This window comes from Netta rufina (assembly GCF_964035555.1).
Source record: "Netta rufina genome assembly, chromosome: 3".
In the NCBI taxonomy this organism is placed as follows: Eukaryota; Metazoa; Chordata; class Aves; order Anseriformes; family Anatidae; genus Netta; species Netta rufina.
The window spans coordinates 111,822,473-111,887,372 of NC_140125.1; the positions used below are offsets into that span (position 1 = coordinate 111,822,473).

The following is a 64,900-nucleotide window of genomic DNA, read 5'->3' on the forward strand; positions in this document are numbered from 1 at the left end:
ACCTTTGCTGTGAGGTGAGCACACAGCAGATTGGGACAGGCCTTTGCTTACCCACAGGAGATGACAATCCACACCTAGGACTTAGTATGGCCACTCTGTTTTCCCTACGTTTGCTGCCATGAGCCTCCTTGCTTACCCACTGACAGTACATTTTCTGTCTGTCTCATCTGCTAACAAATGACCCAAAGCACATGTGCAGGACGAGGCCCAAAATAATGCCCGTGGCACAGCTCCAGCCCATGGGTCCTGGCCTGGAATAGCCTCCTGTCAGCTGGCAGGTGGCAGCCTGCTCCGCTGATGGGAGACCCAGCACGACTTTTGGGGAGAAGGTCTGCTCGGGCAGGATCCATTTCACCCAAGTTTAGATGCCCACAGTCTGCAGCTGAACTAGTTGGCCAGGGTCCCTTCTAGAAGCAAAAAGGCACTTCCAGAGGGGTATTTTGTCTCACCCCAGGTTAGCTGAAGGTCAGACGAAGCAGCCTAGAAGCACCAGTTGTTTCCACTGACTAAAAAGGGTTCTCAGCTGCTAGCTCCGTGATAGACAACCCCACCTTTGTGGTTCGGTGCCTTTGCCTAAATACGGACATCTAACATCTGCCCGGCCTGCAGCTGGCCTCAAAAGCCTTTCTCATACATCATGTGTCATATACCGCTCCAGACTGATCCCTGCTGGGTGCCAAGGCCCCTCGGGAGCTGGGCTTCAGCAGCTCCCAGGGAGAGTCGGGCCTAAGGAAGAGAGCTGGGGTGGGCACGGGCTGGCTGCAGGCTGGCCCTGTCACTGGCAGTCATGTTCATAGGAAAATTCACAGAATTGCCCACAAGGTTTCAGTTCTGGCAGCATGTACTCTACTTTGTGACACCTTTTGTCATACAGATAAATTTGGGAAGGTTTGGGCTTCCCTTGTCTACTCCTAATTGCAAAGGCACAAGGTGCTTCCCTAAAACCCCAGTGATTTCTACACTGGTTTCCAAACACTTTATTCAAGACGCTTTATTATAAGGCCTTCTCTTCTACCCAGTTATAAGAAAAAAATCATGTTAAAAGGAGAATTTTCCACAGCTTCATTATGTGAAGGCTGCTGAACTGTTTGAGCCGAAACTTTCTTAATATTTCAACTGGAGCCAAATAACCTGGCAAGTGAAATGTTATCCTGAACAATTAAAATCTGGCAGCATTTAAGGAACTAAAACAAGTGTCCTATAAAGGAAATGGCTAGACATATTTATCTGCAGCAGGAATAACTTGTCACTTCATACTAATAACGGTCCTGTTCCTATCGGTTTAACCAGGTGCAAAATGGGACAACTGTCTCACCCATGACGTGTAATCGATAAGGAGAGGGTAGCTGGTATCCAGTGACTAGAAACAGCTCAGATTCCAGCAAACTGTTTTTTATTCATGCTCTGAAACCTCATTTCTCACCCTCCCCACGAGTCCCTGCCCTAGCACACTGGTGACACAGTGCAACGGTGCCAGGCAGCCCCACGGCCTTTACCCCGCCGTGCCTTCGTGGTGACCCGAAAGCTTCTGCCTTAAATCACCGATGTTGCTTTCTCTTGCTGGGAAGTGCACATAATTGCTCGTTAGTCAGCATTTCATTAATCTAACTACTTTCATAACTGTGCCTCTAAGAATTGGGACTGCTGTCAGGACATTGTTTTCTGGCTGCAACTGAATATTCAGAATATTCAACGCTGTGCCTGCTGCGGCTGATACCGTTTCCATTTTAGGCCTGGCTACACCCACGCCCATGCTGAAGGGGTAGCAATGTTTCTCTGTTAAGATGACAGCCCTGCTTCTGGGAAGCTATGCAAAACCTCCAAAAATATGTTTATACCTTTCAAAGACATGTTTATATCTACTAGTGGGTTTTTTTTTTTTGTTTGTTTGTTTGTTTGTTTTGTTGTTGTTGTTGTTTTTTAGGAAATTACAGTAGCTACAGTCTCAGTGACTAATCAAGGTGAAAACCAGGAAAACAAATTTCTAACTTTTGTGCCTTTGGAGGCACCTCTTTTTTATTATTATTTTTTTTTTTATTTTTCTGGGAAAATTGATCACGATTTTGAAAAAGAGTTTCTTTTTAAAAACTTCCCTCTTGCAGCATTCTGATCCAAATCCAGCCAAAGCTTTATTCATACTGGTATATTCACGCCTTCACTGACTGAACGGTGACTATTTCAGGAGTTGGAGACTGAATATGAAAGAGAAAGGTGACTTTTAAAGTAATTTAGAGTTTGACCCTATTTTGCTGACATAATAAAGAAAACAGTTAAGCTTTTCCACATTTATATATAACAGTCATTCATTTCCTTCTTATATTTTATTCAAAAAAATAGGAGGAAACTCAGATTCTCACACCCTTAGTATTGGGAAAAGTCATTAGCGGTCCCAGCAAACATTGTTTTTTCTCACGAACATTGCTAGACATTTTTAAATGAAACAGGAATTCAGCCGGGAAAGAAATTCAGAATTGTAAGACTAAAATATCCTGCCCTTGTGCTCATTTTCTGTCCTTTTCATCTGTTACAATGTCACCAGGTCACGGGCTATCCTGCAGTCAAAGCATCTTCCTAAATTTCTAACAAAACACAGGAAAGGCAGGCAAAAAATTTTTGGAAATGTAATATTTCAGGTCATCCATATGCATATCGCAAAAAAAAGCAAAAACAAATCCAAAAATCCCTTAACCCACAAGATTGTTTTGCTCGTATTCTTAGTTTAGCCTTGAGGTTTATGGCCAAGATAGGAAACCAGACAAATTTTTGGCTGGCTCTGCTGCAGAGTCCCCGGTTAACTGTGGGAAGACTAATAAGCCTCTCTGTTTTTTCCATGTTGTCATACGTACTATATACATATATATTATCAGACAGAGAGAAACACACAGCTTATAAATGTCCCCAAAGTCTTGAATCCCAATCCCTGCTGAAGCATCTAAAACAAATGACTATTGTTTTAGTGAAATGGCTCTTATTAAAATAGCTATGGAAAAGGCCAGGGAGGCAGCAGATCTCTGACACATGTAGAACACCCCAGCCTGTGGGCTGGGTGGCGCAGTGCTGTGCTCGCTTTGTCGCTCTTGTCCAGCACATTTCCAAGTGTCCCTGCCCAACAGAGCCCAGCCCTTCACAGCCCAGCACGAGCTACCTGCTATCCTGGGATGTCATCCTGCTCTCTAGTGATTCTCTGTGCAGCTCCCAAGGGGGATCTCAGAAATGGGATGTTATTCAAACATGGGTCTATGGAAATGGTTCTACATTTTTTTTTTTCACTAAACCTAGAATTTTTGTCTTTCTCTTATCATCATAGGGCTGAGCCAAAAACTCTCTATCATTTTCTTTCACAGAGCTGGTAAATATACAGGTATTTGCAGGTCAGGTGTGATGAAGAATGGAAAAAGTTGAAAACAACAGAAATGTATTAAAAAAAAAAAAACAAAAAAAAAACAACAACAACACAAAACAAAACAAAACACTAAATGCAAACATTGCAGATTTCATCTGCAGTAATTACTGCCTTGAAGGTGAAGGCAGTCAATCTGCTAATAATTGCATTGAAAGGAAATGGGACAGCTCATGGCTGCTCTGCAAACCCGAGTGTGCTGCACAGACTTGCAAATGTGAGAAAACTGGAGCTGGTGAATCTAGTGAGTGCAACACATTTCAGAATAGCCTTGTTTCTCATTGTCCTCAGCCAAAAATTCTGCTCTGGACACAGCCATGCAAACACCCTGCTAACTGATCTAGCCTGGTCTTTGTGTTGCCAGCTTGGAAATGGGAGGCAGCAGCAGTGGGCCAGTCTCCTGTCACACCACTTAAGGAAATTTTTATTTTGTAGGATGTTCAACATCAATACTGCAGCAAGGTTGCACAGTGTGTAACCAACTATCCCCTGGGAGTCTGCTCAGTCCAGTGCTAAAAAATCAGACACAAAAGCTTCAGCCAGTTTCTTAACTCCACAGGCAAATAAAGAGCCACTGGATTCTAGCTGTTTGCTGCTACATCGCCCAAAGTACTCACCCAGGAGGGGAGAAATGAGGGGCTTTTGCCTTTCTCAGCCTCAGGGACTTTTGAACCCCTGTCTCCCATTTCTCCAGCAAACAGAAGGCAAGGCAGTGCTGGAAACATATTTTATCTTCCCTGCTGAAACTGGAAAGGAACAGGACTCTTGGGAGAAGCAGATTTTATAACTCCACTAATAAGGACATCTCCTTGGGAGCAGGCGATGTGGGACCTTGTTCTTTCCCCCTTCCCCTCCCACACAGTGTGACTCTGTTCCTTCAGTTCAGCCAATGTTTGCTTAATGCAAAACTCATTTACAGCCTGGAGAGCAGGGACAGCACTGCTAAGCTGTCACATTAGGGGTACCTGAATGGGTATTGTGAGATCCACTCCAGCATATGCATCCCGTGGCACACCTGAACCTTCCTGGGATTTTGCCCCTTCCTCTCTTTGCTCTATCAGTCCCATCTCTTCCTGCAAAGGTGGAAGGTAGCAGGGTGTTGTCAGCTGGATTTGGGGCTCAGTTTACCACCAAATGTACACTGACGGCATCAGCATGTGTGGCAGCACAACAGGAGAGGTTTGCAAAGTGAAACAGCTGGTGGTGAGCACCCACTGCCATCATCTACACATCTGAGGGAAGTTATTTCCACTTCTGGTTGGGTCCTCTGGCCCCAAGTGTCCAGCTGGCTCCATGGCAGCTCTGTGATGGGAACCAACACCCTGGAAATGGAGATCAGGAGACCAGCAATGAAAGTACTCCCCTGAGCTACAATGAGCCACTGATGAGGACGGCTTCAGATTTCTTTTTCATTATTCATGAAAAATATGAATTTTCTACATCATCCCATGTAGAATTACTTTTTTTTTTTTTTTTTCTAGGTAAGGCATTACAACTATAATTAGCCAGCAGTCCTGGACACAAGAAATTCCTCCAAGGGACTGCACACAAGATTAAATATGCAAGCTATTAAAGGTCAAGACACAGGAAGACATAAGCAGGAAAATAAATCATAGTAGCCTGCAGATTTGATTGCATAAGGGTGGAAAGCACTGGGTACTTATGATTCTCAACATTCAAGGTAAATAAATGATAATTTTTGTTCACGAGAAAAGCTTGTTAACATACCCAGACGTTATTAAGCTGAACCACTTCTATAAGCTCCTCTGAGGTGAAATCAGTGGCCTTAAACTATTATTACAAACAAAATAGTCTGAGAAGTTTGTGATCATTAGCACAAATCCCTTGGATAAACTTAAAAAGCACAGAGAAACTAGCGGAGAAATAAGGAAAGGTTTCAGTAAATACCCCAGGAATTTAGTAATTTTATTTTGTTTGCTTTTATGTTCATTTGAAAAACCACGGGGCTCGTCTCACCAAAGGACTATAAAACAAATTGTTCATTTCAACTTTACAGCCCTGGTCCTTCAAGGGAAGTGAAAGCTCTGCAGCAGTGTGTGTAAATCAAGCAGATGCCTTCTTCCATCCTGTTCCTATTTCTCCCATTCTCAGTGGTGCTCTGCAAACCCATTGGGCTTGAACAGTGGTGTCACGTCCTATCCCTCTAGGTCTTCTCCAGAGCATCAGCATCACCAGCTTTCTAACGATCTGCGTGGGATCCTGACAGTCAGGATTGACTGTGTCTGACTCTGCCAGCAGACACAGGAAGCAACCCTTTGGTGACATAAACGGCATGGAACCATTGCCCTCGGCAGAGAACGGCTGAATCGTGTTAGAGGACTAATGAGTTTAAGAAGAAACTGACATATATATATATATTTTATATATATATATATATGTATGTATATTTTACAAAAAAAAAAAAAAAGATGTTTTTTATAAATCATCCTGATCTGCCTGGGTGAGTGATACATGAAGATGGCACAATGACCTCAATGTTTCCCCATGGATTTCACAGTTTTAAACCTCTGTATTTAATAGCATGATTCCTAGGAACTGGAAAAACAATACACTGGAGGGTAACAAACCATGGTGGCTTTTTAATGCAGCCGGGGTCAGTGGGTTATGTTTGTGTTTTGTGGTTGGTCAAACACTGAGGCTCCTAAGCAGCTCACTGAAAAAGGGCATAACATAACATTGATGGGCTATTTAGGGGTTATTCCACTGAACTTTGCTGGGGTTTTAGTGATGTTTTTTGTTGCTTAGTCACCCTTGAGAAATCTTTTACTTTTGACTTCCAAGGCAAATTATGATATCTACTAAGATTGCCTATAAAGCTGGGACCTGGAGGAGCATTCAGGGATGTTTGAAATCTTCCTCTGATACCAATGAGACTTCAACTGCTCACCACCGATACTACATGCACATATTGAACGTGGCTTTCAAAAAAGTCACCCCAAAACTTCCACTGGCTTCAGGGATTCCCATGCACCAGTACAGGCTGGGGGCTGACCTGCTGGAGAGCAGCTCTGTGGAGAAGGACCTGGGAGTCTTGGTGGACCATGAGCCAGCAGTGTGCCCTGGTGGCCAAGAAGGCCAATGGGATCCTAGGGGACATTAGGAAGAGCACTGCCAGCAGGTCAAGGGAGGTAATCTTCCCTCTTTAGGAGGCTTCACCTGCAGTGCTGTGTCCAGTTTTGGGCTCCCCCGTACAAGAGTGACATGGACATACTGGAGAGAGTCCAGCAGAGGTCTACAAAGATGATTAGGGGACCAGAGCCTCTCTTATGAGGAAAGGCTGAGACAGACTCACTCTGCATGAATTTTGGATTAGCCCAGTATGGTATTCTTCACAACAGCAAAAGCAGATGACTATTTATGAAAATATTTGTTTGTTCAATATTCTCCTTGCTTCCAGAAACTTGTAGCTCAACGTCTTCCCAAGCTCTGAGAGGCATCTTTAATAACCCTTGATAGATTCCTCTTCCATGAGCCTAGCCAGTATCTCCCTGACCCCGTATAAATTTTTAGCATCCCTAATACCCTGGTATGAATAACGCTTAGTTCCTAAGTATCTATGACTAATCAATCCTTTAAGCAGCTTCATTGACTTCTGAACTCCCACAGCAGTACTTAATTTGACTATTAATTTAATTTACCATCACCACCTTTCACTGCTGGTATTTTTACTCAAAGCAGCGTACCCTACAGATGGTTTTCGAGAAATACAAGGCACTTGATTTCCCTTCATCTGAATTCCTCATGAGGTTCAATTTGTTTCACAGGAGTAGTACGCAGAAGGGTAAAAAGGAAGATTAGAAATATGGCGAGGGCTAAACAACTGGATCTGAGGGGATTAAAGATGAACCAAGGAACCAGTACAATACAGAAAGCAACTGACTGACTACATTGAGTCCAGTTTTTAAAGTTACGATGTAAAGTGAGATTACAGATAACACCTCACAGTAAAAACCATCCCTCTTCATGACTTAAGGGTTTAAAAGGTCACAAATAAGATAAGAAATGTGGTTGATGACCATGCACACACACGCACACATCCACAAAGATTCTAGAATCCTTGGTCAGATTAGTGACAGTCACACATTTACATGAAGTATCAGTGCTCTTTTGTACTCTATATTAAATCTAATGACCACAGGGACCGGTCATTTAGAGTCTCTTTTCATTAGCTGTGGCCTAAGTGTCCCATGAGCATGCGGGGTTTTCAGGACCTTAAATCACGCGCTGACTTGCATATTTCACTGTAGCAAGCTCAGCAAAGATGCAGAAGTATCAGTTTCAATTAATACATTTTTTTTAGACCCAGCCCAAATTGCCCCTGACTAAACTAGACCTTAAGTGCTATGTGCAAATTAGCTTTCCTAAAAATTTAGCACAGAACTGATCTAAACAGATGATCCACAGTTCGTCTGTGAAATACCCAAATTGGCGAAATCAGCATTTTAACTGTGACCTAAATAATGAAGTACATGGTGTTATATGTTAATTAGTGCTGTACCACACAGGCAGAAGAAGGTTATGCAAAACAAGAAGCAGCTTCTAAAGCAGTAGAGATACCTATTACACGTTCTAATCACTAAAGAAAACATCTTTTGTAAGGGTTTAATTTTAACTCTACTGCTTTTCAAATCTTCTGATGAGCTAGCTATTATTAATGTCGAAAGGTGATGCCTGTCAGCCAAGAACTACATTAGAGTCCATAATTGAATTTCAAGAGTTGTCAAGAGGAGGCTAATAAAATAGCTGCTACTAGGAGTGATGTATGCGGAAAAAAAAAAAAAAAAAAAGCTCTGGTCTGGCAGGATGCAAAGTATGTTGTGTGGTTTCCTGATGTCATTTCAAATAATATGTTCAATATTTCTGGGCTGCATTTGCCTGACATTCTTCTCTTGTACAATAATGATTCATTATATATAATTTATTCAAGGACTGTAACTCACCTCTAAGTGCCTATAAATATTACTGGAGCTAGACATTTGCATTGTAAAACAAATGTGTAACAGTGGGATTTATGAAGGATCCTTTTACGTTAGTGCCTTGACAGAAAAGATAGATTTTTCTGAAATAAAACAGACCTTTAAATAATCTTAAAAATCTACCACAGGAAACAATTAAGAGCTCTTCCTTCCCCATATTGTCTAGGTATTTTGAAAATTTTGGGGGAAGGCTGAGGGCAAAGTATTCCTTGGCTGTTTTAAAGGGATTGAGCTACAGTGCTGTTACATCAGTATTACTGGGAATGTTCCCATGGTTTAATGGTAACATATAACATCCACTCTCCCACTGCCTGAGCAGTTTCTGAGCAGAGCTCTTAGAGGTGGTGGAAGGCAGACAGATGCCATTGCTGTGAGGAAAGGTTAAGGGGAAACATAGTCCCAGCTGGAACAAAGGCTACACGTTGTTGCCACACCAAGTGGTGTTAATAAAAGGTTGTGGGACGCTGACATTCTTTATTCCTTCTGGTAAATTGGTATGTGAATATGTAGCAGTTCTAAAAAGGGGAGAAATCCAATGTGAGATGACAGCATTCAGCTGGGACACACCAAGTCGTGAGAAGCTGGTGTCGTAGTGATGTCCTGACCTGTCTTGCTGCCTCCCTCAGAGGGCAGAGTTCAGTCTAGAAATGAGGCTGAAAAGCGTATATTTTGTTCTCTTTCTGTGCTGAAGAGAGTTAGAAGTTACGAGATTAAGTAGCAGTTAGGAACAGTTGTCAGACAGTAAGAAAACCTTTCACTCCCATGGTGTGACATCTCTAGCACTGCTGTCCAGACAAACTCTTAAAGGCAGGTTAGAAAAATGCCTATGAGAGATAACATCCGAGCATAATTACTGCCACCAAGAGAATAATATGGTGCCCAATAATATGGTATCTCTCCATCCTGTGTTCAGCCACCACATCCTGCTCTGGCATCTGCCAGCTCTTGCACCAAGAACACCTTGTCTTGGACAGCAAGAAAAGCCAGCAGCAGGACACAGGCCAGATGCTCCTGCTTAGGGCAAGGAGGTGGACAAACTTGTCTTCACAGCCCCTGCCAGCTCTGTGCCTCTATTGTTTTGCTAATTTACTTCAAGAAATCTTAAGAGTTTTCCAGTGTTGTGTGCTAAGGGTAAAGATCTTCACTCAGTCTGCTGGTCGTTAAATCCATGACCCTTAATGTGGTAGTTTTAGTGGTGTCCAGGCCATGTGCCAGGCTGTAAGCCAAAACCACAGACATACAAGCAGCTGTCTGAGCAGTGCTGCATGCAGTAGATATCAGCATTCCACAGCCCTCAGTTAAATATACAACATATAGTTCATGAATGTAAGTTCATGACATCAGGTAGTGCAGCAGGAAGGCTCAACAGTTCAGCTCTCATCTGCTGTTCTCTGCAAGGCCTCTGGGAAGTCATTTATTTTTTCCTCAGTGCCTTCTGCAGGATGGGATAAACAAGCTTCCTAATTGCGCCAGGACACTGTGAGAACAGACAGAATCAGGTACTTCCTTTGCCCATATATAGTTTTACCTTTAGCTGCTCTCAAAGGAAATCTCTCAAAGGAGCAGCTAGCATTCATGGTTTCTTACTCATTAACGTGGGGCTTTAGCTGAGCTTGCACTTTAACAACATGGACTCCATCCTTTAACTCCCATCTGCTGCTATTGTACAACCTAGAGAACAATAATAACAACAACACCTGCAGGTTAGCAAACATTTTTATTGTCCTGAAACATATTTTACATAGAGTGCCAATGATTTTATTTTACTCGTCCCACCAAACCAAAATACCATTATCATATTTTCCATTGGCTTAAAAAGAAATACTAATAGAGATAATTTCATTAATAAAATATATACATATAAGGCTTTCTATTCATATTGTTCTATATTAGAAAGGCAAATTTGAGGGTAGCGATATGGCTTAAATATATTAATATTTTCCCTCTAGGGAGCTTGTCTTCACATTTGGATATAACACACACGTATATATATGAGCAGATGAATCTCTTTCCACATGACAGCAGATATCAACCTGCATTAGATGTAAATTCAGCGTCTTTAACCACAGTGTCTGAGTCGGGAAGAAGGGAAGGTAGTCTGGGATTCCTGTTCATTGTTCTTATTTTTCTGCATATTACATTTTCTCTAGTAAATTTTCTTCCTATGTTTTTCCTTTGGATAATCCCAAATTTGTCCTCCCTTGTTATATGGCTTACTATAGACCATTGTTTATGTAAAAGCTCATTTTAATGTAGTGGGATTAATCGCCATGGATCCTTCTTTAATTTATGGAAGAAGGGAAGGAAATGAGAGAGACTGACTCCAGAGAGCGATTAAGAGTTCATCCATTAGGACACCTGCACTGACTCAATTTCTGCAGAAATCTTTTTCTCTCCACTAACTGCAGCAGAAGTCTAGGAAGACTTGCCTGGAAAAAAATAGCCCTTTTGTATCTTGTGTATGTTCACAAGAGTCCTACAGCATCCAAACCTCCTACACACTGAAACTTCTGTGTATGTCTGGAGCTGTGTATCCTGAGCCATCTTCAGTCATTTGCTATCTCCCCCAGGGGCCAGAGACACACAGCGTCTAGTGTTTGCAGGCCTACAAGTTCTCCTACAAGTCAGCATTTGTGCAACAAGGCCAGCAAAACAGTGAGGCTTAGCTGTGATTTCAGTATTTCTCTGAACTACAGAAGAACTGTTACCTATACTTAACAGTCACTGTTTATAAATTACTGCAATAACAGACAGGGAGGAAAAAGCTGCTATAAAAGTTCACAGAACAAAATGAAAATCACCCTTCCAGTAAGCTGAAATGCATTGTTTAAAATGACAGGAAAAGCATCTTGTCCTGCTTCAGACCATTTGTTGGACGCTATTCATACCTGCCATGTGTGCAACACGCTTGTCATTTACAGTCAGGTCAAAACTGGCCAAAACTTTACTATTCTGATACTAAAATAGTAGTAGACATAATCTGTAGTGCTATGTCTTTGTCCATATTCCTGTAAGGCCCTGAAAAGATAAGGCAACTATATACCATAACTACACTGTTTTAAAAACATCATATTGCGCCTGCGCTAGTCAAACATGCTGCCCTCCGTATCATGGCATACAAACGAGCACCATGACAGTAAAGAGATCTGGCCAATTCTTGCTATCGTCACTTGAGCTCAGAGGGAGTTTGGGCCAAGAAGGCGTGATCGCATTTTAAAAATGCCTATGTTCAGAAAAGACTTGTATCTTGGTTGCTGAGAGATTCATTTTCCTGGATATACTGGAGAATGTCCACTTCATTCATTGTTTGAATTCTGTCTTCCTTTGGCTTTGCCAGCGGAGATGTGTTAGTGTTAGTGTTCCTGGGGAGAACTGCTGGTTTCTTAGGCAACGGTGGTTTTGATGGCACCTTAGGTTTCGGTTTGGAGGTTACTTTCAAGAGTTTTTCTAAATCATCTTCAACCCTGGAATGAAAAGAAAATATCATAAACTCCTCAGTGATACAGCTTGGGAATTTCTGAACTGCTTTTTGTTTTCTAAGAAAATGCAGTTTTGCAAAATAAAACTTTCTGGAAGGAAATTCTCTTTTAGGAAGAGTTTTTCAAAAAATTTAAGTGTTACCAAAAAACAAACTGTCTCTTTATGATTTTTCAATTCACCACATAAGCTATTTCATTTTACAGCTTTCAACTGCCTAAATTAAAAACAATTTTCAGTTTTGAAAAAAAAAATCGTGATTTTAGTTTAGGGAAAAAAAAATTGCTTTTAATTTGCAACTGGATGGTTTCCTTCTCCAACAGCTCAGACATTTTCACGGGATGGTAAATCTTTTCTCATTCAGCTCTGTTTCTCCCTTAACTTCATTCCCCAAGGCAGACATGCTCTGTCATGACAAACTGGAAAATCTAATGACTTTAAAAACATTATATTCACATTTGCTTCCAAGAAACCGAGAGAGTTTTGCAATCTATGAATCTATAAAACAATTTTTTTTTGGTGACCATTTTTCACAATTTCCTAGTGAAATAAGCAAAATGGTTGGAACAGTTAAGAATGTTTTCCACCTGGACTGTTTGACCTTACCAAAAGACACAACGTGCTGTGCATGCCCAGTTCTGCTCCTGTTGGAGCTAGAAAGATTTTGAGAGAACCTTTGTAACAGATAGTCTTATGACTCCAAGAGGTCGCTGCCTTTGGAAAGTGGATATGTAAAGGAAAAAGAAAGTTGTGACCTATCACATTGCTAAAAGACATAGTAGAAATGGCAGAGTAAAAATTAATGTAGCTGGAGAAGTCTTTATAGGCCACAGTATTTTTTCCTTTGAATTAAAACAGCTTCTTGTCTTCATTCTCTGAGCACGGTGGTCAAAAAATACCATAAGGAATAAACACAGTTGTTAATTTCCCAAGGCTTCATTGATCAACCATCATTAAGTATTCGAAACCCAATCAGCAATACATGCAGCTCATCAGCTCTGTAATGACCAGCTACAAAATGCTAACTTCACATAAAATGCTAACTTCACATAAAATGCTAACTTAACATAAAATGCTAACTTCACATACGCTTACAAAATATAAGACTTGCAAAAGGCTCCACCCTTAATTGCAGCACACAAAAAATCATGGAAGGTTGATCGCAAGACGTGCAAGCAAAAGCTTTTACATGGAGGACCAGGAGCCAAAGATCAAGGTTCATGATTTGTGACTATCTCCTTGCCAGACCCCAGCTCTAGTGGGATACGCTTGCTCTGTGACCATGGTGTCTGAAGCAGTGAACAGATTTTACTGTTTAACTGGTTACAAGCTCTGATATAAGAACTGTTTTTAACAAACTTCAGTATCACAGAATCAGCCCATTAAAATGCTGTAACACTGCCAGCAGTAAAACTCCCTCTGCCTCAGCTGAAGGGTAGCCTGCCAGGGAAGCTACACATGAACTATGAGATAAAATTAAGGTGCAGGAGTTATTGCACAGGGACTGGAATTTTCTTCCGTGCTCAAGTCCCCTTCAAGCAGTTTTACTTAGAGGACTTGTGAGGATGAGAAAGTTTGGTCAAGCAAATCTGAAACAAGAAGGGAGATGGCTGCACATGTGCAGCAGGAATGGCCTCAGGTTGCTTCAGAGAAGGTTTAAGTAGGAAATGAGGAGACATTTCTTCTCAGAAAGAGCAATCAGGCATTGGAACGGGTTGCCCAGGGAGGTGGTGGAGTCACTGTCCCTAGGGGTGTTCAAGGAAAGGCTGGGCATGGTGCTTGGGGACATGGTTTAGTGGGTGACATTGGTGGTAGGGGGATGGTTGGACCAGATGATCTTAGAGGTCTTTTCCAACCTTAAGGATTCCATGATTCTATGATTCTCCTCTCCCTGTGTCTCTGCTAGAGCACTGCCTCAGGAGGTGGCACAGCCCTTCCAGCTAGGCGAATGGGTTGGATGTTCGCGTTTAGTCACAGCACCCATAACCACCTGGTGGCAAACGGCAAGCAGTAAATGGAGAAGTGACCTTGCAATGGAGAACGGCTCTTTGTCTCTGGGAGGATTCTCTGAAGGCCCTCTCATCTGAGACCCTGGTGACTGGAAGGGATTTGTTGGAGCAGTTCTCCTGCAGGTCCACTCACTGGAACAGGATGCCATGCAGGGAGTATAAGGAAGGTGCCTTTAGAGTCTGTTTCTGGAGCATGAAGGAGCCTCATCTCATTTCAAGTCAGGCATTTTTTGGTCCTTCTACTCATTTATCTTTCGTAATTCACATCTTCCTCACTGTCAGAAAGTAAGGATGTCTTGGAGCCAGGACCATGGGGGACATGATCAAGTGCAGAAGAATAAATATATCCAATCCACTTTATTACTCCAGCCCTAGAAAATACTATTTGAATGCTAAAAGCACAGATACTTAAAGAGCTCCAGAATTCTCAGCAAAAGGTTCTGCTGTTATTAAGAAAAACTGCAAGACCTCAAAGGTTTATTTTTTTATGTTTGACCTTATTAAAAGCCGTGAAGAACTTAATGACTGCCTGGGCTGAGACGCACTGCACTCACTGCGAATTGGCCATAATGTGAACACGGAGAAGCCTGAATTTCTTGTCATATGGTCAGAATCCTTTAAGGCAATGCCAGCCAGATCTTCTTGTAACTCTCAGAGGAAACCAAAAGAGGGTCAGTTTAAATCAAGGCCAATCTTGTAAGATTAGCTGCTTGAACACTAATGAGTCCATCTATGATGGACAGAGCAGGTACACTGTCTCAAAGCTCTGCACCTTGAGCTCTACATGATGGACTCTGTATATTCCAGCACACAGCTCCTGCTGTTATCTCAAATTTCATCCCCCGGGTAATTCTGGAGATTATATTCTCTTTTAATTTGATAATAAGATTTATGATGTCTCTTGGTTTCCGTGATTCCCTGTGGGTGTCATATCCCACCTAACTTACAAAACACCTTGTCAGCGTATTGATTCCTTCTGAATTCCTCATCTACAGAGAAGAAATTAATTTCATTTAAGCCCAGGCATTTCTGTTTGCTGCAAACTGTGATATCCAAGAGATATCACACCTGTGATTACATTGCCAAGACATGTTCATGTTCTCTTTGCTGTGTAATAAACAAAGCATGTTAGGGCTGGTATTTCTGAAGCTGATCTGATGCCTTCCTACTTGGCATAAACAAACACTGAATGAATCAGTGTCCATGTCATAAAGATTTGGTCATAAATAACAGAAACCGTAATATCTAGACGAACAATGCGTATGTATACATACAGATCATACGGAGCGAGCATGATTTTGAACTAGGTGCAGGGCTTGAGAAGGGTCGCTGATCTGCCAAGCAGAGCCAGAAGTAAACACAGCTCATTAACCTCATCAGACGCCACAGCTTCCTGAATTATCTACTCCTTTGTGGCTCTACATTCATTTCTCTGCTAACCACAGCAACAAAACCACAGTCGTAAAATAACTCCAAAAGATGCAGCGCAGTAGTTGTTTTTATGTTGTTTTTGATGTTGTTGTTGGCAATGTGCTTTTAGACCAACAGTTCTGACCAGTAAAGCTCCCTTTTTGTCCTGGATTTTTCAAAGACCTTGGTCAGAGAGAAGTCTTTTACAGAAGACACAGCAGATAATGTGGTCTTTGTCTCAAAACCTGCTTTTCGTGCTGCAGTGTTTGATCCACTGCTGTTTGATCATGTGAGACACAATTGGCTTTGGAAAACTAAAGAGGTAAAATGCACAATGCCTCAGGCCGAGCTAGGAACAAGGACTTCTATTTCTTGAGAAGCAAATGAATTGTTACAGTGCGTAACTAGCAACCATATTTAACTCCAGGAGAGGAGGTGGAAGAAGAAAAAAAAATCAAGTAACTATTCTGTTGTTCCTAACAAGGAGATTAAAGGAAGAACCTTCCCACCCCCATCGCCCTTCTTGTTAAAGACAATCAGGCACAGAATCTGTGTAATTAATCTTTCTCTAATTATTCTTTTTTTTTTTTTTAATGGAAAAGCAGCACCACATTGTTTAAAATTCCTGCCATACTGTTGTGCTGATTCACAAACATTCAGTATCGGTGGAAAATCGCCTTGTTTTCAGAGAGAATGCAATCAAAGCCCTTATTACAGAAAGGCTGTCACAAAGCCCTGTGATATGACAGCTAACATGTAGACTTCCAAAGGGTGAAAGATTTCTGACAGAGGCAAAGACATGTCTGCCATCAGAACATCAGCATTTTAGATGTCACTTCTCTGACTTTCATCCCATCTATCTGGACAGAACTGGGGGGATGAGAATGAGAATGTGTATGTATAGCACCTAGCATGATGGGAACAGTGACCTCCTCTGCCTGGGAATGCTCTAATGAGGAGAATCAGTAACGAAAGCAAGAGACAAAGGTTGCCCTAATTTGCTAAGTATCCAAAAGTATCATACTTGAAGCCAGGTTATGCAAGACACAGCAGTTCTTGCAGAACAGACTTTTGTCTTTCTGTACCTTGTTATCATTCTTTATTTTGGCTGGTGTTAATTCGAAGTACAACAGATATCTCAGCGAAGTGTTGGGTAGAGGTGTAATACCACATTTGTGACTTGGGAAAAGCCTTTGCTTCCCAGCACTTGTGGTATGGTCAATAGAGAGAGTGTGATGTCTAACGGAGCTGATGGAAGTTACAGAGATGGTGTAGGAGGTATCTCCCCGTCTGCTCCTGCTTTTCCCCTGCAGTCCACTCCAGGTAAGTTCATGCTGGTTTAAACAGTGCCAGGAAACATGTCAAGACACTGGAACGTGAGATTCTGCACAGTTTCGGTCTGTGTTTGTGTTAGATTACCCCTCATTCAAAAAGCTCTGAGGCACAACTCAGGAGCTGGCATAGGACAGGGACCATTCCCAGCAGCAGCCGCACACAGTTCCAGAGCCAGTGAGCCTAATAACATGATGTAGCCTGATGGTGCTGCTTGGCCTAAGGCCAGAAAATGGGCTCATTAGTCCTTGTAAATCCTACACCTGTACGCCCACAAGAAGCCCTCTGAGGTAACAGCCTACTGGTTTGGTCACTCACCCAGGAAAGGAGACAAATCAGTTTTCACAATTTGAACCAGAGAGCTGGTTCCATTTTTTCCCATCCTAAAGAAGTTCGAACTTCTCTGTTGCTTCTCTAGAAAGTTCCCTTATCAATGGGAATTATGGCAATGACATAATTTAGGCAGGGGAGAACAGACAGTTTTTGTCCCCCTGGCTGAAGATGGCTGTCGAAAAAACAAGTGCCCTGGGGCAAGATGTTTGAAATCTGGTGATTCTCAAGGCTAGCAAAAGGATTTAGAATAAGAGAGACTACAAAACTAGGTCATCCTTTATTCCATACAACCCATGCATGTAACCAAGAGTGGAGCAAGAATTAATGTTTCCCACCTGGTAAAAACTTTTTTGTTGTGTTGGCCACATTTATTTTGTAGCTCTTCCACTATTTGTAAGTAGCATCACAGGAAAAATGAAATAAACAGAATAAATGTTTGAAAACCATCGTGGAAAATGTTCTTGGGCAGCAAAGAAAACCCATCAAAAATTAAAAAAGAAAAAAAAAAGTTATTTATTTGTTTACTGAAAGCTACTGCAGCCATATCATGTTTCTTTCCCCACCGTCAGGTCACAACAAGCCATGGAAACTGCCCTGGAGTGGTCAGAAATTTCTGACTCACTTGTTGCAAAATCCTCTACCACCTGTCCACCACCTAAACAACCCTCTGTCCAAAAGATCTAGATGTAAACCCTCTAGAGCCTCTCAAAGCTCTTCTCATACCCTGCTCTCATATCCTTTGGACAGGGAAAAAGTATTTCTCATCATACGGTGCTGGAGGTGGTGTCCCATCTGACTTCTGGCTAGCCTTAAGGTCTAAGTGTTGCTCTTTGAATTCAGCTGCCACCAGTGGCCTGCTGAATGAAGAGCACACACACTTTTTCCACTTCAAGGTTGGCAGCAGTTTCTTGGTAAACCTGAAGCTGAAAAACCTGCTCAGGAAGCTATGCAGACTGAGTGGTGGTTAGAAATGGCCATTGTTAGGATGCGGTTTCATAAACAGCTTCATCCTCTAACAACGTCGTGCTCCTGTAAGGGTCATCACTTGTATCCCTGACGGCACAGCTCGTAGCTGTAAATACAGAACAGCCTGTAAATACAGACAAAAATCATCTTTAATGGGCAAGGAAAGGATGAGGATGCTGTAGCACAAAAGTAAGAGCTGGACTGCTCCTTTCAACACCTGCAGCACAGGTCAGTGTAATCCTAAGTAAGAAAATGCCAGGTCTACCACCACACTGCAGCAGAACTGGGATCCCACTGCTGACACGCTTCTCAGCACTGGAAAAAAAGACAAATCTTATGCTGACAGCTGCTTCCTTCTATCTTGACTCCCTATTCATTATCAAAGGTGAGGCTAATTAAATCTGTCCTAAAAGGCTGCTCAGACAACTGTGATAATTATTTCAGGCTGGGATGTGTGGTAATTTATGTAATTCTGGCCACAGAGCTGCTGCAACATTCACAGGATCAATTCTAGCATTGGTTTTCCACAAAAACCTGCCTGATCCATCACACCAGGCAGGCGTGATTTAGATTAATGAGGCAGAAGAGGTTGACTGCAGTGCTGCTGCATGAAAACTTAATTTGCACATCTGTGGCCACTGGGTAGACAGAGATGGGAAAATAAGATGGCATGAGAATCCATGATGTGAGAGTTTGCAGGATACTGATTTTGGCAGCAGTTGACTTCTATCACTAGATTAAATGGAAATCAGACCTGAGGAAGAGCTTTGAGAATGTTGGTAAAAGGCTGAATGCATCCAGAAGGAATCATTATGGTGTGACACGGCCAAGGAAATTGAGAAGAGAAAACAGAAGCCTTGTCCTAAATCTTTTTCCAAGGGCAATCTAAGAAAGGGTTGGTAAGTTATTGTTGGACTTCACTGCTGTGGGCCACCTTGTGGAAGAGCTGAAAGCAATCAGACCTGACTTCTTGGAGGTGCCTGGGTTTCTTTGTATCCCTGTATGGAAGAGATGAGCCAAAAAGACTTGGTTACCTCTTGTCTCTTTCACAAAGCACATTTTTTGAAGGAGGAGTGTGACATGCTCTTTTTTTTTTTTCTGAAGGCAATACACTGAGACTTGACCTTGCTGTTCTCTACCATAGAAATTTATCTTTTTTCCACACGTTCTGGAGGGACATGTAAGTGCATGTACCTCACTAAAGTAGTATGGCAGACCCAGGGGTAGGAAAGAGAGACTGCTTCTACAGTGAGTGAGGTAGCTCACCTAATTTCTCTATCACCATCACTTGATATTTGTCGGTAGGTCAAGAAGGAACTGCTAGAGGCTGGTCAATGGACAGGAAGAGGGAAGATATTTGAATGGAAGTGGGCATTTTTGCCATAAAAAGAAACCTTTCATTACATGTATGATGCATTTGGTCTTTCTTAAGGTTCAACACTTGTTAAAATGCGTGTTTCTACTTAAAATACTAATTCCCATTTTATTTGAGCAGGTATCCAGAGAGACCATAGTCTTCCATTTGCAATGAGCACATTTGTCATACTTTTTTCTTCCTTATGTTATGACACGCAGAACCCACGCACATTTTGCAGACTCATTTTGTCTCCTCGGGAGTTACAAGTCACTGCTGGGATTCACTGCTGGGCTGACAGTCCTACCACACAGGTCACAAAGGACGTGATTGCTCCTGTGTTCTGATTAAAAAGGACTAGTTTGCTCCCATGTTCTGCTCTGAACATCATCGTTTTCTCATCTCTGCTTTGCAAGGAGAAGGTTCTGCCCTTTTCTGCTTCATGCAGTGCTCTCCTATCTCTACCTGTGGTTCACTGGAAAGTGCATTTTCCAGTATCATAGAATCCTTAAGGTTGGAAAACACCTCCAAGACCATTTGGTCTAACCATCCCCCTACCACCAATGTCACCCACTAAACCATGTCCCTAAGCACCACGTCCAACCTTTCCTTGAACACCCCCAGGGACGGTGGCTCCACCACCTCCCTGGGCAACCCGTTCCAGTGCCTGACTGCTCTTTCTGAGCAGAAATGTCTCCTCATTTCCAATCTGAACCTCCCCTGGTGCAATTTGAGGCCATTCCCTCTAGTCTTATCACTAGTTACCAGTGAGAAGAAGCCAACCCCCAGCTCCCCACACCTTCCTTTCAGGTAGCTGCAGAGAGCAATAAGGTCTCCCTTGAGCCTCCTCTTCCCCAGACTAAACAATCCCAGTTCCTTCAGCCGCTCCTCACAGTACTTGTGTTCCAGACCCCTCACCAGCTTTGTAGACCTTCTCTGGACACATTCCAGGGCCTCGATGTCCTTCTTGTACTGAGGGGCCCAAAACTGAACACAGTACTCGAGGTGCAGCCTCACCAGAGCAGAGTACAGGGGGACAATCACCTCTCTGGTCCTGCTGGCTACACTATTCCTGTTACAAACCAGGATGGTGTTGGCCTTCTTGGCCACCTGGGCACACTGCCGGCTTGTGTTCAGCTGAGCGTTGACCAGTAAGGCAAACACTTCTCAGATCTACCACATCCATATGATTAGACCATGTGTTACATACAGATGTACTCTACATAAGTCAAGAGCTACCATATTTGCATTATTCAGCTAATTCATCTTTTCACAGTGAACATGTTTAATGTTTCTTGACCTACCACAGACTTGCCAGTGCATAATAGCTCAGGTTGGTCTTAAGTCTGGACAAAATGTCTCCAGACAAATTTGCTGTGTGGTATATATAACTGATTATGTTCAGGAAACCAAGACCTTTGCTAATTTTCCCTGAACAGCTTACCTGGCTGTAGCCCACTAAAGGAGTGGGTTGTCACAGCTCCCACTTTGATGTGAGAGTTGGGGAGATTTCTTTAGTCCCCTTTAAGATAGGAGAGGGATTGTGACATCTGTAGGGAACAGGCAAAATTTACTCTTAGGCCTAAAGATCTGCTGAAGCATCCATAGCAGTGAGAGCGCAGGGTTCTGCTCACTTTGAGCATATCATCTCACCACAGAGGGTCACTGCCTGCAAAAGACTGTGGCACTGCCCTGCGGGAACATTTAACACCAGTGTGGAGGGAAGGTAGTAGATGATTCAAATATTGCCTTTACATTTATGAGACCTGATAGTTCTGCTAAGGCTATCAGCTGAACAGAAGACAAACTGCATTGTGTATAACTACTTGGGAAAGTTCAGCTGCAGTTACTTGAGGTGATTGTCACGAATACAGGTAACGTGAAGTGTTCTACTAGGTTAAAACATCACTCTCTCTCCTGTTCCTCCCCTTCAGCCTTTCCTTTACATCCAATCGTGTTGCTATTCAGTCCACCAGCTCTCTATGATGTGCAGATAACTCTGTGAGCTAGGCTTATCAGAGGGATTTCAGAGGGCGTTAGGCACCTAAAGAGACCAACAGATCCTGACCTATTTGACTGTGCCTCTGGCACAGCCAGGATTTGCCTCTGGATTTCTGTAGTAACTTTCCCATGAGATCGCTGGCACAATTTTCTGCTTCGGTACGTGCATTCATTTCCAACTGGATCTTGACTTGCCAACTACTGAAAGCATTGGGACAATTCAAGAATAAATTAAAACTAGTTGAATTTAAAAGAAATGGAATCTTTTCCCACTATGTCCATTATCATCTGGGTGTGCTGCTAACGATGATGACTCCAAACTGATCTAAAACTATAGTCTATTGGTCTCAGAGCAGACTTCAGAGACCTTTCTCCACCACAGACAAAGAGAAAACGTGTAATTCAAAGGACATTAACAAGACAGTTGGAGAAACACTCTCCACTAGTGAATAATAATACAAGGACTGCATTAAAACAGGCACTTCCAGCCATATGAATGATCTGAATCAAACAGTGCATTCTGAGATGGCTAGCAAAGGAGAAAGCAAACATGAAAATACTGCAAGCACATACATGTTTGCTCCCAGTGTACTGCAGCACTAAATCAGGTCATGTTCTGCCCCATCAGCTTTTATAAACATCAGGTGGGCTGTCAGGATGTAATGTGAGATGGCACCAGCCCAATTTAACCTCTGCTTAAATTAAGTCAGTTATTACTGCTGAGATAGGTAGCACTTTTACATGGGGAAAAAGTAATAGCTGCAAAACTATCTGCTTCAGGAGAGGATGCCACCCTCTGATTCTCTCCCTTGGGTTTAGTACCTGCTGTTGAAATCATACATTCTAACAGGAGTTAGCTGGCAAGCACTGGTGCTTGAAATAGGTTGCCTTTGTCATTCAGATGCCAGTATGAGATCCAGAAGGTGTAAATTTGACTCTTTATTGTAGTAAAGATTCCCTGGTGATGCTGGTCTTCCTGAGCATTAGTGCCCTGCTTGATGTCTTGAGGGTTTGCCTACACTAATGTGCAGGCAAACTAGCTTTGTGAGAGTAATGTCAGGAATAAAACATGACATAATATGTTTCACCACTACACTAACAAGGGGTGTAAGAGCAAGTACATTATTCCTTCCTGTAACTATGAGCTACAGCCCCCTGGTCCACTAGATTAAAAATTAAATACTGTGTGACAGAGATTTTAAGAGTCCTTTGCAGCTGTTGTGTTGTGCACAGGATTCCTCCTAGAAGTGGGCATGGAGGTCTGTAAGCCACCAGCAGAAAATCATTCCTCTTGGGGCAAGAGAGGAGTCACTGATTTCAGATCACTAAAGCTGAGTTCCTCCTTGTTTCTGGGTGTCCCTGCCTTGGTTTCTAATTTTTCATACTGGAGGTCAGTTTTTACCCTCTATGAAAAGCAGAAATGTCATGTTAGAGAATGGAAACTAGATGGCATGCCTTGGGCCTTCAAGACCCTTCCTTTGGAGTCACATAATAATATCTTGCACCCTACTTTTTTAAAAGAGTCTTCCTGATTTCCTTTATAATGTCTTCAGTTTCCAAGATTTGACTTCTTCTGAGGTCTAATTAACTCCCCCCTCAGGTGGCTTTCATGTTGCAGGACAGATTTGAGATGAGTACCTCAGCAGTTCCTCGGTGTCCTCCTCAGGACTTATGTTCAGAGCATGTTCCTTATTCTCACAGGCAGCTGGCAGCAGTAGTGAGTCGCCCAATCTTACCACTCCACCAAGGTCTGGATCTTCAAATAATTTCAGATCTAGAAAGGGAAAACAGTAAAAGCTGTAGTTAAATCGTACGACACAAAACAATACCTAGGGAATCTGTATTATGAGGCTGAAAAAAAGATCAGGTAGACAATTCCTTTTATACAAGGATTTCCAATTCACCAAGTACCAGGAAACACATCAGTAATATGCTGTGCTCTCAGGACTTGGAATATCTGCTTTTCTTCTTGCAACCCCAAAACAGGTCACATTACTTTTGCCAGTGCCATGAGTGTGTGTGGGATAGTCTGCTCCCAATGACCCACATACCCAAACCCAAAATGTCAATAGTCAACAGCTAGGGCAACTACAGGTCATATTTATTGTCTAAATGATTCTGCCGCAGCTGAAGATGTGCCTTAACATTCCCATCTAACCTGTACACTCCATATCACTATATTTTAAAAGCTCAATGTTTACATATGCTTTAGATAAAACAAACTGTGTATATACAAATATAGATAATTACTCTCTTTCATCTTCTTCCTGGGACCAATTGATGAGAAATCTTTTTCTGGTCCAAACAGTCCTTCATCTGGATCTATTTCTTCTTCAAAAATGGTTAATTTGTGCTTCTCTTCCTTGGCTGGAGAAGCAGATGCCTTCTTTGTTTTTTTAGTTCTAAAAACATAAGAGACAAGAAAATCAGCTGCAATTCTTCATTTAACAAGAAAGATTTATGTCTAAGAAAGTTCCATATGCTGAAAATAGATGGAGGCTGGGAAAGTATTAGAGAAAGGTACATACTCATCTGTTAGTCACTGGCAGAAACGGGATATTGAGCTGGATGGATTACTGGCCTGACATACTCTAACTGAGTTCGTAAGTTCGTAAGTACTATCAAGAAAAACAACTGAAACACGAAGATCAGGGCTAACAATGATATACTGTGAAAACTGCCACCCAATCACATTTGTCTGAAGCAATTTTACCACACAAAAAGCATAAAACAAGCAAGACCAGCAGCTCCAGCAATGCTGTTAAAGTCAGACAGAATGGGGAGGGCTTGAGAAACAAAGTGCAGGTTGGACACTGCACTGATCCCTTTGGACAGGTTTTTAAAAGTCACTTTGGCTCCATTACTTAGCCAGTGATCACTGCTGTTTTTGATTGCTGCATGCTCCTTTCATAGCAGTGTTAGTTACTTTATCAGAACACCCTCATCCTCCTCAGAGAAGAGATGACAGAGAGTGCACCTTACCTTTAAGCTGAAGCAAGCAGGGTTTGGAGGACACTTTTTTTGGACAGACTGCTATTTGCAGAATTTACAAACATCACTATCTTCTCAAAGCAAGGGTAGCATTAACTTCCTCTAAATTTAGTCTTCTGTAAGTTTGTCAGTGAGACAAAGTTAACTTTTAATCTTCTTCTCTACTCAATGGGAAGAGACATCTCCATAGGACAAGAGTGAAAAGCATGTGTCTTACGCTCTTATCAAGGAGTTATATTCCACTAGCTGAAGCTACAAGGCAGCTTTCACAGTAGGGCAGCATGAATTATAAGGCAACAAGACTACATAAAAAAGAAAATTTTGAGAATAGGACAAAGCCTTAGGACAGCATGAATTCCCAAGAATTTGCCATATTTCAGGGATCTTTACTCCTAGCAGACATGGCCCTAACATTTCTAAGGTATCCCCTTTGAGTGCCTCTTACAATAAAAGATCCGATCTTCTCCTTTGCTGAGAACAGGTCAGGTTTCAGCCTAGAGCAAACCCAATTATCAGCACTTAACATGCCATAGTCATCAAACTACGAACTAGGGTCAAAAGATTACATGTACATTCCAGCTCCGTTAAAGAACCTTGCAAAATCCTCTTCTGAATACAGTTGCATGCAAAGAGTGGAGTCCAGTTACTTCCACAAGCTTATTATCAAGAAAAGAGAACCTACAGATGACATTTATTACCTTGCTACCACCACTTCGTCTCTTGGCAACGGGGAAGGCCGCACTTCAGAGGCCTAGGAGTGAGCCTCACGTAGAACTTAGGTACAGCCTTAACACAGCCTATTCAATATGCTAAAGATATCTGTAGTTGTCAGTGACAGCTTGCTGACTTATTTACAACACAAAAAGCATTTTTTTTTGCGTTTATATTCATTATGGATATGCCTTGAGTGACTTCGGAGCCTGAGCTACTTTTGAAAGGTTGGCTCCAAGGCCCCGTTTCCAACGAAAGCAGTTGTAAAAGAGCTTTCTTCCAAAAAACTTACAAAATCTATAGTAATAACACCTACAAGCCAGATAGCTTTCACTGGGGATTTCTACACAAACTTAAAATTATTGCTTTATTAACTGTGGTAAGAAATCTATCACTCAAATGAGCCTTGGCATCAAAAGAAAAGGTAAAAAATGAGAGTGATTTTATAGAACAATAGAAGCAGAAGAACAGTGAGACCGAGTTGTATAGAGTTGGCAAATTGATCAAAAATAGAATTAGTAGATTAAAAGAATCCAATCTACTAGGGGAGGAAGAACCTTTATTTGCAGAATCCATGCCTTGTAATGTAGTCTTTGAAATCAATGACAATATCGATAAGGATTTGCAGAGTGCCAAAATGATGATTTGCTAACCTGCAAAGTGCCAAAAAGTCTTTGATAAGGTCCCTTGTCCATACAGAGAGCTACAACAGCTCTCCTGATGCATGACAGCCTCTTATGCCACAGGTACTTACTTACACATGAGCCAGTGCATTTCCAAACAGTTCTCTATCCCAGTGAAGTTACCAAGAAGTTTACTAATCGTGAGCTCAACTATTTGCAGGAAAGAGTATCAGAATGGTGGGAAACATCATGGGAAGGGTAGAGAACCATAAAACAGCATCATAAAGAATAACACATGACCCAAAATGCAGTGAACTGCAAGGCCTTAGTAACAGCCCTCTGTTTAGTCTAGCCATCAAACCAGCCCATTTACACTGTCTTGCTTTCTGTTTTGCCAGGGGACTCCATTGGCACTTACAGGGCGCAGGGCCAAACCCACAGGGCTCTACTACCAGTAGGAACATGAAGAAGTTGTTTTTCTGCCTTCAAGTCACTTCCCCTCAGTGCCCTTCTAAGGAAGCTAGGGCTGGAGAGCCAAGCCATTCCGTACATATCCGTGCTGGGACTCTGCTGAGGTCAGTCTCCAGCCGGGGAACAGGATTCCCACGGTTCTGTATTTAGCTGTGCCAGCCCAGGCTGTGCGCTGCCGAGCAGAGGTTAACAGATGAGGAAGGGTGTGTGAGAAGTTTCGGTGTCTGTCTGAGGTTCTGGTTTCACAATCAGCTTCAGCTGGCCAGACCGTGTGTTGACAGAGGTAGCTCTGCCTGCCCGCTCAACCCCAATCTTTCTATTCCTGCCACATCCCCACAAGCAGGGGACCAGGGACCTGAGCAGACAGTGAAACTACCTGCTGGTAGGCATGCAAGGATAGTTAATTCGATGATCATGATGTGCTAGGGTGCAGGAGAGCAGTGCAGAGATGCAGAGGTCTTTGGGAGGACAGAAATGCAGGAACATTTACTCTCCTGAAGTATTACTGTACTCAAGCCCTGCTCTTCATTAGCCCCTTCCTCATCCATCATACTCGCAACCTTGGCATCTGACATTTTGAAACTACCTGCATCCAGCTGGCATAAAATGACCCTTGCCACTGCTATTTCTCCGTTGCTGAAACAAGTGAACCTTGGAAACATTGTTCCAGTAAATTTAAAGAAAAACACTAATGAAAACTAAACCAGCCCTAAAGCTGATGTGTCCTTCGTTCAGCTGACGAGATTTCTGGAGCCATCCCTCCTTACTCAACTGAACTCCCTGCCTTCCTGCAAAGCACTGCAAGAGTGGTTCCAGAAACACCACAGTCTTCTGCTCTGAGACCAAAAGGAGCCAAGCTGTCTCATAAATAAATGTAAATAAAGACTAGCCTCTGAACTGACACGGACCAAAACTAGACGACCTAAAATTAGGGAGTATGAATCTGCTGGTTGCTAGTCAGGTTACTGGGGCACTTGAAGGCTGAGGTTCCTGGCTCCCAAATGGTTCTCAGGTCACTCATGAAAGTGCCAACAAAACCCTGCACGCGGGAGACACCCACATCCAAACCTACCCCATTTTGTGAGCGTGGTTCTCCTGTTATTGTTTACAGACACAATGTAGGTCACTCATTTGGCAGCCTCCCTGTCTCACTGGCACATCAATAATGCAGAAGAGCTTTCTGGTCAGCTGCAGAAACAGCAACTGGGATGACTAAGACGCTCCGTGTGTGATCGCTGAGCTTTGAAATGCTGGACCTTCACACCTACCACTTGGTGACACACAGCGTAAATCAAAGAGCTCTGGAGCACTGCGTGTCTGCTGTACAGGCAGGAGTCCCCAACCCATACTCACTACGGGGTTAAAACAGTTGTAATAAATACTTACACTAACTACCCTGTATACTTCTTCTGTACAGAGTAATCTCAGTACGCAGACAAAAATTTGTTAAACTCTTTATTCTGAAAATCTGACCATTTATTTTTACAGGAATAAGACTATGCTCCAGGAAAGGAATGTTACAGTAACATAAAAAAAGACTTACGCAGAATATACGTGCTCACGTCTTAGGAATCCATGAAATTTTACAAGGAAAGAGCTCAGCAATAGGAACAGGCACCGCAGCTCCCACACATCTACGTTCAGGCTCGAACAAAAGAACGACTGCTAAAATAGCAGCAATATTAGCACATCTTCTTGCAAACCGTTTCTGAAAAACAAAGATCCTATACACTAGTTCCTGCAGAAAACAAAATGTCATCTGCCGTTTTCTTTTCATTCAACAGTGCTCATTCTCCAAAGCTGCCTGATAACACCAGACAGGACAAAAGGGGTCATTCTCATCTGCTCTGGGCAAGGGATGCAGAATAGAAACTCTCAGCAAGTCGGCTCAGCACAGCCTGGCTGCTGAGCATTAAGCAACCGTGACAAGTGCTGGCTGCAGGGATATTTTACCTCACACAGTCATCTCTTTTTCCAGAGGCATCACAGTAACTTACAGTGTTTTAACTGGCCCTGGCATATCCCAAAATAAGATAATGTATAATAGATGGAGTAAATGTCCTAGCAGAAATCATTTGCAAGAAGAGCATTAAATTGCAGACGAAGTTTCTTCTGCTCCATCCCCTGGATTAGGTTAGCCTTGGACTATTGTTCCAACAGAGCAACAGATGGAAAGAAAGCCTGAAGGACTACATTTTTAAGACTTCAGCTCCCATCTAGGGACCCACTTTTGTGGAGAGATCTTTCCAAGGGCACAGCACTCGGGAGTACCTATTCTTCAAAAAGGAAGCCAAGCATTTTTTAAAATCTGTCCTTAAACTTTCTGATGATATACTTTTTCAATATAATTCAAAAACAGACAACAAGAGCACAGACTGACAACTTCTGTTCAGTGTATACCTTTTTAGTGTGTAGTTTTGTTATCATTTTAATTTGATCTTGTAGACTAAACCAGAATGTGCGACTTGTTGAAACAAGTTAAGGACAACCAAAAAACAAGTTTCAAAATATAACCATGCACAAATGAAACCACAGCAAGGACACTGGTTCAGAACAAGACAGCAATAATAAAGTGGCTGTCAACAGAGCCAATTATGCTGCAAAAAATCCAGAACTACTCACTAGTATTTGGGGCTTTATCTGCAAAGAAGCAGAATGGTACCTTCAGGGTTTCTGATGACAGGGAAGTATCTCTTTTTCTAATACCCATGTTAATGATGCATGTTTTCAAATATGCAACACCAGATAACATGCACTAACATGTTTTGGAAAAGTTAGCCGAACATCTTTCCGCACCCTCGATGTAACTACTCAACACGTTTTAGAACTTCAGGGAGGTTACAGAGGGCTAAAAATAAAGCTCGTGTTAGGAAACTGCACCACAAAGAAACACAGGGCTGATGAGCATCTCCCTGATGCTGGGTAAAGGCAAAGAAAGGCATATAATCAGATGTAGCCAGTGAGTAATTAAAAGAGCATTCAGCTGCTGGAGACTTGCCAGAATCATGCTGTTGTTTTTTTTTATGACACTACAGGACTGGTTATTAATGGTACCTTACCCAGGTATCGAGGTCCTGAGGCTTCCCACCTTTTTCTTCCAAAACAGGCCCAGGACAACGAAATCACTATCACCCATCTTCTGCGGACAGGGAGCTCACTGTAGCATTGCAGGTATCTGTTTCTCTGCAGAGAGTGAGCCTGAGATATCTCTATGTCTAACTGAGGCACTCAGATGCATCGAGCTAGGAGGGATGAAACCAGAAGGCTTTCTTTTTGGTTATCTCTTCACTGCTGTCGTGGGATGAGGCTGAGAGAATCTCATGTCTTGCTGTGCGGTCTATGGATTATTACAAGAGTGACCAGGCAAGAATCAGCATTGGGGCTTGGCATATACTACTCTTTTTATGTCTCTAACTCTTTTTCTCTATTTGTGTTCACGGTAGGACTCGATTTCAAATTGATAAGAGAAGAAAAGCATTGATTATTGCTCTGCTTCCCTCTCCTGAAGCACCTTCTCTTTTCCCTGTGCCAAGTCCTTGTAATTTCTGCCCAGGATCACCCTGTCTCCTTTTCATCTGTCCTCAACCCATTTCTCCAAATTTTGGGCCAGTATCAGGAACTTTCTTGCTCCATCTCCAGGATCTGCAGCGTTGCACTATCCTCCAGGCCTCCTGGTCATCTTCAGCCCTCTTCTTCCCTCATCTGCATCATGTACCCTCCATTCCTCTACATGTATGCTGGTCTCTTCTTTTTCTGTTTTAATTCTAAAGTTTACTATTGTTGGTCAAATTATGCTTTTGAAAAAGACCACAGGCTGCAAGTGATGGGGAAAACAGGAAGCTGCAATGGAAAAGTAGGAAAACAGAAGGGAGGGGAAAGAGAAAAGAAGATGAAATTAAGCATAAAAAACAATAGGCAAGTTAGCAAAGGAAGAGAAAAGGAAGAGTTTGAAGCTGATCGAAAATGATAACCAGCTATAATTGCTGACCACCAAAAATAAACAAGCGTGTTTACAAGTTAGTTTTCTATAAAGACAAAATACATGTTAAATGTTAAATAAATATAAAATCTTTCTGGAGACAGGAAGCTTTATAAGGAAAAAGTAGGAAGAACAGTTTGGACTTAACCTAGTCTACCAAATGTTAATCCTTGGTCTATTTCCTTTAAGGTCACTGTCCAAGTGAATGGGGTTACTTCCAGGAATTGGCCCTAGATCTATATTTTGACCCTAAAAAACATACACCGCAACAACAAAAATATTCATTCTGTTCCACTATTTAATAATTGCTACAGGTCTGTATGTCCTAAGGCAGGAACTCTGTGGGCAAGTTCTCTGCTGCACACCTCTGAAGGGGTCTATCTACCCACCATACAACTCAGCAACAACATGTGCCACATAACAGGAATGTAAATAGGACAACTGTAATGAAATCGACTGGTCAGCACTGTCCCTTTATGAGACATTTTTCACAAAATGTCCTGAGCAGCTTTACAATCAAAGTCAACCAAGCTGAAACGAAGAGGGTGTGAAAAAAAACTCGCTAGTGAGCATGTGTCTGTCACATGCTCAACAGATTCAGGAGCAAATACAAATAAAAGGGCACCAGAAATAGGGACTTTATGGTAATGAAAGCATACACAGTTTGGGTGATAACCAGTGGTCATACTGGAAACCTCTACACTCAGCCCCTTTCTTTTACATTTGAATTTCCACAGGATGTCACACCTCTGGAATAAGATTGCTGGGACACTTAATGGTCTCTGAATTTAGAACAACAATTACCTTAAACGTTGTGATGAGAATTCTTAACAGTAGCAAGTACAAGTGACAAATGCAAACAACAATTGCTTTGGAGAAGTGAGTGGTTTCTTCAACACTGAAATGCTGAAAAAAGCCAACTCACACACAAGTATACCCCTGGAGCTTCTTGTTGGACATATTTTAATCATTTCTGAAAAGCACTGAACAGGTGAGTAGTTGATGCTGCACTTCCAGAAGTGTTGGTCACTCACAACTCCAATCAGCAGGACCCGCAAGACCTTGGGGCCTCCTCCCAAGGACAAGCAGCCTGTGGCTATTCTCTGTCTGCTTTGCAAAGGTTTAGTTTCATGTTACCTGATCTTCATTTCCTGGCAAACAGAATGCTGGCATCTCCTGCCACCTCTGCCTGACAGCCTCCCAGCCTCGTATCGTGTTCCTCAGCAGGAGACAACTTCCCTTGTGCTGCTGCCTCAAGAGAATTCCCTCCTCACCACATCCAAAAGCAGAAGTGGTACAAGAACACAAGACTGCAGGCACAAATCTCATTTTAATCTGCCTGTGGACAGAGAAGCCCAAATAGATAACATGACAAAAGAGGATGTTTGTTCACTTCTAAAATCTCTGGCCTCTTTAGTCCCAGAGGTTCCATGGGTAACTGTGTGAAGGGCATCCTCCTCCATTTTTTTTTGCCTGGTATGTGCAGAGTCCAACCCTCAACCTACGAAACCCTCTAACGAACCTCAAATGATGTTCGAGACACAAAAAAAAAGTGTCAGGCCCAGAAAATTGACACACCTGTCACACTACATTTACAGGGCTCAGGAAAAGCCAGAGGACTGGTGACCCAGGCAGTGAGCAGGCTCTGGCAGCAGCCAAGCAGGATTTGTGCTCAAAGGCAGACCGCTGTGAAGGAGCAGCATCTCCACTGGCTGATGACAGAGCCAGAGGAAGGAAGATGGGGCTGAGCCTGCTTTTCCATTGTCTTCCCCCTCAGGCGGCCCCCCTGCCATCCTGCTGTTCACTGAGGTCACTTCTTTCTCCGTGCTGCTCTGCCTTCTGCGCCACGGGAGAAACAAACCTGTCGCCACAACATGGAGCTGGCTCCACGGGGAGTGAAATAGAGAAGGGCACAGCGAGGCATTGTCAGAGCTAAATGACACTGCTGTTGGGGATGCAACCCTGTGCTCCGGCTGCTGCCTCTCCAGCTCATCATGAGACCAAAATGCCTGCCATAAAAATGAAACGTGACTTTCTTGCCTAAAGGTGTTTTGTTTTGTTTTAAACAGAGGTAAGATAAAATTGCCCTGGGTGAAATGTTCCCCAGGCCACAGATACACCTACTGCACACAGCAAATTTTACTTGTGCTGTTGCAGACGCTGCTGGAGGTCAGACTGCAGGAGCAGGCACACCGGGGAGCGGGCAGACACAAACCTCTCTCTCCTCAGCAAGGCACCTGAGGCTCTGCAGAGGCAGCTGCCAAGGGGCTTCTTTCTGCTGCAAGCAGAAAAATAGCTGACGTAGTCCTCTGTTATTTTTTTAATTAGATTCCTGTTTACGTTTTTATCGGTAACTGGCCTGACTTCTCAGCACACAGGCTTTTGCAGCATCAGTGATTTCAGGGGCTGAGCGCCCAGCTCGGTGCTCACGGCAGCTGCCTGCCAGGTGGGGTGGATGGGTTGGCCTGGGAAGCACAGCGAGGTCAGCCTGGATGGCAGAAACCTGACAGATGCAAGCAGCCCACGAACACCCAGCTGAAAGCAAAAGAAAGCAGGAGCCTTTCCGTGAGATGCAGGAGATCCAGCTCAGCGCTGCTGTTACTTAACAGCCACAGCAGCGCTCTAAAAGCGTAACCCAAATCATTCTGCTCCTACTGACAAAAATCCCTCGGCTCTGCTCACCCAGAGCGCTGCTTGCTACTCCCCCGGCACTTTTCAGAGACTGCAGCTGGATGATCTCAGCGCGGCCTCCAACTATCATCTCATCCCCATGGGAATTATTACTCTGCACCAGTGATATGAGCCTGCGGCTCCACCCCACTGATTCATTACCGGCGCTGCTCCTCGCTCCCATTAGCTACCTGATGATGTGCTACCGCCAGCTGCCTCCCTCGGGGCCGGTGGTGTTTGAAATGCTGAAGATCCAGGCACAGTGAGGGATGCCATAGAGAAAATGGAAGAGGGAACAGAGCTTTGGGTAGAAACGCTGGTAAATGTCTCGTGTTTTCAAATCCCAGGCAACACGAGACCTCATGGAGAGCTCTTCTCAGGATTAGCTACTGTTGGTTCACGGTGTGAGCCTGGGCAAGTAACTTCATCTTTTGGGCCAGTTTGCTGTCTCACAAATCCTGACTGGACTCAAATTATATTAGTATATATTTACATCTGGGGAGCACCTGGTACAATTAAACCATCCATTAAGTTGTCAAGATGTGGGAAATGAACTGGAGTTGGGCAAGGGGAATCTTTCATTGAATACACAGGGGAAGCAGAATTTATATCAGTGATCTGTGTCATGAGGAGGGAACTAGTGGGAAAGTGATAAAACAATGCTGGTGACAGCAGGGGAGCGGCAATTACAAATAACTGCACCATGTTTTATACTCCCACTCCCCGCTGTTACAATGGCTGTGGCAATGCTGGGGGAAAGAATGATGATTTCATACGGAAAACACATCCCCAGGCCATTTCAGGACCTGGGTTCATAAGGAGAAATGCTACAGCTGACCTTTCACATGCCACATGGCTAGGAGAGAGAACCAAGGCCATGAGACCAGTGTGGCCGCAGCCATATGATACAGCAAACGCTGCCACGATGCCTGGTGCTGACTGCTGGGGCTGCCTTGTGCCCCTCACTGAGCCACTCTGCACGGCCCACCCGTCTCCTTTCTGCCCCCAAGGACTGCTACCTGCCTGGGATCTCCCTGAAGAAGGGAAGCTCATGGCTGGCAGAAACCCACAGCAGAGATGCCATGAACACAGGCGGCAGCACGTACACGTACAAGGCTGGAGCAGCGCTGTATCCTCTTGGCATTGCATCTTCCCCTTCTCTCTGCAGCACCCCTGTAATTGTTATTCTGTGTCTGATTTTCAGATGGTTTCGAGGTGCCTGAAATAATAGGAGGGTTCTGCTAGAGCCCTGCAAAGCGATAGCCTGAGATGGAGGGTGCTTATCACATGCCTTGAGCATAGAAAGAAGGCACGTGGTGGTGCTCAAAGGTGCAAAGCATGGATCAGATATTGCCAGAGGACTGTGGACAGAGATAAACCTGATGCAGTCTTCTCCACGTTGCCTTTTGGAAATACCCTGGGAAGGGGTCCTGTGTGACAGCCCCTCCCAGAACTGGTAAGCAGAGAGCAGAGGGATCCTGTCCTTCACCGTGCTGTTTGTCCATGGGGTTCAAGAATCCCTTGGCATCTTACGTACCACCCATCAGTAACATCTCTTTACAGTGCACAGCAGCAGCACGGAGCCTCCCCTCCCTCGAGCAATGGCACTGTGCTGCCAACAGCTGGCAGGCGCCCTGCAAACACAGCCAGTTCCTTCACGAGGGAGGAAGAGTGAAGGATCCGACATCTCCTTACATCTCCCACCACCTCCCAGGGGCTCGTTGCCAGCAGGCTGCAATGTTTCAGGACAGCCCCCAAACGCCTTGCAGCCTTTCAGAGCTTACTCTCACTGTACCTCTCTGCAGCAGTGAACGCCGACGCTCTTTTGTTCACAGATTGGGAACAAAATGAGGTTCCAAAAAACAGAAGTGAGCAGCCTACAGCCTAAACAGGATGTCTTTGAAACAGAGAATTGAAACTAATTCCCCCGAGACCTTGGCCAGCAGCTCTGGACCGCATGCTTCTCCTTCCCGTCTGAGCATCCTGCCTTGTGTGGCACTGCCCTTGTCTCTTGGCAGCAGGGCTGAGCAAATAAAAACAACTCCGATTAGTTAGGGGGGTGCTGGAAGAGCCCCTGAGGGAGGAAGGGAGGGTTAGCCCTCAGGAGCCTTTTTTCCTTATGCTTGCTTTTTTTTTTAAAATGTATTACAGGAACACTGTTGCCATGCCTCTGTCACTCATAACCAAGCCGAGGAAGATGGATGACGGAGAAACAAGTTTCCAGGACAAGATTGTCATACACAGGAACAGCCAATGCTGGCATATCACCCATCATGCTGATGAAAAATGAGACATCTTTAGCAAATGGGTCTAGATAATGTTGTAAGGTGGTTTTGAGGGCAAGACATTGTGTTTTGTGCTTAATGATGCCTTCAAAAATGCCTCAGATGCGATTATAGACAAAAAGCAAGGCAGAGAAGAGGCTTGGAAATCTTCCACTCGAGCCACTCTGACCAGCTTGTGTGCCATGCCAAGGCAGTAGCAGTTATTACAGAAAATCACGGTTCAGAGAGCAGACCTCGGGAAATTGCCTGTACTAGCAAAAACCCAAGCCAAGCCCTTTTCCAAGCCAGCTGAGACACCAGGGCTGGCCCCAGGGGCTGACCCCAGGAGCCAGGCTGCAAACTTGCTGCAAAAACGCCTTGGCACATGATGTCTGTCCTGCAAGTTTTGAGAATTATTGCTCTCACAGATAATGGCCGGACATAGTTTAAGGATCACTACAGGCTCAGGGCTCTTTCTGGTTTGGATGTAGCCAGCTTGCTCTGGGTGTGGACTGGAGGTGGCCAGCTTACTTTGGGGAGCAAGTAAGTAAAGGTTTTGGGTCTTACCCAAAAATTATTTAATGCAATAGAAATCCTTACTATCACATTGATGATAATTCCTATTAACAGCAATCTGAATGTCACGTTTCTGTGCAGAGGTGAACTTTTCCCCAGGCAGAGATATGAAATCAGTTCTGTTCCTTCTACCAAAGGGATAACGGAGAGAGTAAACTTCCAAGTAACGTAACCAAGATGTGACCTGAGAAACTCAAGAGCAGAATAAAGAGCTGCGGAGTCCCAGATGTGTATCTGTCCTTAAGGACATTCCTCCTTTTGCTGGCACTTCACATGACTCCAGATCTGGACAAATGCTGCAAGGGGTAGGAGCAAGAGGCTGTGATCCCCCAGGTGTGTTAATTAGTACCAGCCTGTAGCTACAATGGATAATTCATGCATTTTTGGCAAAGTTTTACAGACTGCTTCCAGAAATGGTTTTCCTAAAGCTAGTTCTTTGATCCTTTGAAACCAAGACAGAAATTTCTGCAGCAGGTCCGTGGGGAAAAGGGAACAATGGTTCTATTAAGTCTGCTGATTTAGGGATCTGACAGCATCAGATGAAAAGACAAGCAAGTCTCCCATCTCGATTTAAACTGAGCACACAGTCACCCCTCAGACAGCTTCTTCCAGAGCAAACCATTCTGTTATAGGAGGTGAACAAAAAAACAACAGAGCACCTCTGAATCCATCCCTCATTAGCAGTCTGTCTCATCTACATGCAGTTCCCCAGGCCTGCTGATTAAAGATTTCCCGTGCCTCGGTGAAAGGCGCAGGCTAATCGATGAGGTAATGCTTTTTTATTCTAATTAAGGACTTGAGTCATCCTATTATTGTAAAGTCCATGGAACAAAACATGTTTAAATCTGCCCAATTACATCATGCTCAATCCTCTTCCGAAGCCGAAATAATAAATAAATAAGAAAGCACACCACACTTTTGATTCTGTGTAGTGGTAAATTTATCCTGTACCCCTTCTGAAGGATCTCCTGCCTCCTATGAATCTGTCTCGGCTAACGAAGGAGTTGCTTAATGTGCCTGCAGAACAGCTCGTGGCAGCTTCCGCACGCCTGCATCGCTGTTCGGTTCCGCACTGCTACAGATGACCGCACACTGCTGTTAAAACAGGATGGGAAAACCAAAAGCTGAGAGTTCGCTTACAGGACTGTGGGAATTATCTGAAAGCTGGTGCCAGCTAGTGGCAACGTTATTTGGTGCCAGCTCCCCATCATTACTTGGCTCGAAAATTATTTCATATGCAGAAAAGTGCATGGCAGGTTCACATGCGCTGTGCTTTAACGCATCAAAAACAGTAAACCAGGTCCATTAAAAATCCCATGCCATCTTCCTTAAAAGCAGCAGGATCTAATCCAGTGAGCTGGTTGAATTCCAAGCTGGGTGTTTGCATTCATACCGGCACCATTCCCCATGCATTACCTGCTCTCTGCTCAGTGCTGATGCTGCCGTGAGCTGCTGCACTGAGCCCTCGCTGCGTTTTACCCCAGGTGGAGCTCCACTCGCCTTCTGCACGAAAACGGATGGCACGTTCCGGATGGCACGCACAGATGCAAGGCTGTGCAGCCTATAGAGCTATTTGCAGTCCTCTGGGTTTAGGTTGATGGTATAAACACAAAATTACTATTTATAAAAGCCATTTAAATATATGCAGTGCTCTAATCAGAAAGAAAATGAAGCACATTAAAATAATTACTCCAGCTCCCTCCCAGAGGAGCCTCACATTCCAGCTGTGGATGTGCTGGAATCATTCAAGCCAGCCACGACAGAAACTCACCACTGAAGTTTAACTGAGGCAATTGCTTCAACATGCGAAGCAAAACCTGGGGAAACAATGACTGCATAATTTTATAGGGCCCTAAATCCAAGGCTTGACCAGGAAATACGAATGCAGATAAGGACAATGCTGGCATGGGGGAGGACTCTTAGAGGTTTTCCTTGGGTCAGGGAAGTGACTATTTGTAGAATAAAACACCGAGCAGCCAACTTCAGATCTGTGATCTGTGCATCCTCTCCTCTCCAGCAGTCCGAGTGCCTTAGCTCTGATCCCAAGGTACGGTTTCTTCTGCTTACCAGAGGTGGATACACAGGAGGTTTTTTACATTCACCCAGCAAATCTGTTCTCCTGAAGGATGTAACCCACAACTGCAAAACCAGTAGTTCCAGAAAATCTCAGTTCTCCTGAATGCACTTACATTAAGCTAGTGACTACCACAGAAGAGCCATGAGAAGAAGGCTGAGTCCCTCACTCATCAGCCTCAGTTCCCCCGGTTGGGAAGTACGGCTACAAAAACTTCTCAGTTCCACCCCACGGAGCCACGCAGACCCTGACAGAGCTCTCCCAAAGAAAACATCTTCCCACACCCCAGAGCAATCACTCAAGGGAGAAAACACTGAACTAATATGGATGTTTATGTGAGATTCAATAGCTAAACATATGTTCATTTTCCACTGTTTTCTTTCGATCACCCTCAACCTCCCATCTGGGGGGAGACAGCAAGTTTTGCAGAAGAGAAACACGTGGGAAGCTGAGCTGAGGAGACGGGATTAGAGACAGAAAGAAAAGGAAAGCTCATTCCATGATCTGTATATGGGAAAAGAACATTTATATTTATAGATGCCTTGCGAGTGAACTTCAGGACAGGCAAACGGGAGAGACAGAACTGCTGCAAGGAGAGAGCATCCCTGCCATCCTGCGTTACTCCCTCTCCACTCAATTAAGCCATCTCCAAGGAAAGGCTATGAGTTTGCCCCTAAGAAGTGTTGAGAACAGACAATTCTGTGAAAAGGACATAAGGCTCATCCTTTATTTGGATGGGCAGGTAATTCACACATTTTTGCTGTCTTTTCTTTTTTCCTTTCTTTGATGGGGAAGATTACTACATCAAACCATGTCCTTGGTTTTTTGGAAAAAAATCAACTGCCAGAAATGTTTCAGTGGCAGGCCGACGGGGTTGTTTACTAGGATTTTGCACGTTGCCAATCTGACAGCAGCTGGATTGGACTTCAGACAAATACTTGTGTCACTTGGCAAAGTGCTGGCTGGGCATGCCTTGCAACCTCAACTTGTGACTCAACGAGTCGCAGAATATAAAGATCTGCCTGTTCAAATATCTGAAGGCTTCACAGCTGCGAGCACGGATGCACACACTGCTAGGAAAACAAGGCTCTTTTTGTTTTTTGTTCATTGTTTTAACTATCTGAATTTCATTAAAGAAAACATAACCTGGATCTTCCCTCTTCTTTGATGTTCTGACACCTACACCTTCTCTCATGGTCAGGACAGACAGGCGAGTGTTTCTGCTGCTGTGCATGAATCCTGCTGGGTTCAGAGAGGAAGCCATGCACTCACCTGGCCAGACCAAAACACAGTTGTGAATTTACGAGTCGCTGAAGAGCAGGAGGATGCTGAGGAGTAGAAGTAGCAGCACAGGGTTACAATCCTGCCGACCAAGGAGCAGAAGACACAGCAGCTGAACACACATTTTGACAAGTTTGCTCTAGACCATCTGTCCGGCACCCAGCAGCTGAGCCACGGCACTGCTGCAGCCTGCAGATATTCTCGCCGTCCTTTGAGGCACAAACCCATCAGCAAGCACCCTGCCCTCACCGATTACAGCTCCGGGCATGCCATCAATAAAACCGCTTGGAAAGATGCAAAACGCAGGACTCCCCTGAAGCTGACTTCTGCCTCTGGGTGAGCCATTCGCAGCAGCCCAGCGTTTCTGGCAGAGGAAGCAAGATGAAATTTTGCCCCCAAAGACAAAAAGGCTGAGGCCAGCCTAAGGCACAACAGGGAAGAAAAGGAAGGGCAAGGCAACACTGGGATGATAGCTCAGGAGTCAAACCCTAGTGGGGCTGCCATTGGGATGCAACCCAGCAATAACTGCTGGCTCGTGCACCAGCAGCCCTCCTCCAGCAGCCCGCCTGGCTCTGCAGGGCTCTGGCACAGCCAGGGCTTGCTGCCCGGCTGCTTCCTCCCCACCAAGCTGTTGCTAAAAGCCATTGTCCACTCCGTCTGCAGCCAGAAAAGGTCCCGAGTCCTTTAATAATCCCCTTGCTAACCAAACCCAGCGATGACAAACCTCTGGCACCAGCGGTGGTTGAGCTTGACTGCAACAACAATGAGCTACAAGGCTTTTAAAAACTTTTGGCAGTAGGATCCTGAAGGGTCAGCCCTCTCCGGCCCCATCCCTTCCAACCTGGTGTCAGGAGTTAGCTCCATCTATGTTTATACCCAACAGATGCAAAGCTCCAATCCGCCCCTGTGCCTCTATTCTTCTGGGAAGAGACAAAATGGGATGAGGAGAAGCCACGAGGGGAAATCCGCTGAAACAATAGGAAAGGGAGAGAGTGGAGACAGAAGCTCTCATGGACCCACGAGGAGACAGAAGAGCCCTTGCCTGGGGAATACCCACCTCATGGCCCTGTGCAGTCTGCCAGGAAAAACTGTGGGCTGGAGGATGTGCTGTCACTGCAAGGTTTAGGGAGGCAAAGGAAAAAGGACGGAAGGGAGGGAACATGGAAGAGAGGCTCTGGTGAGGGGTGCTAAGAGCTGATGGAGGCAGGGAAGCACAGGAAAAGGTGGGTTCTCCAAGCTGGAGAACAAATATTACCTCACAATTTAATTGTGGCCAAAGAAATGCATGCACAGGGCTGCTGCATGCTTTAACCCATGAAGTCCTTCTGTTCTTTCTGCAAAATCATTGCTGCTTGCTGCTGTGTTCAGAAAAGCTGGTTCTGAGTCATTTTAATCAGCTGCTGTCTCAAGTTTATCGGGATAAACTGAATACAAGTAAAAGTCAGTTTTAAAGTGAGGGGAGAGATGTTAAAGCCCTTGACTTCAACCTACACGCAGTAAAACCGCACAGTTCATCCACAGAGGGAGAAGACAAAAAAACAGCTTGCTTACTGTGATGTGATTTTAAAGTTGTTTTGAGATACAGAGTTAGAAATACCTAACATGGTCCTTCTTGGACCCAGTACAAGAATCCACAACTGGTTTCCTGGATTCCCTACAGAAAGCGAAAACCTTGAGGCAAATGGAGAAATGGAGAGCAAACAGGGCAGCAGGCAGAAAGCTAACCTTTGTGGACAGAGCAGCTCAGGGCTACTTATTTTATTTATTTATTTATTTTGTAATTTCTTCACACCCTGGGCCCAAGCACAGGTCCCTGGTGCTCTCCTGTCATGGGACAACCTGTCTTCTAACCCATTCTAACCACAGTCCAGGAGACAGCACAGGCCAGCAGCTATTTCCAGGAGCGTTCTGAGCACAGCGCACCTTACCTGGAGGGCAGGGGAACCTAACAGCATAGACGCAGCCAGATAATGCCCAGACAGCCTCAGCCAGCAGGGCCTGGCACTGCTGAGTTTACTAGCATTGATACCATCCAAGAACATTGCTTCACATTTCTCTTTGCTCCATGCAAATCTTTTCTTATACCATTGCACATTACACCTTTTTCCACTGCAGAATTTTCAGCAGTATCATCAAAAACATCCTGCCTGTGGATTAATAGTTCTTGCTATTCTCGTGGCTGTCTTTCACGCCTTCTCCTTCAGATTAGCCTCTTTTGGGTCCAGTGTTCTTGCTCTTTTCTTTCTTGAAGGCATTGCAGATGGAAAAACCCTTGCAATTGTGACTAGCCACACAGTAATATTTTATAATTTATCAAAAACCCCTTTAAGATTCAGCACTGCTGAAAGATACTGTACCTCTAAAAAACAACACATATTGTTGAAAATGTTTTTTAAAGTCTATTGAGTACTTAAAAATAGATATCTGCAAATATTAAGACAGGTGGATTTAGAAAAGAGTGATAAACAGTAGTATTACTTTCATTTTAAGGACAACAGAGAAAAAAAGATGAGTGATTAACCTAATATTTTCCCTATGATGTAGAGTAAAATACCTATCTGATTTCCCACTCAAAAGGAATTAAAACATTTTAATAAAGGATTATGGCTTACCAGAAAAAAATAATAGATGCTAGTTTTAAAAGAGACACTTTGGCCAAGAAAGCCCTATGACAAGTAACTGCACACTTAGACCACAAAATAAAAGGAAACAGCTAGAAATGTGCTGCTGCTACCAACGTGAGTACAATACATTCATTCCCCACTGCACAGCTGATGTTAAAGGAGTATCTTAGTCAGTATGAGGAGTGCTTGTTCTTACACGACCTGTATATTCTGCCCAAAGCTGAGAAGGTCTCTACAAACGTCCACAAGAACTTGCAGAGTAACTGGTGACAACACACTGGAATAAAAATACTCCAATCTCTCAAGAAAGGGAGAAGAGGAAAAAGTACACCTGCTGAAATCACATTTCAGCTGAATTTCAGCACTACACCCCAGAAATGTAACCTCATTTTGAGTACCTCTCATTCTAGGAAGAAAAATTCCTGGAAGAAATAAGGGTGGAGGGGGAGAGTTAAAAGCTGCAAACTTAATCAGAAGCATTATGGTTTTCGAAATGTTCCTGATTTGGACAAGAAAGCAATGCTTTCTGTTGTTAGGGATCCCAGACATGGTGCAAGAACACTCTGCAAACACGGAAAGTAAGCTTTTGAGCATGAGAATCATATGGCAAAGAAGCACCAGGTAGGTTTGCAGGCCACACTTTACACCCACAGAAGCTGAAGAACATGGAATTGGCACGTGAGTCACCCACCAGACACGAAAGAGCAGCTCGGTCCCAGCCCTGAATATGAGGAAGAGACTAGCACAACTGGGACATCTCCGGGGAAAAGGAGCCTGCCATTACCAGCTTATACCTGGATGATCATCAGCAATATAAAAACAGAAAAAAAAGGCCCTAGTTTAGCATATTACTCCTAAGGCCAGTACATTTAGCTGGATATCTGGTGGTTGAGCAGCACAGCAGCAGTGCTGGGCCCAATCCAAGTCGCAGCCTTCTGGCCCAGGAGGAGAAGTTGTTACCAAATGAAGCATGCTGACAACATATGGAGGCCTCTGCTACTGGAGCAGTTTCATCCTCATCCAGAAAGAAAGAAAAAAATGGTAAGATTATGCCAAACACACGATTCAGTTTAGGTCAGAGCTCTGCTACTCAAAAGAACCTTGGCTACCGCTACTGCTTGCAATGGACGCCAGTCCATTGTCTCAGTGCTGACTTTATATTTTTTCATTTTTTATTTTCTTTTTAAACGAAGGTAAGGATTGTGGATTTTTTTAACCTGAATTACGCATGTGTTAAGGAATTGTGTAGTACTAAACACATTTATCCAGTCTGTATCACCTAATTTTTTACTCATCCCCATCCCAACCTAACTTCAAGCATGCCTGAAGCTGTGAGTCCTCAAGTTCCCTCTTTAAAGCACGTAATCACCTATGATTTTGAAGGCATGGAAGATACACTACATTGGTCATTCCAGAAGTGGCCATTCACTGCCAATTAAGCTCCTGTCCTTGTCTTAACTTGACACCTGCTATTACTAGATGGCATAAAGCTGGGATACAATGCTTACATTCAATCTGCTACCACTGATCTGAATGAAAAATATCTTCTGTGGAAGCTGGGTGAGTTAGAGGAGAATAGAAACAATACTAAATCAGATTCAGGATTCTTATTTCCATGTTTATATTTCTGCTGTGACACTGTACATGTGAGATTTAAAAGCATAATAATAAATACATTCCGAGAGGCTTTTTATAGATAGCTAACCACTGACTTAGAGTGAAAAACATCTGACTGCATGACATGTCATGCTGCAGCACTGTACCACTTAATACCATATTTCTTCTTCTATAAACAAAATTATTCTGATTCACTAATAATTCTGTTCTCAAAAGGAATGGAAGCAATAAACTAAATGAGGATTAAATACCAGATCTTTTCATCCTCCAATGCATTAAAAGAACAAAATAATCAGACTTTCAAATGCTATGTCAAACTGTGAGAGGCAGGAAAAAAAAATCTCTTGCTTGTTTTGGCACAGCACATTCTTTACAGCTTATACTTGTTGTAAGTCTGAAAATACAACATTGCATTTGCTAACCCAATAGATCATTTTCCTATCCAAAAAAGGACAGCTTCTTTTATAAACTCTACCAACTAAGGACCATTTTGCGGGAAGTACTGCTTTATCAAGCTTTTCATTGTAAATAGCTGCTTAACTTTTTAAAACTCCTCTTCAACAAAGGAATGATTTTGATGCTGAGTAATTAAGCACACACTTCGTCAAAAGAATAATATTTAAAGTTTCCTGGTGATATTTAAAGGATGAAATATCTTAAGTAAAAAGGACACTGTCTGGATGCCAGCAATTAAATGTGGCTTTATTACCAGAAGCAAAGTCCAAATGGTGCTCCCAGAATTAATCATTTGTGGTTGACCTGACTTCAGTGTGAGAGACCCAGGCTTAGAACCTGGACTGAATGGCCACTCCACAAATGATTCAAGGTAACTGGGAAACACCAGCAGAGAGTTCTGGCTTGTTACTATCAGTGCTTTTGGGGCCCCTCTACTTGGGCATCTAAAGCCTGAGAAGCACTAAAAAAAAGTAGTCAATACTCATGATCCCAGCCACAGGGAAATTAAATTTGCTTTCAGGCTTTAGTAGTAAATTTGCTTCTCATGATTTTGGGAATTAAGTGAGAAATTCCATCTTGAAGTGGTGATAGCCTTCTGAAAATTATTGAGCAGGTAAGCAAGCCCAGATATGAACTTCAGCAAGCTTTGATTCAATTATTCTGTTTCTCAGGCTGTTATTGCTTACGCCTTAGAGGCATTTAGCACATGACATCTTCAGAAAAGGGCAGGAGGAAAGAAAGCCTATATGCGAACATCCTGATTGATGCATTGGCTCTTTTGGTCTTCACACTGCTGTAACTTCACATTGTTCTGGATACCAGCCAGCTCAGAAGCAGTTCCAGACACTGTTAACACCAGTGCACTCCAGAGAGGCACATCCAATGCAGCCCAGGGGCTTTATGTTTCGTGGTGGCACCCTGCAGTGTCCACTAAAGTGCCTACTGCAGCTGAGACTGTAATCAAGGCATTCTCAATGTCTCTCTCTCACCTGGATTCCCTGAGGCATGCACTAAAGAGGCACTACAAAGTCTCTTCCCTCTACAGAGGCACTTCTTCCTGAACTGGATAGAAACGTAATAGGAGAGGCCTCTTCTCCTCTGTGAAGTATTTTACATAAAGGTTGGGACTCATCCAGGACAGTGACATGGAACAGCCTCATTTGCTTAGAAAATTGAGCTAAAAATTAAATAACAAAGGTATTGAGTCCATACCTGATTATACCAAGAGGGTCTAAATCTTCTTCCTCTTCTTCCTCCTCTTCTTTCTTCTCACATTTTTTGGCACCCTTCACTGATACAAGCTCTGAAATTAAATCAGGTGTCTTTTCCTCTTTGAAAAAATCCAATGCCTCATTTTCTTCATCTTCTTTCTCTTTGTCATCAGGTATGTTTTTACCCTTGAAGTCAATGACACTAGTAGATTTTGTCCCTGCAAAATACAATTAAGGATGCAAAACTGAATACACGGGACTACAGTCATGTTCTATTTCATGCCTTGCACCTGTTTCTCATGATTTTGTTTGAGAAATGGTGTATATGATCAGCTTTTGTGAAACTCTTCCATTATTCCCAATTCTCCCTTCTATCCACTGATGTATTGTCATATTTCTGGTCTGTTTACTGATGTAAAGAAGTCAGGTAGAGAAAGACAAAGGAAATGAACTTTATCTAAAACACATGCTTATTTATGTTCCTTCAATGAAAACAATAGAATTTTCAGCTAGTGACTCACTGCATCCAAAGACAGTTGTCTGAGAACAAGTATCCCTCTGAAGTGCCTGTTTCTCTCCGTTGGCTACAGAGGGGCTTAAATACTCTGCTCAGATGTAGATAGCTAAAGAACACTTTTTGTTACTAATTTAATTCATCTGGACTAAAAGTACAGCACTAGATAGCATGAGAAATAGTTTCTAATGTGGCTCTTTGATTTACACTCAAAAAAGAAGCCTGAAGTTCTAACTTCCTTCCGTATGCAAGATGCAAACTGAAATACGCACTTTGACCAAGTCTTCTCACCATACTTGATATATGCAAAGCCCAGAAGAATGAGGAGAACATAACTGTTCCGTGCTGTGGAATCTCTGGATGTTCAGGAAACTAATCTAAAGTAATGAGACTAGCTAAAAATAGGCTAGCATAAAAACAAAACAAAACAAAAACACTATTGATAAATAAAATTCATTGCTTCATCCTTTTGACTGTTAAACTGACATGGCATGTGAGACACATCTCATCCAGCTTTTCATGCTTGCATGTACCTAATCACCTCGGGTAGAATTCATAACCAAATGTGTGTGCCTACACTGAACAATTGGTCTTTTCCTCCCTTTATAGGCAAAGGAGTGCTGGTCAGGGTAGGCAGTGGAGGTTAGGATGCTGCATGTAGACATCTATGTTTTACCATGTTAGTTCTACCTAAATACCTCAGAATATATTGACTGTATCTCCAACGTCTGTCAGGAAGGTACACTAGCCTGAGGATCTGCAGTGTATATACTGAATTCCACCTGGATTGGTAGGGTGAGACATATTATTCTAAGGCAGTCTTTGATGAGCAGGTCATATTACTTGCACACAATCTGTCCACAGAATATAAAGACAGTCCAGACTAATTCAGATGTAGACATCTGTACCACATACAGCGAAGACTCATGCAACACGAATTCTAAATTCTCTGTGCAAGGGGTCTGCTTTCAAGAGAGCACTGATAAGGATGGGGGAGAACTCTCAAACCTTATTTGGCACAATCCTTTTCCTAAAATGATGTAATTTTGTCCCCCTTTACTTCAGGAAGCTGATTTCAATTGTGAACTTCATGCTTGATAGAGATTTAGTTACAGTGACGTGCTCTTGTCAGTCTCACAGAACTTCTAACCTGGCCATGCTTCACACCTTTCCAAAAGTGGCAGTTCACACACGATGACTTGTTAGTACCTTGCAACTTCATCTCCTTAAAACTAACACTACACTGAGAATTCTGCGCAGCACCAGGAGTATTCCCTGCTCAGCAACTCTCAGCTGAATTAAGAGCAGAGAGCCCATCTGTTCCATTTATTCACTGACTCCCTTCTCTGCCCAAGGAACATAAGAAAGGACTTGTTTGGATTATTGGAATGGGCAACAAGAACTGGACAAGAGGCTAAGGAAAATTATATATAAAAAAAGGGCAGAGAATAGGTTTAACTAAAAAAGCATCACACTTTTACTCAAATATTTTCGAGGGTCAATAGTACACACTTCAGCAATTCCCAGTAGTTTTATTAGGAATGAAAAACAGGCAAAACATGGAGCAGTTGTTCACTAAAGGAGCCCTGCACTGTCTTTTCAAGGTCCATTCCTACACTGGCAGTAAATGATTATTTAGCCTTCTAAACTCACACGTTCTGTAGTACAGCTTTGGTATATGCCTAAGGAAAATGAGAGAGGGTGCAATGGATATCTTAAAAGCAAGTACTGTGGCATCAGTGCTTCTGAGTAAGGTGTGTGTCGACTGGAAAGAAGGGAAAATAACAGCAAACATGACTATGCAGCACTATAGATGCACAGGAGAATATTTTTAGTCACAGCCTTTACTCTGGCATTCTCTAGTTCTTGACTACCTCAGTCAAGTACTTAATGCAGCTTCTATTAATCACATTCATGGGAAAAGGGACACTCACATCTTTTAGTTACCTAAAAATTCCAGTAACTCAGGACATATTGCTAGATCCTCGTCTTTTGAGATGAATTTCATGATGTCATTGAACATTGCTCTTCGTTCCCAAATGTCGGATTCCCCCACAAAGAGAACTTTTCTAGGCAAGGGTGGAAGAGAAACCTGTGGATACCGGGCTGCCAGTCTGTGGTAGAGCTCTTCTATCTCACTGTACTTCTTGGAGACCTGCAACAAAACATGTTGTCTGGGTAAGTTTCTTTACAGGCAAGAGGGAGACATGGGCAGCAAGCAACAGGTTAAGCACTGTGAAACATTAAACCTGGAAACTGAAGTAGAAAACATGTATTACCGAGGAGATTTACATAAAGCCTGGTAAGAGCCTGTTATCTCCACAGTGAATCCCCAAACACTGTTGCTGGTCTTCTAATTCTGTTATTAAAATCTGCTCCCTAATGAAATAGAAGCTCATTGCCAGGTACCCAGCATCCATTTGCCTGACTCATCAGTTAATTAAATACTGGGAAGATCACTGCTCCAAATACTTTTCTCTGACAGCAAAAATTCTTGTCCACTAAAAATGAGCTACTTGGTGACCAGCTCCAAAAGTCAGGAGGCAAAGCCAGGTACATGCCTGATGGAGAAAGCAGAGTGAATCTTTTCACCCCTATGCCAGAAGGCAGATTTCTCAGCCCTGGTGGGTTTTGGTGTGCTTCTGGCTGTTGAGGCCTAAGCAGCTGGCACATTTGCTGCCCTGCACAGCACCTAATACAGAAACCCAAGGGCACAGACCTCAGCTGATCCCTGACTCCTTAGTTTATCCATGAGAAAATGAAAACGACTTGGTCATGGCCTACAGATTCTTATACAAAGAGAAATTGCCCACAGCAGTCATTCCTTCTACAAAGACAGGAGAAATAAGGCTCATGATACAAGGAAAGCAATAACCATGGGAATGCTGGTTAGAAATAGGGTGGCTTCCACGCCGCAGTCGGTTTTGAATTCAGGACTGCAAAACAACATGCGAAAAAAAAATAATAATCTAATCATGCAAACAAAACACTCTAACTGACATTAGAGGCATAATGGAGAGTGACTGTCATGCTATGTGACTGTGGTATTATACAGCCAATATATTCATCTTGATGCTCCACAGCCCCCAAACCTATTAGTGTGTCTCAATGAACACAGAGCTATTTAAAGAACAAAACAAAACAACAGCTCCAAAACTAGTGCTAGCAGAGAGTGTATGGGACAGATCCTCTGCTAGGGTGCAACACTTACCCTCCTGGAACATGTTCTGGTGAACTCTAGTGGAGTGAATCTCAATTAATACTGTGCTTGAAAAGATGGAGAGACTCAAGCACCACATGTTGGGATGGAAGAAAGCAGAATACTTCCACCAACACGGTGATAACAGAAAGTCAACCCAACAAAAAGCACAGAAGCAACTGGGAAACAAGTTTAGATTAACCCAGAATCTATCCCCCACAACCTCTACCAGCAAACTAAACAGTATCGGGGCATATTCCCAGTAAGTGGAACTTGATAGTGGAACTTGTCTACTGGAACCTGATAGCGCCTGGCTCAGCTTTGACTCTGGGCAGGCAGCAAGCCCTCAGCTAATTTTTTCCATCCAAGGCTTAGCCTGGTGCACAGAGCACTCAGTAGCCAGTTTGGGCACTGCTAGCCTTTGTGGTTGGTAAGAAAGTCCAATACTGTGGATGCAGGCAGACTGTGCTGCCCTCCAGGCCAGAGAGCAGGCCCTGACATTAGCAGACACACCTAGACTACCTCACTTAACTAGACATTGCCACAAAGAACAGTAACCAGCCTAGCTTTCATGCTTCCCTGCCTTTCGGAGTAATTATCAACCACGCTAGGTGATTTGAAAAATGTTTGCATTTTGGTTGTACAATGATCACTCCAGGTTCGGTGTCCACTAATAAAAGGCAAGCAGCCCTATCACAAAGATCTGAAACATGAAAACAAACCTGAGTTGACAGGGGAATAAGAAACAAAGATTTTAGACTTGGCTCCTGTATTCAGCACAGGCAAATGCAGGCGACATTGTCCTCTCCAAGCAGATCTGCCATGCAATTCAGCAGCCAAGAACTAAAGTGAAGGCAATAAAGAGGTGTTCCCAGGATAACATGATCCTCCCTTTGAAAGATACCCCAAAAACAGAGGGGAAAGCAAATCTGGAATTTGTGAATGGCTGTACATTTTCAGTCTGCTGGGTCCCAGTAGCACTCAGAACAGGGTATGGTATCAGAGTGCCTTCCGAACACACTGTGTAACCATGAGTGTAAGGGCAGTGAGGAAATCACCAGTACTTCTGAAAAATAAACAATATTATGCTTTGCCCAGAAAAAAAAAATCAAGCCTGATTTGTGAAAAATGCTTATCATCTAATTAATTGCAATAATAAATAACATTAATGCCTGAAAGCATGAGAAGACAGGAGACAATAACCAAGACCACGCCAAAACAGCTATAAAATACTCCAAAAGGAACAGTAAACTGAGACATAACAACTTGTTTCTCTCCCCTCTCAATTTTCGTTCCTCCTCTATCAAAATCCATAAGTTATTCATAAATCTCAATTTATGTCTACTTACACCACTGAACCGAAGGTAAACGCACACCCTCCCTCACATCCCATTGCTAACTGAGCTGCTGTGAATCTGCATGGGCGCTGAAGCCCACCACCAACCATAGCAGGAGACACAGCGTGCACAGTGTAATAACACTATATGCAAAGCATTCTGACATACTGCCCAAAAGCCTGCAACACACCCTGCAGACCAACATCCAACAGTGTGGGGATGCCCTCTGCTGGGATAATCTACCATCCACACAGGCTGTGAAACCTCCAGCCCCTGCCAGCTCTCTGCCTCCTGTGCCTCAAACCCTGTCTGCTGCTGGCTCTTCATCTTCCTTCAATTCTGTTGTCATCTCTGCTGCATTTCCAGCACCAAAACCAAGGTAGTAAGACTGGCAGACGGTACCAACCTCAGTCCTGGTGCATGTGGCTCTCCCTGTCCCAAAGCAGCAGCACAGCAGGGGCCTTGCACAGCACTGTCTAGGTCTCACAGGGTTCTCAAGTCGAGAATGCACAGCATTTGCACAACTTTCCAGTCAAGAAGATGGCCCTATCACGGCCATTATTGACCCTTGCACTTTGATGTCCTCTGACAATCTTCCAAGAGAAAGGCACATCAGCACATGGCAAAATTAAATCTTTCTTTTCCTGGTTACCATTCACAACCCTTTGAAATGAGGCGGTGGTTTCTATGGTCCAAAACATCAGGTTAAAAAACAAAATGTTGGTCTAAAGCCTATATCATCAATCCTAATCAGGTAACCAAATTCCATTTGATTAATACTAAAATATTTGTCTTATGTTACCTATAATTCCTCTAGGTCTTGATCCTGCAATCATCTTCTCCCCTCCAAGCCCCTCTCTGAACTCACACGAATGCGGCTGAGCCAAAGCCCCACCTGCTGAAGTCAGCCCGAGTGCACTGGCTTCAAGGGGGTTCTCTCAAGTCACAATATCAAAGGCTCGATCTACTTAACTTCAAAAGAGTTAATCATGCAAATACAGCAAAGGATGTGCATATTTGCCGGGTCAGGACCCTATTTGCCTGTAACAATTAACTTTCAAGGCAGAACTGAAAGAGAGACAGGGATGGGCTGAGTGCTTTTTTGCACCAGAAACAGATAAGTAAGATGAGTATGATCAAATATAGCTAGAAGGTTAAGAAAACCACCGGGAAGTTCAAAGTGAAAGCCTGAAGTTTAGTGCTAATCCCTCAAATCTCATGCATGTGCCTTGCCCCCTTCTTCACAAGAACCTCGTGTGTGAGAGGAGCGCAGCAAAATGCCTGCAGGACACGAGCCTGGGACTCTCAGATGTGCAGGGGAGAATTCCATCCCACTCAGTGTTAATGGGATTTAATGCCTCCTTTTCCTAGGCTCCTTCTCCTTTTAATGCCCTGTTTCTGACCTCAAACCTGGCTTAATATGCTTTTTGTTTACAGAGTAGATTTCAAGGAAATGGAGGCCTCAGAGCTAACTTTGGCCAGCCAATGCATGCGAGTGAAGAACACGCCTGATTTTACAGTATTTCATGAAATACATAGGGCTAACGTGACTTTCTTTTTAAAAATCCCACTTCTTACCACTGTCAGAAGATGGAGGTACGGCAGCATTATGCTTTCAAACAGCCAGCAGCTTTGGGCACAGGAACAGAAAACATCCCAGCATCCCTTCTCACAGAAAACACAACCTAAGCTTCTACAGCACACTTCCAAGTTAAGCCATCCCAGAATCAGTGTTGCTTGGTGACCTCGTGGGTATGCATTACAGCAGACTTTAATTACACGACCACATGCTGTTCTCCCCACCTGTTTTACCCAGCAGAAGAGCAAGCACTCTAGTATTTCTTTTTTAATGAACATGAATTCTTAATGGCTCCTGAGCCTATTGCCACACTGAGCAGTTTCTCTTTTCCCCTCACATCCCCGAGGTTGTAACGTGAAGGAATGCATCTCCACAACATACCTGTATGGTCAGGAAACGGCAGCCCCAGCGCGTAGATTTTGAGGCCCATAGAAAGAAGGCCAACATATGCAAAGAGCCAATACTGAAAGCATAGACAAATACACACCCACATAATTTTACTCCTTTGTTTTATGAGAGGAAGACAGTCCTGCAGTAAATTCCTCCAAAAAACATGTTGTGCCTGTCAAACACCAGCAGTTATTTGTTCAGCTCTGAAAAAGAACAAACCTGACTAACAAATGGAACCTGTAAAAGAGAAGTAATTAAGCTAGGCACAAATAGAATGAGAAAGCACTATAGGTTGGGTGGGTTTTTAATTAGGCTGGGAAGAGAGAAGTTAATTGTGGAAAAAAAAAAAGGTAAGGTGTGGCTAGAAGAAAAGCATTTAAGATAAATAAAGCCTTTTATTCTTCTCACAGAAAATGGCAGATCTGCAGGCAATAATTAAGTGTTACCTTTGCAGCAGTACCTTATGCAGTACAAAAGATAAAACCAACTTCATTGTTTCAATGGGACAAGAGGATTCTGACCTTTGAAAGAAATACAGCTGAGTTTTCCTTTAATTACCAAATATAACCTTAAGGTTAAGCAGTTCTACAACCCATCTGCTGCATATTACAAATGACATTTTTTTTTTTAATTAAAAAATCCTTCCAGTTCCTAAGAACTTAGATCTGAAGGTCATGACGGATGTGAATTTCTTCTTCTCTTAACGCTTCACAAACATTTCAATTCGAAATGCCACAGTCCCATTATGGCTGGGGAACAAAGGACTCCAGATTGCTTGAATACACAGTGAAAGCTTGTAACTCCACATGCCAGATCTGAAATCTCTTTTTGCTGCTTGTCTCATTTTGGCCATAGGTACATATCGCATCTTGACCCAGTGTGATCTAAATTGCAGCCCTGAGGTCAGAGTTAGCTGAGGGGATGCTTCTGTCCTACTCACCATCTTTTTACAGGGGACACAGAGAAGTTCTTTGAGCAAGAAATACTGCACAATCACATCGCTGCCTGCAGCGGCTCACAGCCTAATGAACAGAAAGCCAGTTTCACTGCTGCCACCTAGAGCACGAGAGGGTAGAGAACAGGAACTTCAATTGGAAGCAGGCAGAGAACCAGCTGGACAAGGAAAATCAATTTTTGAGGGTAAGAAAGAGAGGAGGGAGGAGGAAGAAAAAGAAAGACAAAGGGTCTCAAAACACAGATCTGGCTCCTGGGGTAGCCAAAACTGGTTTATCATACCTGGAGCCAATAAAAATCCCACCACACCTACCAGTCTCCTGTAACTTGTCATCTCAGCGTTGCAACGCTGGCTCCTTCCTCCAACCTCTCAAATTTTATAGGTTCCACAATACCCGAAAAAGTTCCTTCTCCTATTCTGCTCACACAGGGAGGAAGGCAGAACAGATATACGGTTCTTTCTTTTTCCTCCTTCAGATGTCTCATCTCACCCTCCCTTGCTATGCAAATGTAGTGCTAGACCTGCTGCCCAACATAACTCCCTCAGTCAACTGGGTCTTTTGCACTTTGCCTGAAAATCATCTGGGAAGGGCTCTTGGTTCTTGTTTGTGCTGGTATAACATGCAGCAGGACGGGGCATTCTGCAGCCACAAAGCACAATGGGTGCAATTCACCTCACCCAGCAGCCACAGGGTTGGGATTTACCTCCAGGTTAAGACAACTGTTGGCGTGCCTGTGAGGCGTCTCAGCTCTCACAACAGTGACACATCCTTTTGGAAAGACATGTCTGAAACTCATACTCACACAGAATATCTCAGGTAGGGGATTCAGCTGTCTCAGCACAACCAGCTAGAGGTTGATGGTGTACAGTCTCTTACCTCATTTTGTTCCAGGACAGCACCACTGCCTTTACGTTCTGTGTCAAGTTGCAAGGCGCTGTGAAGATATCTCAGATAACTCAGGGCTTCTCAAATGGTACCAACCACGCTTGATAAGCAAATCAAGTTCCTCCATGCCACAGATGCTAAGCTACATGGTTCTTGACAGTACTGTACTGACTGCAATGGGATCTTAGAAATCTGTGGCAAATGCTGACATCTTACCACAGAGAACAGACTGTTCTGCCTAAAAACAGGCATCTCATGTCATCATGCTTTGGGGTATCCACGGTGGTGCATGGGGTACTCAAATATCAGACAGGACCTAAGGGTGGGAGACCCACAACCTTCTGAAGGCTTTGTGAGAAAAAAAAAACAGAGCATCTCAGGTGGTCTTGACAGTAAGTTGTGTGCAACTCAACTAAACCTTAAGCCTTTTTAGCCTGGAGTTGAAGCCCCCCAACCCAGATATCAAACATGCAGAATGCTTTCCCTTAACAGTCAAAGACTGTTTGGCATTTCCAGAGGATGGCTCAACTCATCCCCTTCTCCCCTAAGAGACTAAGATTAAAATATCTGACTTACACAGAGGTAAGTTAGGGCAGGTGAATCCCTCTGTTCCTTCCAGTAGCATGTACAGAAAAGACTCGCTGAAATGAATCGATGCAAAGCGTCCATCCTCCAATCTCCCATCTCAGGGCTTTAAATAACTCTCAGGCACCAAACTATGTAATATATCAGACTTAGTCAGCTGAAAAAAAAGTATCTGATGAGATAAATGTTATTCCCATCAGGCTACACCACAGTCTTCTTCTTCATAAAGAACGAAATGTCAAGGGGTCTGACCAGAGGAGAAATCAGAAAGGTTCATTTCACTTGAGAAGAGCAGCTAAGTGCAGAAAATCCCCCTACTCAGAGAGAACAGACGTGGAAATGAACAAGCTCAGCAAGCAGGGGCGCCACAGTAGGAAGGCTGTTTCTTGTCTGTAGAGAAGAGCTGATCTCAACTACTTTTGGTAAGAGAAGCAAAGAGTTAGATGGTAATTGGCCAGTGTTAACACCCGAGGTTTAGTCAGCTTCTTTCTTCCACAGAGCTGCATGGAAATATTGCATAATACAAGCAGGCACTGCTGCAGAAAAATAAAAGATCCACATCATCTTCTCTTCTGCCCATGTCTGACCCTTCCCCTGTCCTACAACAAGTACTAATGTGTGCTGTGCAACTCACAGGCTCAAGAAACAGGTGTAAGTTGGTACTAAAACAACTCCCAAATGCAGTTTTTAGCCAGGACCAGTTCCTCAGCTGGCATTACAGAACAGCCACATGACAACTGTCACGAAGTAGGAAGCACTGCAAGAAAGAGAACAGGCATTTCCCCTGGAACAGAAGGGGAAAACAGAGCAGCCTTTTATGCCAGCACTGCCTTCTACCATAAGGCTATTGCCTAAGGACTGCAACAAGTGTCAGAGATCTGCTCCTCACTGTGCACTGTTTCACAAAACTGATGTGTTTCTTTGCAAATCAGACTGTGTGCAAATCCATTTATCAGCTGTGTCCTAGTGAGCATGAGTTATACTAGAGCTAAAGGTCTACCAGGTAACCACACACTCACATCACTCCAACATTACAGGTATCACCAAAACATCTGCAAGGTGCAGATGCCCATAGCACACAAGAAGGTGCACGACTTCAGAGTCCCTTTATAGTGAATGGGCAGAGAAACACACTTTTTGGGTGTGATTCAGCAGACAGCTGAAGAGGATCCAATGAAACGTACCCTAAACGCAACTTTTTCTGTCTACTCGGCAGACAGCCCAGGGTGAGACACCTCAAATGAACACACACATGCTAGAGATGGAATTAATTTCACCTGTTTTAAGTAACATACTGTGTTTTCAAACCTTTACTCAGCAAGTATTAGGAAAAAGACAATCTGATTCACTTATGTTTTATAAGGACACTTCCTTGCAAAACTTTCTTATTACAGTTTAAAAACCATGTCAAGCCTAATAGATTTATCTACTCCAAGGCTAATTCCTCCTATTGCTCCATGTGACTCTGTTTCATTCATTGTATATTTATTTCACGTTTATGCACCAAGTCCCACTATTCATACATGTATCTGAGAAACTAATTTTGTAGCAGAATTTATAAAAAGCTCGATTAGCTTCTACTTGTTGACCCATAATGCAAAATGCTTTATAGCGAACAAGAAACAGACAATATTGCTTTGAGCTCCTGGAATAAAAAGTTCAATTAATAAATGTATAATATTCCTATTGCAGAATTACAGAGTGCATTTCCCTATCAAGGACCTTGACACAAGGAGGCTGCAATAACAAAGTATCTGCTACATCGGAATCAAAATAATCAAAGAAGATTAAGAAAGCAAAAAGCTCACTGCTAACATGGCGCTGATCAAACATTTACCATAAACTGAACAACATCCTCAGGCTTGTGCTTTGCAGATTTGAAGGCAGCCAGGCGGGTAACTACGACGATGTGATACTCTACGTGGCCAGACATCATCTTCCCACGGATTTCCTGGTATTCTGGCACTGACAAATCCAGCCCCGTGTGTTTATTCTGAATTTGCCTAAGGAGAAAAATAAAATACATACAGAGTTCAGGCATCGGCACAGAGACTTAAATGATACTCCCTGAGGATCCCATTCAAAGTTCCAGAAAGTCAGTGCAAAGACCCCCATTTCTACAAGACCCAGGACAGACCCTACACCCCAGGGTCTGTTTATACACTGCAGGAATACAAATTTGCACAGACTTCACCCATTTTAATATGAAACAATACATATTGGTTTTGCATATTATTACAGTCTCCACGAATGCTGCCCTAGCCCAGTAGGGCAGATGAGAAGATGCCAAGATCCCTGTCTCATTGTAACGTGCTCTGAGGCAAAGCTCTGTTCACTACAATTGAAGCCAAGCCCTATTCACCTCTCCTTTGTCTTAGGACATCCTGAAAAGGGCCAAAAAAAGGACTAAGAAACTTGTTTGGATGCTGGGACAACTTTATGTTTGTAAGAGCTATCCAAGGAACTAGATTAAAACTTGGAATACAGAGATGTTGGAGCTGACTGCTGGGCCAGCTATGCTGTTTCCATCTGAGTGCTCTCTGGATGCATCTCCGAAGTGCTTCCTTCCTACATGTGAGTGAACCCTTTAAATGAAATCAGAAAACACGTTTCTCTTCATTAAGCACTTTTACTGTTTTTTTTTTTTTTTTTTTTTTTTTTAACCTTAGCTATCTGGGCAATGCCAAATCCCATCTTCCCTGGACTCTGTGGATTGCAGAGGTGTCTTGTGGAATTCTTGCCCCTTTCTTTAGGAAGTTCAGATTTGCTGACACAAAGGCCCTTTCACCTAAGGATACATTAGGCATGTGAATTTAAAATAGGCCTTAAAGTGGTTTAAACGATCTAGTTTCAAAGAAAGTTTTGAAAGGCTCATCTCGTCATGTCAAAACCTGACAAGTTCTTTTGAAACTTGAGTTTTCCCAAGAAGGCAACTTCTGAATCTTCAATGCAAAACTAAAGCTTTTTAAACAGAATATCTCAAGAGTTCTCCATAAATCAAATACCAACAAGCACAGGCACAGGCTCAGTTTTTGATCCAATTCTCTTTGCAAGCCATATTTAAAACATCAGGGCTTTAACCACAGTTCTACTGTCACTGAGGCTTTCTGCTAGGTACCTAAATGCCATTCTGGTTGCTCCAATGTTGTCCTCACCTGCTGCCAGCCAAGGACTTTTCTTTACACTAGCAGACAAAATTTTGTTCTCAGTTACAGGATGCAAACACAGAAGCAACAGCACTTACGTGTAAATACACAGGTGTCCTTAGAACCCCCTGGCTGGCACACAGCAGTCTGCTGAACCCTTAAACAAGTCATTATCTGGAGTGTTGTCTCCTGCAGCGGCAGCCAAAACGCTGCCTAAAAGGACACCTGTCAGTAAAATCAGCTGGATCTGGATTTTTTTTTTCTAGTATATTTGCAGCAGAGCAAATGCTCTCCAGATGTGCAGCCACTCTAAAGTCGTGACTGTAGCTACAGCAGCAAACGGGGCTGTTTACTGGAACTCAGGAGTGACTTATTTCTGTTAACGCAGCCACAGAGAGAGCATACGTGATAAATTAACCTGCTTTTTGCTTCTGATAAAAATAAAAGAACAACCACTGTCAAGCCAATCCTCCTGTATAGCCTTATTTAGCTTGAAACATCAGCCACGTAGCAATGTACTGAGATGAGACAACAACGTCATTGTAAGCCCTGCTGCATCAGAGAGTTCGAATAATGCCAGGGAGTTAGCAAGCACCTTACCTACACCCAGGCTTTTTTATTTGCAAGTTGTTAAAAGTCTCCACTAAAATGACTGTAATGGAAAGGGATTAGAGGGAAATAGATACATTTTTGTTTGTTTGCTTTACACCTTGTGATCACTTTCATTATCATCTTTCACACGAAACCTACCACTATTACCTCCTCCCATGGCAACAGGATAACGTGGTTTTTTAAATATAAAAATAATTCTAAACCAACAGAAGTCAGCAGGGAGGCTGCAACAGGTATGACATAATATCCAAAGCACACTCTAATTCTTCTAATGCCTTGGTTTCAAAATAAGCAGCCCCCAGTGTTTTAATTCATTATATACTGTTATTGTTGTTATTCAAATGGGAGCAGCACCTAAAAAACAAGACAGAAATAGCTTCACTGCATTTTTTCACATCAAATACAATCATTTTCACACTGGTGGCCTTAAAAAAAAGAAAGAAAAAACAGAAAGCTGGTTGTTAATATATTAATAATAATATATTAGACACACAGGCTTATTGCTCCTGCTTCTAAGTTAAATCTAGATGCATATATCTGTAAGTCAATTTTGTCTACAGTACAGATGGATCAGGGGACACTTGGGCACATGGTTAATTTTCCTAATACAGATGACCTCACCTGAATACAATGAGAGCATTCATAGCACTAATATTGTGCTTGCACAAGCAGATCAAGGAGGAGCAGCACAGGACAGAGGAAGGAGAGATTATATAAAGGTCAGCTGAGCAGGGCAGTTTCCGCAGTTCATGGAAGAATCACAGGTCTTCACCCTGTATTTTGAGTTGCATATAATGTAGAGGCTGCGCAGTTCAATTAATCTGCTTTCTGCGCTGAAAGGCCAAGATGCAGAAAAAGGAAAGAAGCCATTGCTAAGCAGGAAAGCAAATAAGGGATGTGAGTGCTGTGACCAGAGAAACTTCACTCCACTGTGTATGTACCAAGAAGGCGGACTTTGTACTTTGTCTTGACACAGTCAGCCCCTGCAGCAGCTCCAACAACCTCTCCTCCTTCCATGGAAGACCCCAAAGGGGACCAAAGTCTGACTACCCAGGTCAGAGTACAAGATGAAAAGACTTGAACACTTAGTTTCTTTACAAAATGAAGGCAAAATATCTGACACAAATTAGCCAGCAAACATTTTTATTTCTCTGTGTAGTCTAACTACACAGGTACAGATTATTATTTATTTGTATTACCATTAACTAGAAAACCTACCCCCAAACCTGTGTATACAAAAACAGTTTTAAAAGTTCACAACTATACAGCTATCTAATCTCACAAGACAGAAAATATATTCAGTTGTTAAAGCCTTAAGCACACACATATACATCTAATTTTATTACTGAAGGTATTACAACATCAGCGGGACAATGTGCAAGTCCCTTCACTGTAAAATAAATCCAGGTGTTCAGATTTCCACCTCGCAGCCTAAAACCTAATATAAAGTCAGTCCTACAAAACGTGTATGTGAGTTCAGTCAGATCTGTTTGAAGGTTCAAGACCACTACTCCAAAGGCAGTCAGGCCCTGACACAGCAAAGTATTTAAGGATGAAAATCATGGCTTTGAAGTTCGTGTGATTGAAATAGTTTTGCCTTGTGTCCTAGGAGGTAGGTGCGTGAGTCCAGACCGTGCTGAATCAGCACTTCTGCTCCTCGTATTACATCTGATAGCCAACTACTTTCATGTGGTCTCAAACACCTTTGGGGAAGGGGGAGGAGGGAACCTCTATCACTGCTCTATAAAGATTGCCACAAGCGTTTTCTTCATGAGGTGCTGGCTCGGCACTTCTAGGGAAATACAGGCTTGAAAAATGTAATACAGCTCAAAACAGTGCTTCTGCACCCACCTAGGGCACATTTGGTGCCTACGGCTAGAGATGTGAGAAGGTGTGAAAACAGAAGAAACTTATTTTACTTGTTCCTGGCCTGGTCTCAAAACCAGACTGACTGACTCCCTGTGGCCTTTGGGGCATGGGTCTGGTGGTGGGGACGTGATGGGATGGGACGGGATGGGATGGAACATGATGGGAAGGGAAGGGACATGACGGGAAGGAAAGGGATGTGATGGGATAGGACGTGGTGCAGCCTTGCTCAGCTAGAGAGGTGTTTATAAAGCCAAGCCTAAACCTATTATTCAGGCATCACATTCTGCCCCGAAAACACCCCAAAACACCCTCCCCCCACCAAGCTGGGGGACCGGGGGACCGCGCTAAGCCCCCTGCTGAGCCCCCACGGAAGGGCAGCGCCTCTCAGCTACCACAGAGGCCACCACGCATGGCGAACCAGATGCCAGCAGCACCTCTTCCGGCAGCAAATTGCCAAAAAACTCGCGGAACTGCCCCAAACCCCGAGTGTCCCCGCTGCAAGGGACGCCGGCAGCCGCCTCCCTGGGCGTGTCCTCAGCGCCCACCGCGGGCTCCCCGCGATGGGGGGGGTCCCTTCACTCCCCTCCTTTTCCTTTCTCTGCCCTTCCCGGCCCTTCCCTTCCCCTCCCGGCCTTTCTCCGATCCCTTCCCCGCCGAGGGCAGGCCGCAGCCGGCTGCTCGGTGGCGGCAGCTCCCGGCGAGTTGGTGCCACCGGTACCTGGTGGTGACGAGCGCGGCGGGCGCCGGGCCGTGCTGCATGGCGCTGGCAGCCGCCCTCCTCCCGGGCCAGCCCCGGAGCCCAGGAGGCTGTGACGGGAACCCGCGGCGGATGTTTGCCGGAGGGCGGTTCTGGTGCAAAAGGAGGGCTGGAGAGGAGAGCAGGGAGGGAGGGGAAAAGGGCGGCCCCGAGCCGTAGTCGGCAGGATTCGAACCTGCGCGGGGAGACCCCAATGGATTTCTAGTCCATCGCCTTAACCACTCGGCCACGACTACACCGGCGGGCGGCCTTCTTGGGAGCGAGCCCCAGTAATTTTGTCTTGGCTTTTGGGGCCTGATGGTGTGAGTGCGCCAAAACATTTCCCCTACCCCCCAGTGACACCTCTGTGCTCTCTTCTGAAGTGGGAAGAAGTTGTGTGCCCTACCCTGCTGTATCTGCAGGTTGGAAGGGACCTCGCCTGCCCCAAGCCCTGCTGCTGCTCCACCAGCCTGCCCCACAGAGCCTGCTGCCCTCCACACCAAAACGCTGTCCTCATGAAGTCACCAAGTCCATGTGAAGATGGGTGCTTCAAAAACTGGGGCTGTGGTCTGCAAACAGAAGTGACCACCCAGCCCCAGCATGCTGCTGGGCTCTGTCTTTGACCCGGCAAGATGAGCACCACATCTGTACGTGCATGAGGAAGTCCTAACACAGCCCAAGTTTGTGATTTCTTAGCAAGTGTCATCATCATGTGGTGTTTTTATAACAGCTCACCCTGTGACAAAAGAATCACAGATTTGGAGAATAAATGCCTCAGTGTTGCTAACCTCCGAGGCTCTGAAAGTAATCATTTGACTTATCCATGAGGTTAGGATATGGGCTTTAATCACATGGTGACTGTGAAGGCTGTGTTTATGAAGGAATCTCAGTAAAGCAGCTGTACGAAAAAACCAACCCTGACAGAAGCAAACTCTAAGATGCATATAGAGCAGACTGCTGGAGCTGTGCAACTGTATTGCCTTCTTCAAAAGCAACATCCCTGAATATTTGGAGCATAATTTCACAGAACCACAGAATGATTGAGGCTGGCAGGGGCCTCTGGGTTCATCTGGCCCAACCCCTGCTCCAGCAGGGACACCTCAAACAGGGTGCCCAGGACCACATCCAGGTGGCTTTTGAAGATCTTCAAAGAGGACACTCCACAGCCTCTCTGGGCAACCTGTGCCAGTGCTCATATAAAGAAAATGTTTCCTCATGTTCAGAGGGAACCTCCTGTATTCATGTTTGTTCCCTGCAGCAGAGGGTAGGCCTAGTAATGGTAGAAAATCATAATTTTGTTAGTGATGTTACACCATTATTGGTGTTGGTTTTCAGATGTGCTGCATGTCCTCCTACCAGCTTTCCCCTGCATGTTTCCAGCTGGTGATCAGGTGTGAAGAAGCCCCACTGCCACTGTGCCCAATGGGGTCTGACCAACACCCACCCATGGGCTCTTTTCTGACTGAGGAGGAAAAAAAAAAAAAAAAGTGAGAGAGAGAGAAACAGTTAAAATAGTTTAAAAATAGTTAAATTGAATAAATTTTCTATGTAGCATTCAAAGCAACATGAAAGTGTTGCTTTTTTACAAGAAGCGATGGGAAAAAATATGCAGTCTCAGACGTCTTTCTTGCCTCAGTTCACTTGTGTATGTGCAAAGTAGAAGGGAAGAAACTCTCAACCTTCAGTGCTCACTTCTTGGGGACTACTGGCCTTTTTCCAGCCTCTTAACTCTCCAATATTGACTGGTTTGGTTGTTTTATTTTTATCCATTCAGATAAAAGCTTCAAGTTGAAGAAGGTGCTCAGAGAAAAGGAGGCCAGTATGATTTTAGTCAAAGACCTCTGGAAAGTAAAGAGGAATGAACAGGAGAAAAGTAATTAAGTTAATGGTTGAAGGAACTTCATTTGTGTTCAAGATGTATGAGGATTGTGAAGTGTCCATATGAGAGGAGCTCTTGCTGAAAGATGGTCCTATCCTGAAAACTTAAATTAATAGCACTCCACAACACAAGTGTAATGGAGAAGGCAGGTTTTAAACAAAGAATTTAAAGAGAAAGACAGGTAACCTTGACAGCTGGTGTAGAAGTTTCATCACTCAAGTGGCTTTTTCAGTTTCATTATCATTATGATAAAAAATCTTTTGGCTGCCATTACTTCAAAAAAAAAAAAAAAAAGAAAGAAAGAAAGAAAATATAATGAGTTAGTTTCAGAGTTCAATAATCACACACCTAATATATGTAACATCAATTATGATACAGTATCCTTATAAATCTCATGATTTTGGGATACCTTTGGACATTTGGTTCAGTAGTATGGTTCTTGTCATCTGTGAGCACCCACTGTGTAACCACCTGAGCTGACTTTCTTGGGATAAAACCTTGCCTTCTTGTCATATTAAAGTAACTTGTTTTCACTGTATCTAGTGGTTTCTCATGTTATGGTATGAAACAAGTGCTATCTTGCATCAGGGCTACTATGTCTGGCACTGACAAGGTTCTCTCAGAGCAGAAGGCTGCTGGAGTCTCAGCAGTGGCTGATAAATGAATAAATATAATCATTTTTTTCTTAATTCTTCACTAAATTCCTCTTAGGGAGCAACGTTTTTTTTTTTCTACTCTGCCTCCATAGTGCCTATCTGCTTTTCTACTTGCTGATTATACACACACAGGAATGGGTCCTACATGTGTTTCCTTCAGCACAAGGAGAATGCCCCACGTAACAGGGATAGGGGTGGGATGTTACTATCCATGTTGTGCGTGAGCTTTTGGCAAAGGCATCTGACGATGTATGCATGCCACAGCTCATGGACCAAACCCTGCAGCATCAAACATCAAGCAGATCCTATCTAAACCACCCTCCAAAACCCTGCTCCCAGACATCCAGCACAGCCCCGTGGATGCTGCAGACCCAATGCCACAGACAGCCAGGTAAGAGCGACTTCGGCTCAAGGAGTGTGAGCATCAGCCGTCTGCCTCTGGACTAATTTTTCTGTCCACTAGAGAGCACTCAAATACAACCAATAAACCACTGAGAGGTTGCTGGTGCTGACTGCAGTCCCCTCCCTGGGTCTCACTCTTTGGGATCCAGCTGTTCAGTCCTGTGTGGCAGCACCTACCTGTGCAGACAATCCCAGTGACACCAGTCTAACCTCATGACTCTGAGACCAGTTACCTCGAGATTTTCACTAGAGCTGAAGCCAGACAGGTGCTGGGACTGCATTTGCAGTTGGGGCTGACATTTGTATTTATTTTTCATACACAGTCCCCTAAGGAGATTTCAAAATGTAACGCAGAGGAGTTTTCACATGCCTCAACACCAAGAGGGCTGTGGGGTGAAAAAGGGGGGCAAGAAAGAAATGCAAAAGTTTGAAGTCAGCAGCCCACAGCTGCTGTTCCCTGAGTCCTTCCCCTATAACTGCACAGAGCATTGTTTTGTTGTTGTTGTTGTTGTTGTTGTTGTTTTCCAGACTATAGATCATTCTCCATCCACCAGGCTGGGACAAGACAGGCAAGGAGCTACAGAGAGAACTGATGAAAAACAGCATCCACCCCTCTCCAGCACCTATAAATGGGCACAGTCCCATCTGCTCTGTTTTGCAGGACCTGACTCAAAAGCTTTCCCCTTTCCCTTTGCTGTGGTGACCTAAAAAATACATGAAGGAAGTTTGCAAGGACTTGGTGGCTGCCAGGTTCATGCTCTGACACCTGTAAACTGGCTAACAAGCAGCTCCTGGCCTCTTTGAGGACCCATTTGGTGAAGCAAGGGGAAACCCCGAGCAGCCAGGAGCAGCTACAGTGCAAAGCTCAGACCCAAGAGGTGCAGGGGATGATTCTCCCTGTCCCCTCAGCTCTGGCTGGGACAAAGCAGATTTGCACCAAGGAGCCTTTTGCCAGATGTGCCGGAGACCATCTTCTGTGGGCTCCAGGCTCCCACAAAGGGTTAAGGTGAGGAAGGAAAACCTCCCAAAGCCTGTTAAAATACTGAGTGATTTGTGGCTGGGGTCTGTTCATTCAGATCAATGCCGAGGGGCTGCAGCCCTATGGCTTAATCCCTTCCTGCTCCCCCTGAGGGCAGGGGGGACGGGGGTCTCTATCAGGGCAGGGGGCAACCCCATGAACCCCTCCTAGGGTCATATCCATCTGCCAGCTTACCACAGCCCCATCTGGGCGTGATTCTTGGCAGCTTTTGGGTTCGTTCTGCATCTCCCCACAGCTAGCAGGCAAGCCACGGTGAGTTTATCAGCCCCGGCGGAACTGTCCACCAAAA

At 43.7% G+C, this 64,900-nt stretch overlaps 1 protein-coding gene across 1 annotated transcript; it reads right to left on the reverse strand.

The window, feature by feature from the left end:
• Positions 1-10,156: 10,156 nt before the first annotated feature.
• Positions 10,157-60,679, reverse strand: HS1BP3 (HCLS1 binding protein 3). The gene is made up of 7 exons (XM_084284142.1): positions 60,618-60,679; positions 56,110-56,275; positions 47,289-47,496; positions 44,829-45,045; positions 23,530-23,681; positions 22,918-23,053; positions 10,157-11,861 (listed from the first exon to the last, which is right to left on the reverse strand). Exons 1-7 carry the CDS (start codon positions 60,656-60,658, stop codon positions 11,627-11,629), a joined length of 1,155 nt encoding a protein of 384 aa, XP_084140268.1. The 5' UTR covers positions 60,659-60,679; the 3' UTR covers positions 10,157-11,626.
• Positions 60,680-64,900: the final 4,221 nt, after the last annotated feature.

What these genes read in the sequence shown, in the direction of transcription:
- HS1BP3 (XM_084284142.1), bottom strand. Translation starts at nt 60,658, where the DNA reads ATGCAGCACGGCCCGGCGCCCGCCGCGCTCGTCACCACCAG. An exon ending in GCCGCGCTCGTCACCACCAG is followed by an intron (nt 56,276 to 60,617) that starts GTACCGGTGGCA and finishes TTTTCTCCTTAG; the next exon opens with GCAAATTCAGAATAAACACA. An exon ending in TGAGTTACTGGAATTTTTAG is followed by an intron (nt 45,046 to 47,288) that starts GTAACTAAAAGA and finishes TGTATTTTGCAG; the next exon opens with GGACAAAATCTACTAGTGTC.